Below are 72,089 nucleotides of genomic sequence, written 5' to 3'. Positions count from 1 at the left end.
GACAGCAGAGGATAAGGCACCAGGACCACAAACTCCATGAAAACAGCAGATTCTCCCCGAAACCAGAGAGCTATTTACTCTAGGCTGGTCATCATAGATTACTCTATCACCAACAGACAGCTTAAGGGTCATGTGACTTTTTAAAGGATGGTGGAAGTGGTCACCACCCACATCAGCTGACTAGCAAGAAAGCAGCTGTCAGCAAGGAAACTGACATTAACCATTGCTAACCCGAAAGGAAAAAAGCTACATTTAATTGATAGCGGAACCAGAGCTGCCATGGATCCAAACATGAATCGTGACAGTTGATCTTTACGAAGAATAAGAACGTTAACGGATATTCCCATGATTGCTTTTTTGTCATTATTTTTTATTATTTTCTAGTAAATTTACAAGAAGAAAATAAATCTTTTATTTTCCTTCTAGGATACATTGGCATAGAAATACACTAGTTATGTTCCAGGGATTTTAAGACCTACAAATGCACATTCAAGTATAGGAAATTCTCTCATACTTGTCAGTGCTAGGTGTGGTTCACAGCTTTAGCTGCTGCCTACAATGATACAGGTTGTCAGTTTCAATCCTGGTGAGACCAGATCACAAGAAAAAAAGAAAATTGTTTATATGATTCCATGTAAATATGTGCAGAGACAAGATGCCAGCCCCATCCCCAAGGAGGGGGAGACATGGAATAATGAAGATGGCTAAAGGGAAGACATCACATGGAGTGAGTAGAAAACAGGACACAGCGCTGACCTTCTGGAACTGCAGGACCGCTCCCCTCAACTTGGGACAGTCCAGCTAGATCTGAGACGTTTGGGAGCTATGATATATTATTATTATTATTATTATTATTATTATATAAACAATAAAATTTGATGTTAGCATAAACCCTTTCACAAAGCAGTAAGCTTTGTGACAGAGAGGTGTAATGTCTCAGTATAACAAGGTGGTGGTTGTCTTGCCCAGGAGGATACAGTATCAGATTTTATTTACAGAAGAATGAGACTTAGCTCTGAAGCTTTGAATTTCCCTGGTAAATTATATAGGCACACCTTTGATATAGACACAGATTCCTCTATTTTTCTTGCTAGTCTTGCAAATGATATGGGCACAGATAGTATGGCCTCCCTTTTGCTCTATAACTGATAAATACATATACGTCTCTATGGCCTCTCCTTGTGAGATCATTTGAGGTTCATCAGCTCTCACAATGTTTCTTTTATTTTTTGTAAGTTAATAGTAGAAATAAAAATAAGAACCTTTGTAAAATATGTTGTTATAGAAAAATGCATTTTCTTTACCCCCTTTACCCTTGATCCTCTTCTAAATTTATTTTTTACTCCCAATTTAATGCTAAAGTTATTTTTCATTGATGACGTTATCATTTCATGATGAGGTTAGGTCACAGCTGCTCAAAGAAGTACTAGAGGGAGACAGAAGCAGAGTACACGCTTTCTAGTAAATGTTTATTTCACTCCGCTGTTGGATTCACATCTACATTGCTCAGTACTGCAAGAAGCAAGTCATAGAATTTCTAGAAACTGTGTTACTCTTCATGTGCATACACAGGACAACATCGTTGGTCAATGGTATTTTTCAGAATTCTTTGTAATGGTATTGAACCAAATCTGTCATAACAATCATAACTACGAAGAAAAGCAAGGACAATAAAGATCACAAAGCCTTGGCAAAACCTGTACAATGGAAGATGGCAACAATGAAATGCAGCAAATTATTTGCAGTATGTGGACCGAAAAGGAGACTTTAAGGGAAGAGATAATGCATATCTCAGCCCAAATGTGACATTTAATTAATAGAGTGAATCCCATTATGTCTTTAAATTTGAAAAGAACAATTTTTCCCATAGTTTGTATCTAGAATCAAATTATAGATTAGATTGGAAAGCTTCCTAAGTGGTGTATCCCTTATAACATTTGCTAAAAATGCTCTGTCTGACATTAATAGAATCTATCCAGTAATATTCTTTTTTTTTGAACACTGCACAGGCAGCATCCTCTCCAGTCTGGCTCCAGACACTAAGCATCAGCTATTACTTTTATCGTTTTTTATACACGAAGATACATTTGTAAAAATCTGCAGATATACAATGTAGATAGTTTAATATTGGAAGAGCATGCATTTATATCTAACAATGTAGGGGCAGCATGATGGGTCAGTGGTTTCCGTAGGTTTCTTCCCACACTCCTCAGACATACTAATAGGGAATTTAGATTGTGAGCCTCAATGAGGACAGTGATGAAAATGTCTGCAAAGTGCTGTGAAAGTACGCTTTATAAGAGTAAGAGTAAAAAAAAACCCCAACATATTTCTAGGGGGGTGTAACAATTTCTATCACTTTTGAGGCTTTGGACTTTTTGTCTTTTCACCACTAACGATTAGCTGATGTCTGTTTACATGAGGGGATAAAGCCAACAAAGGTTTCCCAAATAACACACAAAAAATACACCATAATAGGTATGGACCATTAATTTAGCATACATTTGTATGGTCTTTACCAAGAAGATGGTCATCACGGTGTAATAATGTGGAATCCAAAGGGATCCCCAAGGGAATACTGTGAGCTAAACCTCCTTGGTAAAGACCATTAAAATTAGTAATTAATAAAATACCCATATATCTGAAAATGTATGGCAGATTAAAGAAAAATGGCTTCCTCAGGAGAGCAATAAAATAAGAGCAAGAACTGGACGCTTTTGACCTGTTGACAGGTTTTCTTTGATTTGTGCTGCTACAAATGTCTTTTCCTGCTCTTATAAAACAACATTAGGCCTCTTTCACACGTCCGGATAATTCCGGTACCGGAGAAATCGGTACCGGAGTTATCCGTGTCCGTGTGTCCGTGTGCTCAAGTGGCACATCACTGTGGCACACGTGCGGCATCCGTGTGCCGCCCGTGTGCCGCCTGAGGACCACACGGACCGTGCAGGAGAGACAGCGCTACACTAAGCGCTGTCCCCCCCCCCCGCATGTGGTGCTGAAGGCAGAATTCATCTCTTCTCCCCCAGCGTTTGTTGGAGAGAAGGGATGAAAGATCTTTTTTTTTTTTTTTTTGGGGTGAAAAATAAAGTTTGCATGTGCCCCCCGCCCCCCCCCCCAGTGCGCCGCCTGGCCCCTTGCCGAAGAAATACTCATCTAACTCCCGCGATGTCTCCTCCGTCCTCTCCGCGCTGGCAGCTTCTCCTGTGCGAGCGGTCACGTGGTACCGCTCATTACAGTCAGGGAATATTCACTGACTGTAATAAGCGCTACCACGTGACCGCTCACACAGGAGAAGCTGCCAGCGCGGAGAGGACAGAGGAGACATTGCGGGAGTTAGGTGAGTATTTCTTCAGCAAGGGGCCAGGCGGCGCACTGGGGGGGGAGGCGGGGGGCACATGCAAACTTTATTTTTCACCTAAAAAAAATAAATAAAATGATCTTTCATCCCTTCTCTTCAACGAACGCTTGGGGAGAAGAGATGAATTCTGCCTTCAGCACCACATGCGGGGGGGACAGCGCTTAGTGTAGCGCTGTCTCTCCTGCGGGCGGTACGTGCACACGGAGGAGAGTGCACACTGTTCTCCGTGTGCACGTGTACAGGACGTATTGCAGTACGTGCTGCGGGAGAAAAACGAACATGTCTCCGTGTTTTGCACACGGACACACGGTCCGTGAAAACACGGAGACATGTGCATAGACCCATTAATTTGAATGGGTCTACGGGTGTCAGTGTCTCCGGTACGAGAGAAAATTGTCACTACACGTATCGGAGACACTGACGTGTGAAAGAGGCCTTGAAGAGATCCTCATGCATGCAGGGCCACTTTCCACTTTATCTACTCCTTTCTGGAGCACTACACATGAGTCAGGAGATCTACATCCTGCTAATATTTGGATATTATAGAGAGGGATTCATAGAAAACAATAGTGTGGCACAGTGGCTCAGTGGTTAGCACCGCAGCCTTGCATCACTGGGAACCTGTGTTCAAATCCCACCACGGACAAATCTGCATGGATTTTGTATGTTTTCCCCATGTTTCCCACAGATTCTCCAGTTTCCTCCCACACTCTAAAGGCAAAGGTAGGGTATTGAGATTGTGAGCCCCAATGAGCACAGTACTGATAATGCATTTAAAGCGCTGCGAAATAAGATAGCGTTGTATAAGCAAAGCATAATATATAATAATAATAATAATAGGTCTTTACATATCCTTTCTCTCAACTACACGACACAAACAGGCATGTATTTCACCAGCTGGTTGAGGAGCCCACAGGTTGTGCACCCCTATTCTAAATAGTAGAGTTTACTTACCTTGTGAGTAAATAAAGTGAATAAGTGATTGAGATGACACAAAACTTTGTAGAATAATAAAAACTTGGCCTGATTGGATAATCTTACAGAACAATCTAGATAAGATGCCTTTATAGGCAAAACATGGCAGATGAAGTTTAATGCTGACAAATGTAAAGTAATAAACCTAGGCCACGGTAATCTTTTAAAAGATATACCGTATTTTTGGACTATAAGATGGACTTTTTAGCAAGAAAAAATCATCCTGAAAAGTGTGTGCATGTGTATAGACCAGAGGATGCTTCATGTGATCTGGCAGAAAACTGACACAGCATCCTTCCTAATCACTGGGAGACTTACATTTTCTCACCTTTCAAACTGTTCAAAATCTTACTGACATTCTTATTCATTCTCGTCTGGACTACTGCAACTTTCTACTGATTGCTCTCCCTCTAACCAAATGTTCTCCTTTTCAGTCCGTCCTGAATGCAGCAGTCAAGGTTGTATTTCTGTCCACCTGCTTCACCGATTTCTCCACCTTGTGCCAATCATTGCACTGATTGCTCATTTCTTCCTTCATTTCTGGTCATCAATCTGGCCGTGCTCTCCATTCTGCAACTGATCAAAGACTAATATCCTTCATAATCCAAACTTCACACCTCCATCTCCAAGACTTCTTTCGTGCTGTGTCAGTTTTCTGGAATGCTCTGTCCTGGACAATCCGACTAATACTTAGCTCCCACATTCGTAAACATTCTTTAAAAACACATCCCTTTAGACAGGTCTAAAACCTACCCAGAAGCTTTGGCAAATCTGGGTAGGTTTTCAGAAACTGCTGGACTACCAAGTTTAGCACGGGGACCAAGCATGTTGCCTGTAATCTTGCCAAGCTTCACAGCTGACAATAGGTTGTACCCATTATCACACAAGACAATGCCTGGCTGTAGGGTCAGCAGGGAAAGCTCAGATCTGTCTGGTCTGTTATTCCTTTCAATATTTCTGTCGCAGTGTGCGGTTTGTCTCCTAGACAAATTAGCTTCAGCAGAGCCTGTTGACATTTTTGTGAGGCAGCGCTGCAAAGCTTCCATTGGATATGGAGGATGAGGAGGCGTAGGAGGGAGTGCAGGAAGTGGTGTAGGAGGTGGAGGAAACCCTGATAGAAGTAGGGCCAGGAATTCTTGGCATCGGTAGCACATGTGCAATGCCAGGGTGGGACTCAACCCCGGCTTCCTCAATGTTCACCCAGTGTGCCACCAAGAGAATGTACTATCTCTGGACACAAGTGCTTGTTCATTTGGCGGTCGTTAAATGGGCCATTCCTGTAACTGCATTGGTAAGGGCATGGGTTCTGTTCCTGATCACATGCTGGTGCACCGCAGGGTCACCACAACGGGGGGAAATAGTGGTGGCTGGAGACCAAGTACTGTGGGACCAAATTTGTAAATCTGTAGCAGGATCATTTTTGCTTTTTATTTCAAACCAATGATATTGAACAAAAACCAAGTTGAACAGTATATATACAAGAACCCCAGCGTTGGAGGCTGAAGCCTGGGTTCGGGCTTTGGTGGTTCTGGGAAAGTGGCTGGTTTTGGACCACAGGCTTCAGCCACCTCTGCTCTTGCGCCAGCTTGTTGTGGCTTTGATATTCCTCTGGTTGCTCTCTTGGAAGTCTTGCGGGATTCTGCAAACTTTTTTGCTTTGTCCTCCACTAAGCACATTATACTGTATGGATTAATAATTCATTTAAGAAACATTCTGGAACGCTTTTTTGGAGTGTTATATAACACAGAAATTTACCCTAGAACACTGAATGAATGAATAATTGAATAAGGAAAAATATTTTTTTTTCGAAGTGTTATGTGCCACTAAAATGTACCCCAGAGGAAGCAATACTGTATGGATGAGTAATCTTATACCAACATTTTTTTATGATTTTTTGGAGTGTTATATACCACAGAAATACATCCCAGAGCAAGTAATAATGTATAGATGAGTAATTGAATACCAAAAAAATTCAACGCTTTCTATGACTGTTATATAACACTGAAATGTACCACAGACCACGCAAGAGTATGTGGATGAGTAATTGACTACTGAAACATTTTTCTACTCTTTTTGGATTGTTATATAACACTGAAATGTACCGCAGAAAACGTAATAGTATACAGATGAGTAACTGAATACAGAAAAATATTTTGATGCTTTTTGGGAGTGTTATATGCCACCAAAATGTACCATAGAGCACAAATAGTATATGGCTGAGTATCTGAATACAGATGCATTTTTCATCACTTTTTATGACTGTTATATAACACTGAAATGTACCACAGACTACGTAATAGTATATGAATGAGTAATCGAATACAAAAAAATGTTTCAATGCTTTTTGCGAGTGTTACATAAGACCTAAATGTACCACAGATTATTTTATGGTATATGGTGGTATATGGAGGAGTAATTGAATTCAGGAAAAATTTTCAAAGCTTTTTTTGACTATTAAATAAAACTGAAATGTATAACAGACCAAGTAATAGTATATGGATGAGTTATTGAATACAAAAAAGTTTCAATGCTGTTTGGGAATGCTATATAACACTGAAATGTACCACAGACCACGTTATAGTATATGGATGAGTAACTGAATCCAGAAAAATGTTTCAACTCTTTTTTAGGAGTGATATATAACACAGAAATATACCAGTAAGCAAGTAATGCTTAATGGATGACAATATAGTCAATGTTTTCATTTAAAAATTAAAATGTGGTTAACTGCCTCAGCTATATATTTAGCAATGGGCTGCAAAATCTTAATCCCTGCCTAGAGACTGTATTCAGCCACTCTCCTTGCTCCTGCATATCTCTGTCCCTCCCTAGCCTAAATACAGATTGTATCTGATGCAAACAGCAAAAGTACAAAATTAGCCCTTACAAGGACTCTTAGGTAGTAGAGCTTCAGCACCAGTTTCAACACTACAGGACTCCAATTCATTAAACTGTGCACACACATGCCTGGACAAGCACTCTTTCCCTTGTCCCTTGCTTTGTCACAGAACTGTGCAATGGCATCAGTGTGCCGAGCCTGGTGGCTACTGTACATTTATAATCCCTGATGATGTCACATGACCAGCCAATCACAATAATGACACTGCTAAGATGGTTGCGGCATTACAGTTAATCGCAGGCAATTCCCAGATACTTATTGGTTGTATAACAGGCACCAAACATACAGTGTGAGGATTCAAGTTTGAAATCGAGCATCGGCTAATGTTCGCTGAGTTCTGAGCACATCCGAGCACCCAGATACTCAAGTGATATCCGAGTATCATCACTCATCTCTACTCATTGCCCGTTAAAGGGAGTCTATCAGTAGGATCACTATTCCTAAGCCTTCTGTATGGACATGCAGGTCCTAGGAAGCTGAATAAAATGATAACGTGATCTATGATATGATATTATATTCCAGATAATTTTTCTTATATGCAAATTATCGGTTAAGATCTATGTGCCGGGGATAGATCTCCTGGGGAATCTGTTTTTAAAGCTTAATGTTAATTACAGTATAGGGGGCCTTACCAGTGTTAACACTGTAATGACTGACACTTTGCTCTCATAATCATACACAGCTCTGTAGGGAGATCAGAGCTAACAGTGCAGCAGAGCTAACATAGTACATCAGAAATTAACTTTGTCTCATTACAAACACAGTTGTATCTACAGTTGTCAATTCATAGTGTTGTCAGTTCTGCTGGAGAGCTGTGCCTGATTAAAACCTGTACAGTGCAGTAGAGTTCAACCTTGTCACATTACAAATACCGTACATTTGCAGTTGTTGTCTCACAAAGCTGTGAGCTCTGCTGTACTGCTCCTCCTCCAAAAGGGTTGCCTGTGAAATGGAAGCTAATGCACTATGTGAGAACAACTACAAATGATTTTGCTATGTTTGCATTGAGATAAAGTTCAATTCTGCGGTCATGTGTTGGTGAAAATCATGCATGGCTCTATAGTAGAGCTGACAGCACTGTGACTGGACAACTATAGGTACAAATGTATTTGTAATGAGACAATTCACTTCTGTTGTACTGTGATCTCACTGCAGAGCTGTGTGTGATTATGAAACCGAAGTTTCATTTTATTAGCAATCTATGCAGACAAAAACTGAATTATCCAATTGCTGTGATTGAAAGTAGAGGCTGTCAGCTGGCAGCCATTATATCCTCCATGATCAGAAGAACAGCTGTCATATCATAGTTGTTCTGTATGATATCATCAGCATAAGCAGTCTTCGATACTGCTATCCATTTCCCAAGTCGGGCTGCAAAATTTGTGAAGAACAATGGTCCTAATTTAATGGTCTTTATTTCACTTATTATTAAAATTGAAGATTTATATAATGTTCACTTTTTATAAAGTAAGAGAAAATCAGCATTGAATTATTTTTTTTTATGGAATTGTCTTTAATTCTTAAAATGAACAAACCTGACATGATAAACACCACCAAGGCTTTGTAAGTTCTATCTTGCATAGCATGTGTAAATCTGATTCATTATATGATAGGACCCCTTTTTTCATTCTCCAACCCTCCCGCTTTCTCCCCCTTTGATAATTCGCCATACCTTTTTGGCTTACAAGCTGTCTCTTTCATGTAACCTCTCTATGCCTTCCTGTGCTGTCACTTCTCCATTTCTCACTCCTACATTTTATTTTCCTGCTTTTCTTATTGTCCCAACGTTTATATATTTTTTTGTCATGTTACTTTCTCCTCTCTCTTTCTTTTTTGTCATTGAGTGTGTCCTTGTTTAATGACACCCCATTATAAAGCAGCATTCAGTCCTTCCCCAAAGCACTCCATAAATCCAGGCTGGAAAACTTCCAGGCAGAAAAATAAATAAAATACAATGCGGGTCCTGCTGCCCACAGTCTAAATATTATTATCACCAGCCTCTCGAGCTTATTCCTGTAACTAACCAGTTTACTGCCTTTCACTTGAATTAATTTAAATATATTTTATTTCTTTTTTTCCTTCTTTTGAGCTTATTGGGGGCTGTGATCTCACCTTGCATAGGCTGTAAAATTCTGCAGACTGAATTGCGCTATCTAAGGGAATTGGAGTTATGCATTACCAATACTGCATTGCTAAAGAAACAAATAAAAGATCATCAAGGCATATACTAGCTCGTGATACTGTTATAACTGACTGACCAGCTAGATTTTTCCATCCCCTATGAGCTTAAAAGTACAGAGATTACCATAATTGCTTATTACATTTCTACATTTTCATAATTCTTTGAATACAAAGAAGAGTAAAATAAACTGGAGAAATTAAAACTCTAGATATTGTAACTATGTAACAAAAGAAAATATCAAAAGATAAAAGAACAGTTATAAAGAGATTTTATATCAAGTTTGCAAGTTATATGAATATGTCCATAGGATAGGTGATAGATGTATGATCCCTGGTGGAGGTGTGCGAACCCAAACACAAGTCAGTGTTACTGTTTGCTTTGTCCCCACAAACACCGGGTGCACATGACAGGGCGGCAAACACTGCTTCTGATCACCAGTAAAATTATCACTGCTGGTCAGACAGCCGCAGTTTCCATGCTGTCGAATGACAGCGTAAGCCCACAGCTATGATCAGAGGTATAAACTTTACCTCCTGTCATTGGTGTTGGCTGATGGGATTACTACTCCCATCAGCCGACACCTGCTGCCGCTAATAACAGTGACAGCAGAAGCTGCTGATGGGAGTATTCATCAGCCTGTGCCTGCGCTGTAAATAAATAATAAAAAAATGGCATGGGTTCCCCTGTATTTTTGATAATCAGCCAGACAAAACTTCCAGCTGGGGGCTGCAATTTTCTCTGTCAGCTTCAGCAAGGATGTTTAATAGAGGGGTCCCCACTCCTTATTTTTAAATTATTTATATAAATAATTTAAAAAAATGGCATGTGGTCCCCCCATTTTTGACAACAAGCCAAGCTAAAGCAGACAGCTGGGGGCTGGTATTCTCAAGTTGATAAGGGGCCATGGATATTCCCCCCAGCCTTAAAATAGCAGCCCTCAGCCACCCAGAAAAGGTGCATCTATTACATGCCCCAATTCTGACGCTTTACCTGGCTCTTCCCACTTGCCCTGTAGCGGTGGCAAGTGGGGTTCATATTTGTTGGGTTACTTTCACATTTGTATTGTCAGGTGACATCAAACCCATGGATTACTAATGAAGAAACGTCTATAAGAAACCGATGCATTACCATTCCTATAGGTATATGGTAAATAGAGACACAGCTTTAACGAGATGCTTGTTACTTGGCGAGTATTTCTTGAATGCTTGAGCGGGAACTTGAGGCCCCGCCCCACATGTGTGGTGCTTTTTAGACATCCAATGAACATGTGGGGATTGCCTGCTAGTCACTGTAATACTGTAGCCATCTTGATTGTGGCATTACTGTGATTGACTGGCCGCATAGCGTCATCAGTAGGGTTGAGCGAAACGGATAGTTCATTTTCATAAGTCGCCGACTTTTGGCAAAGTCGGCGTCTCATGAAACCGACCCGATCCCTGTGTGGGGTCGGCCATGCGGTACGCGACTTTCGCGCCAAAGTCGCGTTTCAATGACGCTAAAAGCGCCATTTCTCAGCCAACGAAGGTGGACGCAGAGTGTGGGCAGCATGATGACATAGATCTCAGTCTCCACCATCTTAGAGAAGGGCATTGCAGTGATTGGCTTGCTTTCTGCCACGTCACAGGGGCTATAAAGGGGCGTTCCCGCCGACCGCCATCTTACTGCTGCTAATCTGAGCGTAGGGAGAGGTTGCTGCCGCTTCTTCAGAAGCAGGGATAGTGATAGGCAGGGTACATAAAGCCACAAACCGCTTGTGCTGTAGCGATTTCCACTATCCAACACCACCTTTTGTTTGCAGGGACAGTGGAAGCTACATTTTTTTTTCCTCAGCGCTGTAGCTCATTGGGCTGCACTAGAAGGCTCCCTGATAGCTGCGTTGCTGTGTGTGTACGCCGTGCGCTGTGCAAACCAACTGCTTTTTTCAAAGCACAAATCCTGTTGTTCCTTCCTTTCTGCACAGCTATCTTGTGTGTTTGTCTCCAATTTTGTGTGCAGCAGTCCTTTTAATAGCTGCCTGCCATACTTTTCTGAGATTACTGCAGGGAGATAAAGATTGGCAAGTCTGCCTCTGTGCCAGTCCTGTGTGTGGCATCTGTCTCTCATTGTGTGCCACCGAAAACCACTGTGTAATACTTGGCCATTTATTTTTTTGGGGGTAAATTCTCCGTGTAAAAAAAAAAAAATTAGTGGGAGATAAAGATTGGCAAGTCTGCCTCTGTGCCAGTCCTGTGTGTGGCATCTGTCTCTCATTGTGTGCCACCGAAAACCACTGTGTAATACTTGGCCATTTATTTTTTTTTTGGGTAAATTCTCCCTGTAAAAAAAAAAAAATTAGTGGGAGATAAAGATTGGCAAGTCTGCCTCTGTGCCAGTCCTGTGTGTGGCATCTGTCTCTCATTGTGTGCCACCGAAAACCACTGTGTAATACTGGGCCTTTTTTTTTTTTTTTTCTAAATTCTCCCTTTAAAAAAAAAAAAAAAATTAGTGGGAGATAAAGATTGGCAAGTCTGCCTCTGTGCCAGTCCTGTGTGTGGCATCTGTCTCTCATTGTGTGCCACCGAAAACCACTGTGTAATACTTGGCCATTTATTTTTTTGGAGTAAATTCTCCCTGTAAAAAAAAAAATAATTAGTGGAAGATAAAGATTGGCAAGTCTGCCTCTGTGCCAGTCCTGTGTGTGGCATCTGTCTCTCATTGTGTGCCACCGAAAACCACTGTGTAATACTTGGCCATTTATTTTTTTGGGGTAAATTCTCCCTGTAAAAAAAAATTATTAGTGGGAGATAAAGATTGGCAAGTCTGCCTCTGTGCCAGTCCTGTGTGTGGCATCTGTCTCTCATTGTGTGCCACAGAAAACATAGTGTGTAATATTGTTTTTTTTTGTTTGTTTGGTTTTTTTTAAATTCTCCCAGAAAAAAAAAATAAAATAGTGGGAGATTAAGATTGGCATTTCTGCTTGAGTGCTGGTCCTGTGTGTGCCATCTGTCTCAAATTATTGGGGCACAGAAAACCTAGTGTGTAACATTGGGCCTGATTTTCCTTTCAGTGTCAGGCACCTATAAAGGTATATATAAATCCTACAGAAGTTTGAGTTCACCTTATAAGTTGTTTTACAGTAACAAATACCGTTACTTTGGTTACATTTTGCAAACAATGAGGAAGTCTAGTGGAAGAGGTCGTGGCCGTGGGCGGTCATTGTCAGCTGGTAATGATGGTAGTGGTGGTGGAGCATCAGGTGGTCATGGTAAAAGCAGTACAGCACCTAAGTCTCGAGTTGTTGAGCCAGGTTCGTTGTCTGGCTACACAAGTCCTCGAACGCTCTCTTTTCTGGGAGTAGGAAAACCACTTTTGAAGCTGGAGCAGGAGGAACAAGAATTGGCTTTCATTGCTGACTCTGCCTCTAGCTCTTTCGCCTCCTCCTCGGAAAGTGCCAAATGTCAGAGCAGTGCATCGTCAGTGGATGCTCCCGGTAAGGAACAAGTCGCTTCCTTGTGTCCTTCACCCAGAACAACAGTGAAGGATGCGTCAGTCGACAGAACAGGTTACTCCATGGAGCTCTTTACACATACCGTTCCTGGGTTAGACAGTGAAACAGTTAACAGGCCATGCCCATTCGAAGTTGAATCGGACATGGAGTGCACAGATGCACAGCCACAGCCAGATTACTATGCTGTTCCTTTGACTCAGACCAGAACATTGCCCTCGCAGTGTACTGAGGCAGAATCAAACCCAGCAGAGACTATGGTGCCCCGTCACGAATGCAATACCACTGGCTTACACGGTGACACAGACGAAGTTGCACACGACATAGAAGAGGAGGTCATAGATGACCCAGTTGTTGACCCCGATTGGCAGCCATTGGGGGAACAGGGTGCAGGTGGCAGTAGTTCTGAAGCGGAGGAGGAGGAGCCGCAGCAGGCATCAACATCACAACAGGTTCCATCTGCCGGGCCCGTATCTGGCCAAAAACGCGTGGCAAAACCAAAACCAGTTGGAGGACAGCGTGGCCATCCGGTTAAAGAAGCTCAGTCTGCAATGCCTGAAAAGGTATCCGATAGTAGAAAGAGTGCAGTCTGGCATTTTTTTAAACAACATCCAAATGATCAGCGCAAAGTCATCTGTCAAAAATATTCAACTACCTTAAGCAGAGGTCAGAATCTTAAAAGTCTAAATACAAGTTGCATGCATAGACATTTATCCACCATGCATTTGCAAGCCTGGACTAACTACCAAACGTCCCTAAAGGTTGCAGCACCCTCGGCCAATGAAGCTAGTCTGCAACGCTACATCCCTTCCCTCCCTGTAAGCCCACCATTTCCCACGCCACCTGCAGTATCTGTGCAGCTTTTGTCGCCAGGCCAAAGCAGTCAGGGAATCACCAGGTTAGTAGTAGGAAACACTGCATGTAGGGCACCGGCAAGAATACCATCTCCAACCCTCTCTCAGTCACCCATGTCCACCGGCACCACCGCTAGTTCCACGATCTCCAGCTCTCCAGTCCAGCTCACCCTACATGAGACTCTTGTTAGGAAAAGGAAGTACTCATCCTCGCATCCGCGTACACAGGGTTTGAACGCCCACATTGCTAGACTAATCTCTATGATCTAGATGATGCCCTACCGGTTAGTTGAAAGCGAAGCTTTCAAAGCGCTGATGGACTACGCTGTACCACGCTACGAGCTACCCAGTCGGCACTTCTTTTCTAGAAAAGCCATCCCAGCCCTCCAACAGCATGTTAAAGACCGCATCGTCCATGCACTCAGGCAGTCTGTGACTACAAAGGTGCACCTGACAACAGATGCATGGACCAGTAGGCATGGCCAGGGACGTTACGTGTCCATCACGGCACACTGGGTGAATGTGGTGGATGCAGGGTCCACAGGGGACAGCAATATAGGGACAGTTCTGCCTAGCCCACGGTCAAGGAAAGAGTTGGCTGTAGGCGTTCGCCCCCCTCCTCCTCTTCCTCCTCCTCCTGCAGAAGCGAGAGCTCGTCCACAGACCACAGTCGCACATCCACTCCATCCGCAGCTGCCACTGTTGCACCCCAGGTGTGCCATTATGGGACAGCTAGTGGCAAGCGTCAGCAGGCTGTATTGGCAATGAAGTGTTTGGGCGACAACAGACACACCGCGGAAGTTCTGTCCGAGTTCTTGCAGAAAGAAACTCAGTCATGGCTGGGCACTGTACATCTTGAGGCAGGCAAGTTAGTGAGTGATAACGGAAGGAATTTCATGGCTGCCATAGCCATTTCCCAACTGAAACACATTCCTTGCCTGGCTCACACCTTAAACCTGGTGGTGCAGTGCTTCCTGAAAAGTTACCCGGGGTTACCCGACCTGCTCCTCAAAGTGCGCAGACTTTGCTCGCATATCCGCCGTTCGCCCGTACACTCCAGCCGTATGCAGAACTATCAGCGGTCTTTGAACCTTCCCCAGCATCGCCTAATCATCGACATTTCAACAAGGTGGAACTCCACACTGCACATGCTTCAGAGAGTGTGCGAACAGAGGCGTGCTGTTATGTATTTGTGGGAGGATACACGGGCAGGCAGTTGGATGGCAGACATGGAGTTGTCAGGTGTGCAGTGGTCGAAGCTACAAGACCTGTGTCAAGTCCTTCAGTGTTTTGAGGAATGCACACGGCTGGTTAGTGCAGACAACGCCATAATAAGCATGAGCATCCCCCTAATGCGTCTGCTGATGCAAAGTTTGATGAACATAAAGGAGCAGGCGTCTGCAGCCGAGGAAGAGGAAAGCCTTGATGACAGTCAATGAGGTCTCTCATTGTGTGCCACCGAAAACCACTGTGTAATACTTGGCCATTTATTTTTTTTTTGGGTAAATTCTCCCTGTAAAAAAAAAAAAATTAGTGGGAGATAAAGATTGGCAAGTCTGCCTCTGTGCCAGTCCTGTGTGTGGCATCTGTCTCTCATTGTGTGCCACCGAAAACCACTGTGTAATACTGGGCCTTTTTTTTTTTTTTTTCTAAATTCTCCCTTTAAAAAAAAAAAAAAAATTAGTGGGAGATAAAGATTGGCAAGTCTGCCTCTGTGCCAGTCCTGTGTGTGGCATCTGTCTCTCATTGTGTGCCACCGAAAACCACTGTGTAATACTTGGCCATTTATTTTTTGGAGTAAATTCTCCCTGTAAAAAAAAAAATAATTAGTGGAAGATAAAGATTGGCAAGTCTGCCTCTGTGCCAGTCCTGTGTGTGGCATCTGTCTCTCATTGTGTGCCACCGAAAACCACTGTGTAATACTTGGCCATTTATTTTTTTGGGGTAAATTCTCCCTGTAAAAAAAAAATTATTAGTGGGAGATAAAGATTGGCAAGTCTGCCTCTGTGCCAGTCCTGTGTGTGGCATCTGTCTCTCATTGTGTGCCACCGAAAACCACTGTGTAATACTGGGCCTTTTTTTTTTTTTTTTCTAAATTCTCCCTTTAAAAAAAAAAAAAAAATTAGTGGGAGATAAAGATTGGCAAGTCTGCCTCTGTGCCAGTCCTGTGTGTGGCATCTGTCTCTCATTGTGTGCCACCGAAAACCACTGTGTAATACTTGGCCATTTATTTTTTTGGAGTAAATTCTCCCTGTAAAAAAAAAAATAATTAGTGGAAGATAAAGATTGGCAAGTCTGCCTCTGTGCCAGTCCTGTGTGTGGCATCTGTCTCTCATTGTGTGCCACCGAAAACCACTGTGTAATACTTGGCCATTTATTTTTTTGGGGTAAATTCTCCCTGTAAAAAAAAATTATTAGTGGGAGATAAAGATTGGCAAGTCTGCCTCTGTGCCAGTCCTGTGTGTGGCATCTGTCTCTCATTGTGTGCCACAGAAAACATAGTGTGTAATATTGTTTTTTTTTGTTTGTTTGGTTTTTTTTAAATTCTCCCAGAAAAAAAAAATAAAATAGTGGGAGATTAAGATTGGCATTTCTGCTTGAGTGCTGGTCCTGTGTGTGCCATCTGTCTCAAATTATTGGGGCACAGAAAACCTAGTGTGTAACATTGGGCCTGATTTTCCTTTCAGTGTCAGGCACCTATAAAGGTATATATAAATCCTACAGAAGTTTGAGTTCACCTTATAAGTTGTTTTACAGTAACAAATACCGTTACTTTGGTTACATTTTGCAAACAATGAGGAAGTCTAGTGGAAGAGGTCGTGGCCGTGGGCGGTCATTGTCAGCTGGTAATGATGGTAGTGGTGGTGGAGCATCAGGTGGTCATGGTAAAAGCAGTACAGCACCTAAGTCTCGAGTTGTTGAGCCAGGTTCGTTGTCTGGCTACACAAGTCCTCGAACGCTCTCTTTTCTGGGAGTAGGAAAACCACTTTTGAAGCTGGAGCAGGAGGAACAAGAATTGGCTTTCATTGCTGACTCTGCCTCTAGCTCTTTCGCCTCCTCCTCGGAAAGTGCCAAATGTCAGAGCAGTGCATCGTCAGTGGATGCTCCCGGTAAGGAACAAGTCGCTTCCTTGTGTCCTTCACCCAGAACAACAGTGAAGGATGCGTCAGTCGACAGAACAGGTTACTCCATGGAGCTCTTTACACATACCGTTCCTGGGTTAGACAGTGAAACAGTTAACAGGCCATGCCCATTCGAAGTTGAATCGGACATGGAGTGCACAGATGCACAGCCACAGCCAGATTACTATGCTGTTCCTTTGACTCAGACCAGAACATTGCCCTCGCAGTGTACTGAGGCAGAATCAAACCCAGCAGAGACTATGGTGCCCCGTCACGAATGCAATACCACTGGCTTACACGGTGACACAGACGAAGTTGCACACGACATAGAAGAGGAGGTCATAGATGACCCAGTTGTTGACCCCGATTGGCAGCCATTGGGGGAACAGGGTGCAGGTGGCAGTAGTTCTGAAGCGGAGGAGGAGGAGCCGCAGCAGGCATCAACATCACAACAGGTTCCATCTGCCGGGCCCGTATCTGGCCAAAAACGCGTGGCAAAACCAAAACCAGTTGGAGGACAGCGTGGCCATCCGGTTAAAGAAGCTCAGTCTGCAATGCCTGAAAAGGTATCCGATAGTAGAAAGAGTGCAGTCTGGCATTTTTTTAAACAACATCCAAATGATCAGCGCAAAGTCATCTGTCAAAAATATTCAACTACCTTAAGCAGAGGTCAGAATCTTAAAAGTCTAAATACAAGTTGCATGCATAGACATTTATCCACCATGCATTTGCAAGCCTGGACTAACTACCAAACGTCCCTAAAGGTTGCAGCACCCTCGGCCAATGAAGCTAGTCTGCAACGCTACATCCCTTCCCTCCCTGTAAGCCCACCATTTCCCACGCCACCTGCAGTATCTGTGCAGCTTTTGTCGCCAGGCCAAAGCAGTCAGGGAATCACCAGGTTAGTAGTAGGAAACACTGCATGTAGGGCACCGGCAAGAATACCATCTCCAACCCTCTCTCAGTCACCCATGTCCACCGGCACCACCGCTAGTTCCACGATCTCCAGCTCTCCAGTCCAGCTCACCCTACATGAGACTCTTGTTAGGAAAAGGAAGTACTCATCCTCGCATCCGCGTACACAGGGTTTGAACGCCCACATTGCTAGACTAATCTCTATGATCTAGATGATGCCCTACCGGTTAGTTGAAAGCGAAGCTTTCAAAGCGCTGATGGACTACGCTGTACCACGCTACGAGCTACCCAGTCGGCACTTCTTTTCTAGAAAAGCCATCCCAGCCCTCCAACAGCATGTTAAAGACCGCATCGTCCATGCACTCAGGCAGTCTGTGACTACAAAGGTGCACCTGACAACAGATGCATGGACCAGTAGGCATGGCCAGGGACGTTACGTGTCCATCACGGCACACTGGGTGAATGTGGTGGATGCAGGGTCCACAGGGGACAGCAATATAGGGACAGTTCTGCCTAGCCCACGGTCAAGGAAAGAGTTGGCTGTAGGCGTTCGCCCCCCTCCTCCTCTTCCTCCTCCTCCTGCAGAAGCGAGAGCTCGTCCACAGACCACAGTCGCACATCCACTCCATCCGCAGCTGCCACTGTTGCACCCCAGGTGTGCCATTATGGGACAGCTAGTGGCAAGCGTCAGCAGGCTGTATTGGCAATGAAGTGTTTGGGCGACAACAGACACACCGCGGAAGTTCTGTCCGAGTTCTTGCAGAAAGAAACTCAGTCATGGCTGGGCACTGTACATCTTGAGGCAGGCAAGTTAGTGAGTGATAACGGAAGGAATTTCATGGCTGCCATAGCCATTTCCCAACTGAAACACATTCCTTGCCTGGCTCACACCTTAAACCTGGTGGTGCAGTGCTTCCTGAAAAGTTACCCAGGGTTACCCGACCTGCTCCTCAAAGTGCGCAGACTTTGCTCGCATATCCGCCGTTCGCCCGTACACTCCAGCCGTATGCAGAACTATCAGCGGTCTTTGAACCTTCCCCAGCATCGCCTAATCATCGACATTTCAACAAGGTGGAACTCCACACTGCACATGCTTCAGAGAGTGTGCGAACAGAGGCGTGCTGTTATGTATTTGTGGGAGGATACACGGGCAGGCAGTTGGATGGCAGACATGGAGTTGTCAGGTGTGCAGTGGTCGAAGCTACAAGACCTGTGTCAAGTCCTTCAGTGTTTTGAGGAATGCACACGGCTGGTTAGTGCAGACAACGCCATAATAAGCATGAGCATCCCCCTAATGCGTCTGCTGATGCAAAGTTTGATGCACATAAAGGAGCAGGCGTCTGCAGCCGAGGAAGAGGAAAGCCTTGATGACAGTCAGCCATTGTCTGGTCAGGGCCGTGTAGAGGACGCGGTAGCGGGTGAAGAGGAGGAGGAGGACGAGGAAGATGATGGGGATGAGTACTTTTTTAATGAGGAAGCTTCTCCTGGGCCAACAGAAATTAGTGGCGTTCCAAGGCCGGGTTCTCTTTTTTTAAGGGAGACAAGTGACGTAGATTTGCCTGTAACTGCCCCTCAAACCAGCACAACCGCAGATTTGACAACTGGAACTTTGGCCCACATGGCGGATTATTCCTTACGTATCCTCAAAAGGGACCCACGCATTATTAAAATGATGAGCGATGACGATTACTGGTTGGCCTGCATCCTTGACCCTCGCTATAAAGGCAAATTGAAAAATATTATGCCACATGAGAACCTCGAACAAATATTAGCAACCAAACAAGCCTACTCTTGTAGACCTTTTGATTCAGGCATTCCCAGCACACAGCGCCGGTGATGGTTCTCACACAAGCTGCAGGGGGCTACAGGGCAGAGGTGTTAGAGGTGCACAGATCAGAAGTGGCGTTGGACAGAGGGGTTTTCTGACCAGGTTGTGGAGTTATTTCGCAATGACCGCAGACAGGACAGGTACTGCAGCATCTATTCAAAGTGACAGGAGACAACATTTGTCCAGTATGGTTACTAACTATTTTTCATCCCTTATCGATGTTCTCCCTCAACCGTCATTCCCATTTGATTACTGGGCATCCAAATTAGACACCTGGCCTGAATTGGCAGAATATGCATTGCAGGAGCTTGCTTGCCCAGCAGCTAGTGTGCTATCAGAAAGAGTATTCAGTGCTGCTGGTTCAATATTAACCAAAAAAGGACTCGTCTGGCTACCTAAAATGTGGATGATCTCACCTTCATTAAAATGAACCACTCCTGGATTTCAAATTATTTTGCCCCACCTTTCCCGGCTGACACCTAGCTTTCCTATAAAAAGGTCTTGCTTGTGGACTGGTCTTACTGAGTGTTCCAATCTCTTAATTTGCAGCAGCTGTTTCTCCAGCATACGACATGTTTACACCTCCCTCAATGGGAAAATTCCCCACACGGGGCCGTGGTCTCGCCGCTTGGCGCAAGCACCCGTTACAGTGCTGTTTGTCTGAAGAGGTGGGTGTGCCCGCTTTTGGTCAACGGCACTGCCACTGGGTCCCTCATAGTACAATGAAGTGTCTCTGGCGGTGGTGGTGCGCACCCAACGTCAGACACACCGTTGTAACATGAGGGGCCCTGGGATGTTACCGCCGGCCATAAGAGAGTTCCTGCCCCCCAGCAGCTCAAACTGTGCTCTACTACGTGCAAAATTATCTCGCACAGCTCCACCAATGTTTAGTCTATGCGCTGACATCATTCGATGCCTGGCACTGACAATACCAATTTGTTGACATCTATGATGCTAGTTAAAGTAGTCTGGGTCAGTGTCCTATATTGACACCAGTAAATACTTACTGCCAAATTACTTTGTCAGAAACTCAGCAGATGAGCCCACCCCTGTACCTAAGTATGCCACACTTTTTTTTTTGTTGTTTTGCGAGACATTAACATCTATTTATTTTTTGTGAGTACTAACTGTGTTAGACACTCCTTGCAATCCTCCTCCGCTGACCACAATGCTGCCTGTGTATCCATGTAACCAATTTAAAACTGCCTTGAGCCTATTTTTTGTTATTTTAGGCCTTCGTTAGCCTGTCTGCGGTCCCTCCTTGCAATCCTCATCCACTGACCACAATGCTGCCTGTGTATCCATGTAACCGATTTAAAACTGCCTTGAGCCTATTTTTTGTTATTTTAGGCCTTCGTTAGCCTGTCTGCGGTCCCTCCTTGCAATCCTCATCCACTGACCACAATGCTGCCTGTGTATACATGTAACCGATTTAAAACTGCCTTGAGCCTATTTTTTGTTATTTTAGGCCTTCGTTAGCCTGTCTGCAGTCCCTCCTTGCAATACTCCTCCACTGACCACAATGCTGCCTGTGTATCTATGTAACCGATTTAAAACTGCCTTGAGCCTATTTTTGGTTATTTTAGGCCTTCGTTAGCCTGTCTGCGGTCCCTCCTTGCAATACTCCTCCACTGACCACAATGCTGCCTGTGTATCCATGTAACCGATTTAAAACTGCCTTGAGCCTATTTTTTGTTATTTTAGGCCTTCATTAGCCTGTCTGCGGGCCTTCATTAGCCTGTATGCGGTCCCTACTTGCAATACTCCTCCACTGACCACAATGCTGCCTGTGTATCCATGTAACCGATTTTAAACTGCCTTGAGCCTATTTTTATTTATTTTAGGCCTTCATTAGCCTGTCTGCGGTCCCTACTTGCAATACTCCTCCACTGACCACAATGCTGCCTGTGTATCCATGTAACCGATTTAAAACTGCATTGAGCCTATTTTTTGTTATTTTAGGCCTTCATTAGCCTGTCTGCGGGCCTTCATTAGCCTGTCTGCGGTCCCTACTTGCAATACTCCTCCACTGACCACAATGCTGCCTATGTATCCATGTAACCGATTTAAAGCTGCCTTGAGCCTATTTTTTGTTATTTTAGGCCTTCGTTAGCCTGTCTGCGGTCCCTCCTTGCAATACTCATCCACTGACCACAATGCTGCCTGTGTATCCATGTAACCGATTTAAAACTGCCTTGAGCCTATTTTTTGTTATTTTAGGCCTTCGTTAGCCTGTCTGCGGTCCCTCCTTGCAATACTCCTCCACTGACCACAATGCTGCCTGTGTATCCATGTAACCGATTTAAAACTGCCTTGAGCCTATTTTTTGTTATTTTAGGCCTTCATTAGCCTGTCTGCGGGCCTTCATTAGCCTGTCTGCGGTCCCTCCTTGCAATACTCCTCCACTGACCACAATGCTGCCTGTGTATCCATGTAACCGATTTTAAACTGCCTTGAGCCTATTTTTATTTATTTTAGGCCTTCATTAGCCTGTCTGCGGTCACTCCTTGCAATACTCCTCCACTGACCACAATGCTACCTGTGTATCCATGTAACCGATTTAAAACTGCCTTGAGCCTATTGTTTGTTATTTTAGGCCTTCATTAGCCTGTCTGCGGGCCTTCATTAGCCTGTCTGCGGTCCCTACTTGCAATACTCCTCCACTGACCACAATGCTGCCTGTGTATCCATGTAACCGATTTTAAACTGCCTTGAGCCTAATTTTATTTATTTTAGGCCTTCATTAGCCTGTCTGCGGTCCCTACTTGCAATACTCCTCCACTGACCACAATGCTGCCTGTGTATCCATGTAACCGATTTAAAACTGCCTTGAGCCTATTTTTTGTTATTTTAGGCCTTCATTAGCCTGTCTGCGGGCCCTCCTTGCAATCCTCCTCCGCTGACCACACCAATGCTGCCCGTGTACCCCTGGAACCTATTTAAAAGTTCATAGAGCCAATTTATATATTTTATTTAATATTAATAAAGCCATGATGGACTACGCTGTACCACGCTACAAGCTAACCAGTCGACACTTCTTTTGCGAGAAAAGCCATCCCAACCCTCCACCAGCATGTAAAAGACCGCATTGTCCATGCACTCTGGCAATCTGTGAGTACAAAGGTGCACCTGACAACAGACGCATGGACCTGTAGGCATGGCCACGGAAGGTTACGTGTCCATTACGGCGCAATGGGTTAATGTGGTGGATGCATGGTCCACAGGGGACAGCCTACTAAGTCTGTCTGCAGTCCCTAATTCAAATTGTCCTCCACTGTCTAAATCTGAGCTTCAACCTTCTGGCTCTCCTTAAGTGCTTTTTAAAAAAAAATTGGTGGTTGGGGCCTAATAACTCTGTCTGCCGCTCCCTGGTGTTGACCTCAACTGAATAAATCTGAGCTTCAACCTTCTGGCTCTCATTTTTTTTTTTTTGAAAAATTGGTGGTTGGGGCCTAATACCTCTGTTTGCCGCTCCCTGGTGTTCTCCTCAACTGAATAAATCTGAGCTTTAACCTTCTGGCTCTCATTAAGTGCTGTTTTTTAAAAAATTGGTGGTTAGGGCCTACTAACTGTGTCTGCCGCTCCCTGGTGTTTGTCCTCAACTGTATAAAGCTGAGCTTCAACCTTCTGGCTCTCCTTAAGTGCTTTTTTTAAAAAAATTGGTGGTTGGGGCCTAATAACTCTGTCTGCCGCTCCCTGGTGTTTGTCCTCAACTGTATAAAGCTGAGCTTCAACCTTCTGGCTTTCGGCCTATAGTATCAGATATTAAACTGCATTTGGCCTTCAACTTTGGTTACGGCCTACTAACGGTGTCTGCCGCTCCCTGGTGTTTGTCCTCAACTGTATAAAGCTGAGCTTCAACCTTCTGGCTCTCATTAAGTGCTGTTTTTAAAAAAAATTGTGGTTAGGGCCTACTAACGGTGTCTGCCGCTCCATGGTGTTGTCTTCCACTGTATAAAGCTGAGCTTCAGTCTTTAGGCTGTTGGCCTATAGTAGCAGATATTAAACTGCATTTGGCCTACTAGTGTGGTTGGGCCCTTAAAATAGTGTCTGCTGCTCCTGGGTTTGCTACTCCACTGAACAAAGCAATGCCGCCTGTTTAGTCCTGTTACCAATTTTGAACTGCATTTAGCCTACTTTATTCTTTGGCCCTATATCTGTGTTTCCTCCTCATCCTGCCCATTGCCCAGCCACTGCTAGATGAGTCTGCTGGTACATTGACCTAGACCACTACATTCCCCTTGCACTCTACACAGCCAGAATCTGACCCTGCTGAAAGTAAGGTTCCTCTTCCCGCATGTTATACCACCTTACACAGGGACAAAGAGGAAGGTGCAGATGAAAGTGCAGGTTCCTTCATCAGGTGGGGGGCATACTCGTTGGCGACGTCACTGGCACAGGGCCCCTCAGAGTACGCAAAAGTGTCGCTGCTGGTGGGAGGCGACCGCGCCGTGCAAACACACCGCTGTACTTTGAGGGGCCCTGTGCCAGTGCCAATGCCAACAAGTGGGCCCCCCCTGCTTGCTTAGGATCACAGCACTTGCAAACTTGACATACTTACCTCTCACTGCTCCACCACCATGACGTAGTCCACGTTTCCTGGGCCCACTAAAACCTTGAACCAGCCCTACCCCCCACAACTTTTGCCAAATGACCCCCAATTTCCAATGCCCAACTATTATTATAAAGTTAATTAAGATTGACAAGCTTCAGAAACAAGAATGGATGTTTTTGGCATTAAAATGGGCACTGTAGGTGTTTTCCTGGCCTCCACTCACTGCCGACTATGCTTCCCCATTGACTTGCATTGGGTTTCGTGTTTCGGTCGATCCCCGACTTTTAGCGATAATCGGCCGACTGCACTCGACTCGACTCTGGACAAAGTCGGGTTTCGCAAAACCCGACTCGATCTTAAACAAATGAAAGTCGCTCAACCCTAGTCATCAGTCCTGTATAAGACCAGTGATGCTATGCTATTCACACTGTACCCTGGAAACAGGTAAGGCAGGCAGAGCTGCTGCTGATAGAGGGACTGAATTGTAGCTGCGTATTTGGCAGAGATTCAACCACAATTACATTTCTTTCAAGTGCAACAACAACCCATCTTAGGGCTATTAATAATAAATAGTAATACTGCTGTTAGCAGCATTTAGGGAGAGATTTAGTGAAGAGATAGCGAAAGACAGGATAGGGTGAATTGTACGTCCTTTATGCAGCAGCCTGCAACTCACACCAAAACTCCTTCTCTGGACTAATAATATTCTTTTTGCTCTGAATCCTGCAAATTATTCTGAGCAGGAAAACATTATACCCCATTTTTACTTTGGTAGTTGTGCATCAAAAGCATACAGCAAGACTTGGTTGGATCTCAATAGCATCGCTATATTGCACTTGCAGTTTAACTAGTCCATCTGAGGTGTGCACATTTTCCTGCAGTAGTAATACTGCAATTGTGCCTCAAAACAAACAAAAAAAAGCATCACTATATTGATACTACATTGCAATAAGTCCATGTGAAGTGGGCAAATTTTCCTGCTATTGTAATACTGCTTATTTTTTCCAGAGGTGAAATTTTATATGGCATTTATCATGTTCCAGTTGTAAATTAAAGCATTGCTATATTGATACTGCAGTGTAAGAAGTAGGCCAATTTTCCTGCGACAGTAATATTGCAATGTTTTCTCTATAGGGATATATCATACGTAATATAAAATGGCCAAGGCGCAAGGTAAGGGAGGGGGAAGTGGACATGATGCTGATGGTGAGCACACAGGCCAAGGCCGTGGGCAAGATGAAATTGTCATAAGAAAGATAAAATAAGATCCAAAATGTGATTCAGGCAATGTACCTTTTTTGGGAGGGTTCTTTGGTGTAGTTTTTTTGCTTGTTTTTTTATTGATTTTGACGGGTTTTATAAAGATACTAGCTGTTTCCAGCCAGCTAACGCTCGGCACGCTCATTGCTATCTAATTAACGCTGCTGGTGATTAACCTAAAGTAAATAATTACAACATTCAATAGCGCTTACGCAGGTGGTAAATAAACTTAAAATGAAGTTAATAACAATAATAATCATAAAAAATCTGAATAAGGCTAATAATACATTTTAGTCACAGTGTAAAATCAAAAACAAACTGGATTCAGTAAGATGTGCATTTTTTATTCATTCCAGCATCTAAAAAAATGTCATACCGAAACATAAATTGGTGGGGGGCGGGATTATGTGTGGTAATGGGGTGGGGGGATTATGTGTGGTGATGTGTTGGGGGGGCTGGATTATGTGTGGTAATGAGGTGGGGGGGCAGAATTATGTGTGGTAATGTGGTGGGGGGCAGGATTATGTGTGGTAATGTGGTGGGAGGCGGGATTATGTGTGGTAATGTGGTGGGGGGAGGGATTATGTGTGGTAATGTGGTGTGGGGGCGGGATTATCTGTGGCAATGTGGTGGGGGGCGGGATTATGTGTGGCAATGTGGTGGGGGGCGGGATTATGTGTGGTAATGTGGTGGGGGGGTGAGATCATATGTGGTAATGTGGTGGGGGCGTGATTATGTGTGGTAATGTGGTGGGAGGCGGGATTATGTGTGGTAATGTGGTGGGGGGAGGGATTATGTGTGGTAATGTGGTGGGGGAGGGATTATGTGTAGTAATGTGGGGGGCTGGATTATGTCTGGTAATGTGGTGGGGGCGGGATTATGTGTGGTAATGTGGTGGGAGGCGGGATTATGTGTGGTAATGTGGTGGGGGGCAGGATTATGTGTGGTGATGTGATGGGGGGTGGGATTATGAATGGTAATGGGGTGGGGGCGAGATTATGTGTGGTAATGTGGTGGGGTGGGATTATCTGTGGTAATGTGGTGGGGGCGGGATTATGTGTAGTAATGTGGGGGGCCGGATTTTGTGTGGTGATGTGGTGGGGGGCGGGATTATGTGTAGTAATGTGGTGGGGGTGGGATTATGTGTGGTAATGTGGTGGGAGGCGGGATTATGTGTGGTAATGTGGTGGGGGGAGGGATTATGTGTGGTAATGTGGTGGGGGCGGGATTATGTGTAGTAATGTGGGGGGCTGGATTATGTGTGGTAATGTGGTGGGAGGCGGGATTATGTGTGGTAATGTGGTGGGGGCGGGATTATGTGTGGCAATGTAGTGTGGGGGGGCGGGATTATGTGTGGTAATGTGGTGGTAGGCGGGATTATGTGTGGCAATGTAGTGGGGGGGCGGGATTATGTGTGGTAATGTGGTGGGGGGGCGAGATCATGTGTGGTAATGTGGTGGGGGGGCGGGATTATGCGTGGTAATGTGGTGGGGGGCAGGTTTATGTGTGGTGATGTGATGGGGGAGGGATTATGTATGGTAATGTGGTGGGGCGGGATTATGTGTGGTAATGTGGTGGGGGCGGGATTATCTGTGGTAATGTGGTGGGGGCGGGATTATGTGTAGTAATGTGGGGGGCCGGATTTTGTGTGGTGATGTGGTGGGGGGGCGGGATTATGTGTGGTGATGTGGTGGGGGTGGGGTTATGTGGGGTAATAAGGTAAGGGGGCGGGATTATGTGGGGTAATGGGGTGGGGGCGGGATTATGTGGGGTAATGGGGTGGGGGGCGGGGTTATGTGTGGTAATGAGTTGAGGGGGCGTGATCATCTGTGGTGATGTGTTAGGGGTGGGATTATGTGTGATGATGTGTTGGGGGAGCGGGATTATGTGTGATGATGTTGTGGTGGGCAGGATTATGTGGTAATGTGGTGGAGCGGAATTATCTGTGGTAATGTGGTGGGGGGCGGGATTATGTGTGGTGATGTGGGGGGGTGGGATTATGTGGGATAATGGGGTAGGGGGGCAGAATTATGTGTGGTAATGAGTTGGGGGGTGGGATTATGTGTGGTAATGATTTGGAGCGGGATCATGTGTGGTGATGTGGTGGGGGGCGGGATTATATGTGGTGATGTGGTGGGGGGCGGGATTATGTGTGGTAATGTGGTGTAGCGGGATTATGTGTGGTAATGTGGTGGGGGGTGTGATTATCTGTGGCAATGTGGGGGGCGGGAATATGTGTGGTAATGTGGTGGGGGGGCAGGATAATGTGTGGTAATGTAATGGGGGGGCAGGATCATGTGTGCTAACGTGGTGGGGCAGGATTATTTGTGGTGATGTGATGGGGGAAGGACTATGTATGGTAATGTGGTGGGGGCGGGATTATGTGTGATAATGTGGTGGGGGGCTGGATTATGTATGGTGATGTGGGGGGGCGGGATTATGTGTGGTGATGTGGGGGGGCGGGATTATGTGGGGTAATGGAGTGGGGGTCGGGATTATCTGTGGTAATGTGGTGGGGGGCGGGATTATGTGGGGTAATGGGGTGGGGGGGTGGGATTATGTGTGGTGATGTGGTGGGGGTGGGATTATGTGTGGTAATGTGGTGGAGCGGGATTATGTGTGGTAATGTTTTGGGGTGGCGGGATTATGTGTGGTGATGTGGTGGTGGTGGGATTATGTGTAGCAATGTGGTGGGGTGGCAGGATTATGTTTGGTGATGTGGTGGGGGGTGGGATTATGTGTGGTAATGTGGTGGGGGTGCGGGATTATGTGTGGTGATGTGGTGGGGGCAAGATTATGTGTAGCAATGTGGTGGGGTGGCAGGATTATGTGTGGTGATGTGGTGGGGGGTGGGATTATGTGTGGTGATGTGGTGGGGGGTGGGATTATGTGTGGTAATGAGTTGGGGTGGCGGGATCATGTTTGGTGATGTGTTGGGGGGTGGGATAATGGTGATGTGTTGGGGGCAGGATTATGTGTGGTGATGTGGTGGGGGGCAGGATTATGTGTGGTGATGTGGTGGGGGGCGGGATTATGTGGTGATGGGGTGGGGGGCGGGAATATGTGTGGTGATGTGGTGGGGGGCGGGATTATGTGTGGTGATGTGATGAGGGGTGGGATTATGTGTGGTAATGTGGTGGGGGGCAGGAATATGTGTGGTGATGTGGTGGGGGGTGGGATTATGTGTGGTAATGTGGTGGGGGGTGGGAATATGTGTGGTGATGTGGTGGGGGGTGGGATAATGTGTGGTAATGTGAGGGGGCGGGATTATGTTTGATAATGTGGTGGGGCAGGATTATCTGTGGTAATGTGGTGGGGACGGGATTATGTGGTAATGTGGGTGGTGGGCGGGATTATGTGTGGTAATGTGGTGGGGGCAGGCTTATGTGTGGTAATGTGATGGGGGCGGGATTATGTGTGGTACTGTGGTGGGGGGCAGGATTATCTGTGGTAATGTGGTGGGGGCACGGGATTATGTGTGGTAATGTGGGGGGGTGGGATTATGTGTGGTAATGTGGTAGGGGCGGGATTATGTGTGGTAATGTGGTGGGGGGCGGGATTATTTGTGGTACTGTGGTGGGTGGCAGGATTATCTGTGGTAATGTGGTGGGGGCACGGGATTATGTGTGGTATTGTGGGGGGCGGGATTATGTGTGGTAATGTGATGGGGGGCGGGATTATGTGTGGTAATGTGATGGGTGGTGTGAGATTATGTGGTAATGGGGTGGAGGGGCGGGATTATGTGTGGTAATGGGATGGGGGGCGGGATTGTGTGGTGGGGGCAGGATTATGTATGGTAATGTGTTGGGGGTGGGACTATGTATGGTGATTTGGTGGAGGGGCGGGATTATGTGTGGTGTTGGGGTGGGGGGGCGGGATTATGTGTGGTGATGTGTTGGGGACGGGATTATGTGTGGTGATGTGGTGGGGGGCGGGATTATGTGTGGTGATGTGGTGGGGGTGGGATTATGTGTGGTAATGTGGTGGGGGGCGAAATTATGTGTGGTGATGTGGTGGGGTGCGGGATTGTGTGTGGTAATGTGGTGGGGGTGGGATTGTGTGTGGTAATGGGGTGGGGGGCGTGATTATGTGTGGTGATGTGTTGGGGACGGGATTATGTGTGGTGATGTGGTGGGGGGCCGGATTATGTGTGGTGATGTGGTGGGGGGTGGGATTATGTGTGGTAATGTGGTGGGGGGTGGGAATATGTGTGGTGATGTGGTGGGGGGTGGGATAATGTGTGGTAATGTGAGGGGGCGGGATTATGTTTGATAATGTGGTGGGGCAGGATTATCTGTGGTAATGTGGTGGGGACGGGATTATGTGGTAATGTGGGTGGTGGGCGGGATTATGTGTGGTAATGTGGTGGGGGCAGGCTTATGTGTGGTAATGTGATGGGGGCGGGATTATGTGTGGTACTGTGGTGGGGGGCAGGATTATCTGTGGTAATGTGGTGGGGGCACGGGATTATGTGTGGTAATGTGGGGGGGTGGGATTATGTGTGGTAATGTGGTAGGGGTGGGATTATGTGTGGTAATGTGGTGGGGGGCGGGATTATTTGTGGTACTGTGGTGGGTGGCAGGATTATCTGTGGTAATGTGGTGGGGGCACGGGATTATGTGTGGTATTGTGGGGGGCGGGATTATGTGTGGTAATGTGATGGGGGGCGGGATTATGTGTGGTAATGTGATGGGTGGTGTGAGATTATGTGGTAATGGGGTGGAGGGGCGGGATTATGTGTGGTAATGGGATGGGGGGCGGGATTGTGTGGTGGGGGCAGGATTATGTGTGGTAATGTGTTGGGGGTGGCATTATGTATGGTGATTTGGTGGAGGGGCGGGATTATGTGTGGTGTTGGGGTGGGGGGGCGGGATTATGTGTGGTGATGTGTTGGGGACGGGATTATGTGTGGTGATGTGGTGGGGGGCGGGATTATGTGTGGTGATGTGGTGGGGGTGGGATTATGTGTGGTAATGTGGTGGGGGGCGAAATTATGTGTGGTGATGTGGTGGGGTGCGGGATTGTGTGTGGTAATGTGGTGGGGGTGGGATTGTGTGTGGTAATGGGGTGGGGGGCGTGATTATGTGTGATAATGTGGTGGGGGGCGGGATTATGTGTGGTAATGTGGTGGAGTGGGATAATGTGTGGTAATGTGGTGGGGGGCGGGATTATGTGTGGTAATGTGGTGGGGGGTGGGATTATGTGTGGTAATGTGATGGGGGTGGGATTATGTGTGGTACTGTGGTGGGGGGCAGGATTATCTGTGGTGATGTGTTGGGGGCTCGGGATTATGTGTGGTAATGTGGGGGGGCGGGATTATGTGTGGTAATGTGATGGGGGGCGGGATTATGTGTGGTAATGTGGTGGTGGTGGGATTGTGTGTGGTAATGGGGTGGGGGCGTGATTATGTGTGGTAATGTGGTGGGTGGTGTGAGATTATGTGGTAATGGGGTGGAGGGGCGGGATTATGTGTGGTAATGGGATGGGGGGCGGGATTGTGTGGTGGGGGCAGGATTATGTGTGGTAATGTGTTGGGGGTGGCATTATGTATGGTGATTTGGTGGAGGGGCGGGATTATGTGTGGTGTTGGGGTGGGGGGGCGGGATTATGTGTGGTGATGTGTTGGGGACGGGATTATGTGTGGTGATGTGGTGGGGGGCCGGATTATGTGTGGTGATGTGGTGGGGGGGATGGGATTATGTGTGGTAATGTGGTGGGGGGTGGGAATATGTGTGGTGATGTGGTGGGGGGTGGGATAATGTGTGGTAATGTGAGGGGGCGGGATTATGTTTGATAATGTGGTGGGGCAGGATTATCTGTGGTAATGTGGTGGGGACGGGATTATGTGGTAATGTGGGTGGTGGGCGGGATTATGTGTGGTAATGTGGTGGGGGCAGGCTTATGTGTGGTAATGTGATGGGGTTGGGATTATGTGTGGTACTGTGGTGGGGGGCAGGATTATCTGTGGTAATGTGGTGGGGGCACGGGATTATGTGTGGTAATGTGGGGGGGTGGGATTATGTGTGGTAATGTGGTAGGGGCGGGATTATGTGTGGTAATGTGGTGGGGGGCGGGATTATTTGTGGTACTGTGGTGGGTGGCAGGATTATCTGTGGTAATGTGGTGGGGGCACGGGATTATGTGTGGTATTGTGGGGGGCGGGATTATGTGTGGTAATGTGATGGGGGGCGGGATTATGTGTGGTAATGTGATGGGTGGTGTGAGATTATGTGGTAATGGGGTGGAGGGGCGGGATTATGTGTGGTAATGGGATGGGGGGCGGGATTGTGTGGTGGGGGCAGGATTATGTGTGGTAATGTGTTGGGGGTGGCATTATGTATGGTGATTTGGTGGAGGGGCGGGATTATGTGTGGTGTTGGGGTGGGGGGGCGGGATTATGTGTGGTGATGTGTTGGGGACGGGATTATGTGTGGTGATGTGGTGGGGGGCGGGATTATGTGTGGTGATGTGGTGGGGGTGGGATTATGTGTGGTAATGTGGTGGGGGGCGAAATTATGTGTGGTGATGTGGTGGGGTGCGGGATTGTGTGTGGTAATGTGGTGGGGGTGGGATTGTGTGTGGTAATGGGGTGGGGGGCGTGATTATGTGTGATAATGTGGTGGGGGGCGGGATTATGTGTGGTAATGTGGTGGAGTGGGATAATGTGTGGTAATGTGGTGGGGGGCGGGATTATGTGTGGTAATGTGGTGGGGGGTGGGATTATGTGTGGTAATGTGATGGGGGCGGGATTATGTGTGGTACTGTGGTGGGGGGCAGGATTATCTGTGGTGATGTGTTGGGGGCTCGGGATTATGTGTGGTAATGTGGGGGGGCGGGATTATGTGTGGTAATGTGATGGGGGGCGGGATTATGTGTGGTAATGTGGTGGTGGTGGGATTGTGTGTGGTAATGGGGTGGGGGCGTGATTATGTGTGGTAATGTGGTGGGTGGTGTGAGATTATGTGGTAATGGGGTGGAGGGGCGGGATTATGTGTGGTAATGGGATGGGGGGCGGGATTGTGTGGTGGGGGCAGGATTATGTGTGGTAATGTGTTGGGGGTGGCATTATGTATGGTGATTTGGTGGAGGGGCGGGATTATGTGTGGTGTTGGGGTGGGGGGGCGGGATTATGTGTGGTGATGTGTTGGGGACGGGATTATGTGTGGTGATGTGGTGGGGGGCCGGATTATGTGTGGTGATGTGGTGGGGGTGGGATTATGTGTGGTAATGTGGTGGGGGGCGAAATTATGTGTGGTGATGTGGTGGGGTGCGGGATTGTGTGTGGTAATGTGGTGGGGGTGGGATTGTGTGTGGTAATGGGGTGGGGGGCGTGATTACGTGTGATAATGTGGTGGGGGACGGGATTATGTGTGGTAATGTGGTGGAGTGGGATAATGTGTGGTAATGTGGTGGGGGGTGGGATTATGTGTGGTAATGTGGTGGAGGGTGGGATTATGTGTGGTAATGTGATGGGGGCGGGATTATGTGTGGTACTGTGGTGGGGGGCAGGATTATCTGTGGTAATGTGTTGGGGGCTCGGGATTATGTGTGGTAATGTGGGGGGGCGGGATTATGTGTGGTAATGTGGTGGTGGTGGGATTGTGTGTGGTAATGGGGTGGGGGGCGTGATTACGTGTGATAATGTGGTGGGGGGCGGGATTGTGTGTGGTGATGTGGTGGGGGGCGGGATTGTGTGTGGTAATGTGGTGGGGGGCGGGATTATGTGTGGTAATGTGGTGGGGCGGGATTGTGTGTGGTTATGGGATGGGGGTGGGATTGTGTGTGGTAATGGGGTGGGGGGTGGGATTATGTGTGGTGATGAGGTGGGGGCGGAGCTACTGTGCAGGGGGCAGGATTAGTGAGTAATCACGATGCCTCTTATATATATAGATGTTTGCACTCAGTTTTTTTTTACAGAACCTCAAAAAAATCCCTGAAAATTTGGTTGTTTAGCTTTTTCTCTGAAGAGGCTTTCAAAAATGGCTGATGAATATAAGAGTACACATGTCAAGTGAACCCTGATGGAAACCTCTCCAAATAAGACAGTATTAAATCAAATGGTTGCAAAGAGCATTTCAGGAAAAAAAAATCCCAAACTCTTCAAAACCTCTTTAATACCGGTTTAGAAAAAAAAAAGAGCATTTCCTGAAATTATTTCTGTTTGAAAAACATAAAAAAATTAGAATTTTCGGAAATCACTTTTGTCACATTATTTGATTTAGCTTGAACCTATTCATTAATCTGTAGTGAATGTGTTTCATTTATCTAAAATCAGAAGTCCTGACTCAGGGATTCTTCTTTCCCCAAACAAGTGTAAATGTAGTAAGCACATCCGTGAGTGCCACAAAAAATAAATAGGAAAAAGGGCAGTTATTACTTGCAATAATAATAGTCCAACAGTGTAAATAAGAATTATATTTCATACAAAATATCAAGGAAAAAAAGCAGCCACAAGAAAAATTCAATAGACTTTATTGGAAACGTATAAAACAAAAATATCACATATGATTGAAAGGAGATGTAAAAACAAAGGAAGACTTCACTGAGAGTGACAATATTACAACACCAAAATTACCATAAATACATATTTAAAAATATGTTATGGTAAATATCTGTCTCATACATAGTAACCAATTTGAAACACTGGGAGAAACATGATACAGATGTATGTATTATACATGCATTAGTTATTACATAGTATTTTCACCATTAAACCCAGGGTTACACATGTTAATGAATTCACACAGCAAAAAGAGGGCAACAGGTCTCAGAACTAGTACACTATGAGGATGCCGCAAACCCATGTAATAAAGATGGCAGCAACACAGGTGCAAAATACTGATGAGACAACCACTCACAACCTACCGGTAATTGCTTAGTATTAAAATTCCATACAAAAAAGGCTTGAATAGCGTGCTGGTCAGACACAGGTTGGGATCAATTTTTGGCATACAGCCTAAGGCCAGGGTCAGACCTAACATATAAAAATATGGTCTGTTTTTCGTATTCAATGCGAGGATGTGATTTTTCTCCAAAAGGTATCCGTGTGTCATCCATATGGCATCCGTACGGCTTGCAAAATGGACATATAATGGATCCAAGGGCTCAAATGTACGTGAAAACATATATACAGTCTATATATATATATATATATATATATATATATATATATATATATATATATATATATCTAATATATAATTGCCTAGAATACTACTTCCTGCAATTTGTGCCAACTTCCGTGGCTTTGTCCGGAGCTAATGTCCGGAGCTATTGTCCGGAGCTAATGTCCGGAGCTAATGTCCGGAGATAAGTGACGTCACCAGTGTCCTACACCCAGGCAGAGCACAGTGGCCCCAGGCAGAGCACAGGGGCCCCAGGCAGAACATGGGGCCCCAGGCAGAGCACAGGGGCCCCAGGCAGAGCACAGGGGCCCCAGGCAGCATATGGGGCCCCAGGCAGAGCACAGGGGCTCCAGGCAGCATATGGGGCCCCAGGCAGAGCACAGTGGCCCCAGGCAGAGCACACACCAAATCGGAGGCCGAGGGGCCCCGCCAACCAAATCGGAGGCCGAGGAGCCCCGCCCACCAAATTGAAGGCCGAGCGGCCCCGCCCACCAAAGCGGAGGCCGAGCGGCCCCGCCCACCAAAGCGGAGGCCGAGGGGCCCCGCCCACCAAATCGGAGGCTGAGGGTCCCCGCCCACCAAATCGGAGGCCGAGGGTCCCCGCCCACCAAATTGGAGGCCGAGGGTCTCCGCCCACCAAATTGGAGGCCGAGGGTCCCCGCCCACCAAAGCGGAGGCCGAGGGTCCCCGCCCACCAAATCGGAGGCCGAGGGTCCCCGCCCACCAAATCGGAGGCCGAGGGTCCCCGCCCACCAAATCGGAGGCCGAGGGTCCCCGCCCACCAAATCGGAGGCCGAGGGGCCCCTCCAACCAAATCGGAGGCCGAGGGGCCCCGCCCACCAAATCGGAGGCCGAGGGGCCCCGCCCACCAAATCGGAGGCCGAGGGGCCCCGCCAACCAAATTGGAGGCCGAGGGGCCCCGCCCACCAAATCGGAGGCCGAGGGGCCCCACCAACCAAATCGGAGGCCGAGGGGCCCCGCCCACCAAATCGGAGGCCGAGGGTCCCCGCCCACCAAATCGGAGGCCGAGAGTCCCCGCCCACCAAATCGGAGGATAAGGGGCCCCGCCAACTAAATCGGAGGCTGAGTAGCCCCGCCAAACAAATCGAAGGCCGAGCGGCCCCGCCCACCAAATTGGAGGCCGAGGGTCCCCGCCCACCAAATCGGAGGCCGAGGGTCCCCGCCCACCAAATCGGAGGCCGAGGGGCCCCACCAACCAAATCGGAGGCCGAGGGGCCCCGCCCACCAAATCAAAGGCCGAGGGGCCCCTGCCCACCAAAGCGGAGGCCGAGGGTCCCCGCACACCAAATCGGAGGCAGAGGGACCCCACCCACCAAATCGGAGGCCGAGGGGCCCCACCAACCAAATTGGAGGCCGAGGGGCCCCGCCCACCAAATCGGAGGCCAGGGGTCCCCACCCACCAAATCGGAGGCCGAGGGGCCCCGCCCACCAAAGCGGAGGCTGAGGGGCCCGGCCCCGCCCACCAAAGCGGAGGCCGAGGGGCCCCGCCCACCACATCGGAGGCCGAGGGGCCCCGCCCACCAAATCGGAGGCCGATGGGTCCCCGCCCACCAAATCGGAGGCCGAGGGTCCCCGCCCACCAAATCGGAGGCCGAGGGTCCCTGCCCACCAAATCGGAGGCCGAGGGTCCCCGCCCACCAAATCGGAGGCCGAGGGTCCCCGCCCACCAAATCGGAGGCCAAGGGTCCCCGCCCACCAAATCGGAGGCCGGTCCCCGCCCACCAAATCGGAGGCCGAGGGTCCCCACCCACCAAATCGGAGGACGAGGGGCCCCACCAACCAAATCGGAGGCCGAGGAGCCCCGCCCACCAAAAGTAAGTGCGGCCCCAAAAGTAAGTTCGCCCCCGGGTGCAAAAGTAAGTGCGCCCCCGGGTGCAAAAGTAAGTGCGCCCCCGGGTGCAAAAGTAAGTGCGCCCCCGGGTGCAAAAGTAAGTGCGCCCCCGGGTGCAAAAGTAAGTGCGCCCCCGGGTGCAAAAGTGCGCCTCCGGGTGCAAAAGTAAGTGCGCCCCCGGGTGCAAAAGTAAGCGCGCCCCGGGTGCAAAAGTAAGCGCGCCCCCCAGTCCCGTGTGTGAAAAGTGCTGCTGTAAAGCTGGTAGCGCTGTTCAAGCACCATGTATTTCCTTCAGGAAATGCCCATCTAATATATAATTGCCTAGAATACTACTTCCTGCAATTTGTGCCAACTTCCGTGGCTTTGTCCGGAGCTAATGTCCGGAGATAATGTCCGGAGCTAATGTCCGGAGATAATGTCCGGAGCTAATGTCCGGAGCTAATGTCCGGAGATAAGTGACGTCACCAGTGTCCTACACCCAGGCAGAGCACAGGGGCCCCAGGCAGCATATGGGGCCCCAGGCAGAGCACAGTGGCCCCAGGCAGAGCACACGGGCCCCAGGCAGCATATGGGGCCCCAGGCAGAGCACAGTGGTCCCAGGCAGAGCACAGGGGCCCCAGGCAGCCTATGGGGCCCCAGGCAGAGCACAGTGGCCCCAGGCAGAGCACAGGGGCCCCAGGCAGCATATGGGGCCCCAGGCAGAGCACAGGGGCCCCAGGCAGCATATGGGGCCCCAGGCAGAGCACAGTGGCCCCAGGCAGAGCACAGGGGCCCCAGGCAGAACATGGGGCCCCAGGCAGAGCACAGGGGCCCCAGGCAGAGCACAGGGGCCCCAGGCAGCATATGGGGCCCCAGGCAGAGCACAGGGGCCCCAGGCAGAGCACAGGGGCCCCAGGCAGCATATGGGGCCCCAGGCAAAGCACAGCGATATTTTGGACCACTGTGCGGTGTTTCAGACCCCCTGTGTGATGTCTGGGGCCCTGTTCTTAAGTATATGAAAGATTAAAGTAACGTATATTAAAGTATATTATAGATCAAATTTGAAACGTTTATGAGCACCATTGAGTGATATACTCAAGAATGACATAATTTTTCAACATTTTATGGTTTCAAACTGTAAACACTCAGAGTTTTTTTTACTTCAACCAGAAAACCTTAACGGTTCATAAAAAACTTGACTGTTCAGGATATGATAAAAGTCATAGTATTCTGAATCTTTAACTTATAAAGATACCTTTACATGGGGTGATTATTGGTTCCAGAGAGGCTTTCGGCCGATAATCGTACACATGGCTGGTGACAGGACAATCTATATATATAATTGTCTAAGGGTTTTTCCGTCTGTCTGTCTGTCTGTCTTTCCGTCTGTCTGTCTGTCTGTCTGTCTTTCTGTCTGTCTGTCTGTCTGTCCTGGAAATCCCGTGTCTCTGATTGGTCGAGGCCGCCAGGCCTTGACCAATCAGCGACGGGCACAGTATCGACGTAGATGTCATAATGGTTGCCAAGGCGACGATGATGTCATAAAGGTATACTACGGGGACATGCATATTCTAGAATACCCGATGTGTTAGAATCGGGCCACAATCTAGTATATATATAATTACAAAGAAGGGTTAAGAGCAGCACAAAGAAACAAAAAAAAAAAATAGGGTGCAAGGCCCCCCCAGGCATGTACCAGACCTTATTGTAGCAGTCCAAAAAATCAGAGGCAGCACACCGTTGTAGATTAAAGATTAGAAGATGCTGAAAATGTAATAGCCCATAACGGCAATGTTTCGGCCCATGGAGAGCCTTTATATATATAATATATTTATATTTAATACAGCGCTAGATAGCATAAAAGCCGGTAATTCAATTGCCAGCTTTTGCTATCTCCTTACCAAACCAGACAGGATATGAGACATGGTTTACATACAGTAAACCATTTCTTATCTGTTATATTTTTTACATAGTCCTCACTAATGTTAGTAGTTTGTGTGTGCAAAATGTTGGAGCGCTAGGTGTTAAAATAAAGGGTTAAATCACGGAAAAAACTGGCGTGGGCTCCTGTGCAATTTTCTCCGCCAGAATGGGAAAGCCAGTGATTGAGGGCAGATATTAATAGCCTAGAAAGGGACCATGGTTATTGTTCCCCCCCTGGCTAAAAACATCTGCCCCCAGCCACCCCAGAAAAGGTGCATCTGTAAGATGCGCCTATTCTGGCATTTATCCTCTCTCTTCCCACTCCCCTGTAGCGGTGGGATATTAGGTAATAAGGGGTTAATGTCATCTTGCTCTTGTAAGGTGACATTAAGCCTGGTTAATAATGGAGATGTCAATAAGCCACTTATCCATTATTAATCTACTATTAGTAAAGGGTTAAAAATACACACACACACATTAAGAATAAAGTATTTTAATGAAATAAATAAACATATGAGGTTTTATTTTCTTTATTGTACGTTCAATCCAACTGAAGACCCTCGTTCTCCTGTAAAAAAAGGAAAATAAAAAAGCAACAGTATCCCATACCTGTCCGACGTACAGTCATGTCCCACGCTGTAAATCCATCTGAAGTGGTTAAATACAGTTACAACCAGGAGCGCTGCTAATGCAGCCGCTCCCGGCTGTAAAAGACTGGGGAATGAATGAAATGAAGGTAATGTAGCTTCGGTGCCTAGCGGTGCCATCACCAAAGCTGCGCCCCTGGTGGCATAAACTCATATGAACTGTAGCGTGGGAATTTTTCTGAATATTTTCTCACGCTACAGTTAATATGAGTTTATGCCACCCAGGGGGCACCAGTTTTTTCCATGGTTTAACCCTTTATTTTAACACCTAGAGCTTAAAAATGTTCACTACTAATATTATTAGTGAGGAATATGTAAAAATCTAACAGATATGAAATGGTTTACTGTAGGTACACCATGTCTCATATCCTGTCGTATTTGGTAAGGAGTTCACAAAAGCCGGCAATTGAATTACCGGCTTTTATGCCAGCTAGCTCTGTATTAAATTTAAATATATATATATATATATATATATATATATATATATATATATATATATATATATATATATATACCTAGCCTATGTGTAGACATTTATTTTATCTATTGTATTCTAACCTGTCAGTGTGATTTTACTGTACACCGCACTGAATTGCTGGCTTTTCTAAAGGACACCTGAGCGTACTTCTCGCAAGGCAGACGTGTGGTCCGTGTGTAATTCGTATTTTTCTCACCCCCGTAGACTTTCATTGGCATATTTTTGGAGGAATACGATGACAATCGCAGCATGCTGCGATTTTCTCAGCCCGTTATATACGGCAGAGAAATATATGGCTGATGGAACTGCCCCATAGAGAAACATTGGTCCGAGTGCAATGCGTTGTTTTTGCGCCTCTCCCTTGTCCGTATTTCTCTCTAGTGTGACCCCGGCCTAATAGTGATGCCCATGCACCCCATGAGGATAGACACCTCAGTTTTCAAAGCCAACATTTGTTAGGGTTGGCGGATCACACTAAATATAAGTAATGATGATGTGTGATCGCAACCCTGGGTCCACCGTGCAGAGAAATAAAACTGCAGCTAATGTGAATAATGGCAGAGTACACAGCGAGCGATAGCTAGCTCGCACTGAGTTAAATGTCACTCAGTGTATAGCACAGGAGGCTGTTTCAGTCGCACACAGTACCGGAAAAGATGCTTTGCTGTAGAGCTGTGTCAGTTACACACAGTAACAGAGCAGGTATGGTGCTAAACATGATGCCTGTTTATCTCACAGGAGAACGCAGCCCTCACAGGGGCAAGGGAACAGGTAGTGGACACAAACGCAGCATGTGCATGCACACAAACTCATCTCCGGGGGTGCCAGAATTCTAAAGGCTATAAGCCTGCCCTGAGAATACGCAGACAAGACCACACTACCGTTATGTTCACACACTCATAAGGTATAAATGATCTTAGCGTGCCTGCGTGCGCTCCAGGAAACCTTTTATACGTTCCTGTTCAAGTCCAATCAGACAGGACCTTGCTCATGGACCAATCTGGAACTGCCACATCGCCCGAGCAGCTGACGGCCGACCATCAGAGAGGTCGTCACCTCACGAGCATGAACAGTAGGGAGATTTTTGGACTTAGCCTCTGGAAGGCCTGTTCGCTGCTACCTATTGCTAGTTACTATAGCTTTGGCTGGAGAGCCAGCAGTAACAAAGCAAACAGCACGAGTGTGGGCAAGACGCTGAGACCGACATTTGCAGAGCAGCTCCCACTGTGGCTGAAGCAGAATGGGAGACCACAGAGGCAGACAGGGCTTGGGATCTACCCTGTGCACTGGGAGAATCCCGGTGCCTAACAACATTAATAGGTCTGGCTGCACCAAATAAATAATGTTCAAATATATATATATACATATATAATCTATACTGTATGAGGTATTTGTTGATATTTTAGCCAAGACATGCAAGCTTGCAATCCGCATCAAGGTTACTCAAACTTGCGTTTCAAAAATTCGCACAGCAAAAAAGGGCAGCAATATTTACCTGCCTAGATCTCAGACCTATCAAAATGCATTGAACTCATTTAATAAAGATGGCGGCGACACAGGTGCAAGCACAGGTGCAAAATACTGATGAGACAATGACTCACAAGCTTCCAGTTCATGTAGGGGGTAATTGCTGAGTATTAAAATTGCACAACAAAAAGACCTGTATAAGGCGCTGGTCACACAGGGACATGAACAATGAATTATATGAATTATTCATATGAGCCTGAATGTTGACTAGGTTGTTGTAGGTTGAATTGATGTTTGTTGATTTGTTGAATGGCTGATGATTATCTATTGTATCAGTCTCTGCAACTTATTGTTCTGCTAACCTTGAGATACATAGGTGCAGGCTAATTAAACAATCAATGTTTGTTAATTTGTTGAATGCATGATTTTTGTTCTGCAAACATTCAAGGACAAAACATGCAGGTTAATTGAACACTCGAACAATGAAATATGACCTCCTCCCATCTTCTTCCAAACCTGTAGATATTGGCCTAAAGCACATCTGTGGGTGTAAAAGGGACCACTCTCCTTCTACAGAGAGACTCTAGAGGAAAGCAGCCAAAGCACCATGGCTCCAACCAGAGGAATACAGATTTGCTCCACTGCTCATCACTGAAACCATGGAGACATTTAGAGAACACAGGTTTTGACAATCAGGTCACCTGGCCACATACTTTAATGTACTCTGTCTGCTTCCTAAGCTTGCCTCTACCTTCTTTTTGTAGGTGTCCGTCAGAAGGGTACTATTAGTTGGGATAGTTGGTCCTGGAAGCACCGAAGTTGCAGATTTTCTAATTCCCAGTGAGCCAGTGGAAAGCTGAGACTGATTTTCACTATCTTATGTACTTAGTGGGACTGTACTATATGTTATTGATTGCTGGTGATCAATGAAGTATCACCTCATCGTGATACCCTCATCCTGTGTTGTCTGAGTAGTATTCTGCCCATGGAAAAGGAGTACAAGCGGTTAGTGAGATGAGCCTTGGTCCATGCGGTCTTTCTAAAGACAAGCAGGGCAACGGACTAGAGCACCCACTTACCCTCGTGTCTACACAGATTGATGGTGCAATATGTCGCCAACTTGTTCACTCCACGGCTAGAAGACTTGGTGCTGTCCTTAAAAATCATGAAGGTCATACAAAATACTAGATATTGTAATTTTTTATGTTGGGTGTATTTTATTTTTGCATCTACCAATTTGAGTAAAACTAAAGATTTAGCATTGAAAGTTGCAATATTTACTTTTTTTTCATCTTATGAGTTAAAAAAACCCTCTATGAAGCTCAGGTTTGTCAAGGGTTTGTAAACACTGTAGGGGTTGTACACACTCAGGTGCGGCGGGTGACACTCAGGAGACACGTTCCATTAAAAGTTCACAGGGTTTATTGCTCCATAAACCACATAGCAACAGGAACAACAGGTAAACAGTCTTACATCAGACAGATGATTCCTCAATGTCCATAGTAGAGCTCCACTCTCTCAGGTCTGTGGGCACACAGACTGTGCTATGTCCAGCACGTAGGCTCTCCAGCCTAAATATGGTCTCTGTGTGTTTTTCAGGACGTCTGTCCCCACGTGGAACCCTCCAACACACAGGCCACTCTGCAGTGTCCAGCCAGGACACATGGAAGTGTGTCCACCCTGACAGACTCCCACACACTCACACCATGTGCTACACACACCTCCTTTACATAGGTGTAACCACACCCAAGTACCTGTCACATGACCAGTCAGGTGAGCATGACATCACCACAGGTCCTTACACACAAAACCATCTTACGTGTTCAGACACACCTCTTTGGGTGGGTTTGTAGGTGACTGAACCCACCCATCTCTTCAATCACCTGGAAGCCTTCCCTTGTAAACAAATCCCTCAGCAGTAGATCTGCTTGAGCAAAACATACCAAGGCTTCCATCACAGGGCCACCCACCTCTGCGATACATACCATCCATTAATCACATGACCAGTCGCTATGCCACAACACATACATACACAAATGGTCAAAATTGTTGGTACCCCTCGTTTAATGACAGCAAAACCAACAATGTTCACAGAAATGACTTGAATCTGACAACAGTAATAATAAATAAAAAATCAATTAAAATGAACAAATGAAAGTCAGACATTGCTTTTCAACCATGCTTCCACAGAATAAAAAAAATAAAATAAAACTAATGAAATAGTCCTGGACAGAAATAATGGTACCCCTGAAAATAATGTGACAAAAGGGACATGTTAAAGCAAGGTGTGTCCACTAACTAGCATCACAGACGTCTACTATTGTCTCAGTATTTTCAGGGGTACCATCATTTCTGTCCAGGACTATTTCATGAGGTTTTTTTTTTAATTCTGTGGAAGCATGGATCAAAAACAATGTCTGACTTTCATTTGTTCATTTTCATAGATCTTTTATTTATCATTAATTTTGTCAGATTCAAGTTATTTCTGTGACCATTGTGGGTTTTTCTGCCATTAAACAAGGGGTACCAACAATTTTGACCATGTGTGTACATACATATATATATATAGATATAGAGACATTGATGATACAATGATAGAATATTCCCTCAATGATGTGACTGGTGTGATGCGCCAGCTGACAATGAAACTTTGGCTACCAACAGCTCCATTAACACTAGAAGTCCCGGAGACGGGTCATTTGACATTTCTACCTTTGAAACCCAGAGAAGGGTCAAATGACCTAAAGGATCTATAGCTTATCTTATCTCTATTCACTGTCTTTTGTTCTGTAATTAAGGCCATTACTGTTGCACCACAGGAGGTTGTTTGCTGTTTTCCATCGAGTTTACCCATGTAGTTTCAAGTTAGTTCTGTTCAGTTTATTGTATTTGATAATATAAAGACTATACATATCGTATTTAGTTTAGTTTTATTTGAGCAAAAAAGCGCTGAAACAATTAATCATTTTTTATATATTTTAAATAGAGAATTAGAAATTTTAGAGCAAGGTACAGCTGTGAGTAATGACCAGAAGCATTTGTGTCTAAGGCTATGTGCACACTTTGCGGATTCCACTGTGGATTTTTCCGCAGCGGAATGCCAAAATCCGCAGTGAAAACCCGTTGCGGTTTTTACTGCGGATTTATCGCGTTTTTTTTATTGCGGTTTCTTCTGCAGATTTCCATCTGCAGTTTCCTATTGGAGCAGGTGAAAATCCACAGAGAAGAAGTGACATGCTGCGGAATGTAATCCGCAGCGTTTCCGCGCGGATTTTTCCGCAGCATGTGCACAGCGTTTTTTGTTTCCCATAAGTTTACATTGTACTGTAAACTCAGGGGAAACTGCTGCGGATCCGCAGCGGTCAAAGGTACCGTTACATGTTACGATCTCGTCGACGATATAGTTAGAAATGTCAGGTGATCACATCGTTTGTGCAATCAGTTTCACATCGTCCAAGAGGCGTCACATGCAACTATCTTGTTAACGATGTAAATTTTGGCTCCGCGTTAGCCTCATTGCAAACGTTTGCAGAACGATTTTTCACAATGGCAGGAATAGGAGAATTTAGACCGACATCGTTCATCTCAGCGTTACACTGAACGATGCTGCACATCTTCTGACACATAATTGGACGAGGATCGTCAGATTTGAGATCCTGACCTCAAATCTGCGATCAGCGATCCAACTATGTGTTAGTCCGATATCGCATGAATGACGTGATTACGTGACGTTTTCAAATGATATCGTCAACGATATCGTAACGTGTAACTGTACCTTTAGGCCTCAATCACACTAGCGAAAAAAAATCGCAGCATGTTCATTCTTGTGCAAATTTGGAGCGAAAAAAATTTGCACAAGAGGACTGAAATTTTAGTGTGAAAAATATACAAAAGAACAACTGTTATTTGTTTCGATGCTTTTTATTTTTTTTTTAAAACCAATAAGATTTTTTTTTCACTAAAGGGTTATTTCACACCAACATCAAACAAATAGTCACATTAACAAGATGAGCAGTGTATAAGCGGCATGGCCAAAAAAATGTGATAAAACAGTGAATAAGAAAACAATATAATCAAATTATACAACAGGGAGGGATGTTGGTGGAGGAGTGGGAAGAGGGGAGGGGGAAAGGGTAAAGACAAATACATGGGGGTAGGGGAGTAATGGAGCACGCATCAAAGGATTCTTTTTGTTTTTGTTATAAAAATGTTAAAAAAATACAAGGAATAAAACAATTCCACACATATTTTCAATAGGCTGCAGTGGGGGGCTGTGTGTGTGTGAGTGGCATGTCCTTGTGTGACTAGTATTTCAGCACTCACTCAGCAGTCTGTCTGAACATGTTGGAACATACCTGGCACTGCCTGGGTATGTCCCTGGTACATTTGCCACACGTGTATTTGTAGCAGTCAACACATCTCTCAGTTGCACAATTGTTCGTGCATCGATTGTTGACCTGACACTTCACCCTTTTGCCAGGGCTGGGTGTGGAAGGAAGTTGCCAAAGGAGTTTCTCCTTGCGTGCCTTCTTTTCAGTCACATGACGGCCACCTAACTCTTTTGCAAGCTCAAACAGGAAGTCCACCCGTCTCTCCTGCACCCCAGTGCATGCCTGATAAAGAACGTGAGCATTGAGTGCTGCCATGTCAATCATGTTGTAGAACACGGTACTGGCCATCTCCATGTTCCTGCACGCACGCTGTACTCCCACACCATTTGGTCCATTACATCCACACCGCACTTTGTGTGGTTGTATTGTGTGACCGTGTTTGGCTTCCTTTTGTTGGTATCCTCAGTCTCAACCACGCTGTGCATGCTGCTGAGAATGTAGACGGCCTTCTTTCGTTTGGGTGCATACACTGTCAGTGTGGCACCAGTGGTTGAAAACACCTGAGTGGTGAATTCAGTGCGGTCCATCTGTCTAGCGAATTGAGGAATTTCCTGGTGACTCTTGTTGACTGTGCCGAGGATAGTGGTTTCCTGGCTAAGCAGTCGTTGTGCAAGTGACAATGATGTAAAGAAATTGCCCGTGGTTACAGTTCTGCCCTTGTCCATGAATGGTTCCATCAGCCTCATCACTACAGTGTCGGACAGTCTCTCCCCGCTGGGATGACTGGGGTCCTTGCCAAGATATGGGAGGACATTACAGATGTACTTTGATTTCAAGTCGCAAGCCATCCAAAACTTGATGCCGAACTTGTCTGGTTTTGTTGCAATGTATTGCAGAAAACAGCAGCGAGTCTTTGACGGGAAATGCTGTTCATCAATAGTGATGTGTCGACCAGGGTTGTAGGTTGCGATGCAGTTGGTGACAAACGATCTCCACACATCGGAGATTGCAGCAAACTTATCGGTCTCCACTCGCTCACTGCGCGTGAACATGTCATCAAAGCGTAGGTGTTGCATGATGTCTTGAAAGCGGTTTCGGGTCATAGTGGCAATGATCCTTGGGTTTCCCAGGTTTGCTGACCAGCTGTCACGTAGTGATGGAACCTTGTTCACCCCCCGCAAGATAATGGCTGAAATAAATGCCATTAGTTCCGGGAGACCCATGAGCCAATCCACCTGCTCCGTGTAACGTGCATGTTGAGTAGTCCATTCTTCAATGCTACGAAGCATGTCAAGACTGATAAAACAGAGGAAGCTCTGAAGGCGACTCTGAACACTTCGTCTGGCCTTAGCACTTGGCTCTCCATCTGTAGGGTACGGTTCTATTGGGGTCAAATGGAGATGTTTCCCCACTTGTACTTCATGCCACACTGTGCCATCTTTTGCGGTCTCTGTCGGCTCACTCGCCAACCGAGCTCTCTTTTTTGGTAGAGGCGGAGTCTCCTCATCTGCAAGATAAATAATTTCAAATAAGCATTTTGTTTTGGTTCAAAATAAAAAAGATAGTCAGGCACCACACCCACCCTGCACCGCAGCGTACTGCCCACGCACCACACCTGCCCCGCACCGACCCTTATCTGCACCAACCCCTGCAAAACATAGGATCCAAATGAACAGGCAAAAAATGGAGTATGAAGCCAGCCTAACCTGAAGACAGCTCAGAATCTGAATCCGGTTGAAGGACTATGTCTTCTCCATCTGAGTCAGAAGGGTTTGTGTTGCTCAGAATCAGTTCCAATGCCTCTTCAATGGTGTGCCTTCTCTCCATTTTCTTTCCTGTGAACAAAATAGGTTTCTCCCCCACAGCACATAAAGCTGCATGCAAATTTGCTAATGCAATGCAGCTGGGGGGGTGGGCAGACACTCAGGAGCAGCTCACATTCTTTGGCTAGGGACACACTTCAGTTTCTGATCAGTTTTCTTTCAAGATTGACACCTGTTCTGGGTTTTGGAGTCACTCCTGGGCCCTAATGGGGCCGTTACACGGGGAGATGATTCCCGGCGATGTGCAGGCGATCACATGCGCGTGCACATCGCTGGGGCATCACTGGTGACATGACACATGCGGACATGTCGCCGGCGAACGTCTGTGAAGGATCGCCTCGGAACCAGCCTGCAGTTCAGAGGCGATCCCCGGGCCATTCTCTGGATGACTGTACCTTCTCTGCACCAACCCCTGCAAAACAGGATGCAAACGATCAGGCAAAAAAAGGCAATGTGAAGCCAGCATCTCTTTCTTGTGAGCAGCAACCCCCAAACTCAGGAATAGCTTGCACTCTTCTGTTTACACACTCTTATCTTAGATAATCCCCCCTGCAGATTCCTCAGGCAAGAGCACATTTACAAATGAAAGGATGCTAATTAAGGTGTCAATATGGACTGAGGTCATTTGACCCTCTCTCAGGACTTCAGGGGGGATCTTGAAATTCCCGGGACTTCTAGTGTTAAGCTTTTCCCAAAGCCTAATGATCAGCCTAATACAGTCAGAGGCTAACTGTGCAGGATACTGTAAAAAGCTGAAAAAAAAAATAAACTGACTCCAAGCATGGTCTATTGTAAAGTTTACTGCACCACTTGAGTATAATGACTTTCAATGTGAAATACTATCTAATATTTACCATGTGTCTTTAAAATCCCTTCTTTCTTTCCTTCAGGCCCATATAGTATATGGGTGTAAGGGAGTTTGATCTCTGACTAGCATTTAAACAACAGCACAAAAAGGAGAAAATGGTCTCTGGGAGAGAGATATTGATTTCTTGTCTTCATAAAGCTGTATAATGAATTATTAATAGGAGTTTGGTGTACATAAGACCTATACATCCATACATGATTATATATATATATATATATATATATATATATATATATATATATATATATATATATATATATATATATAACTATATATATATACACTGCTCAAAAAGGGAACATTAAAATCCCACATCCTAGATTTCGCCGAAGGAAATATTCTGGTTGCAAATCTTTATTTATTAAATAGTGGAATACGTTGAGAACAATAGAACCTAAAAAATGATGAATGTAAATCACAACTAATATCTCATGGAGGTCTGGAGTTGGAATGATGCTCAAAATCAAAGTGGACAATCAAATTGCAGGCTAATCTAACTTCAATGTACATGCCTCAAGACAAGGAAATGATGCTCAGTAGTGTGTGTGGCCTTCAAGTGCCTGTACGACCTCCCTACAACGCCTGGGCATTGCGCTGATGAGGCGATGGATGTTATCCTGAGGGATCTCCTCCCAGACCTGGATTAAGGCATCAGTCAACTCTTGGACAGTCTGTGGTGCAACATGACATTGGTGGATGGTGCGAGACATGATGTCCCAGATGTGTTCAATCGGATTCAGGTCTGGGGAATGGGCGGACCAGTTCATTGCTTCAATGCCTTCATCTTGCAGTAACTGCTGACACACTCCAGCCACATGAGGTCTGGCATTGTTCTGCATTAGGAGTAACCCAGGGGCAACCACACCAGCATATGGTCTCACAAGAGGTCTGAGGATCTCATCTCAGTACCTAATGACAGTCAGGCTACCTCTGGTGAGCACATGGAGGGCTGTGCAGCTCTCCAAATAAATGTCACCCAACACCATTATTGACCCACTGCCAAACCAGTCATGCTGAAGGATGTTGCAGGCAGCAGATCGCTCTCCATGGCGTCTCCAGACTCTGTCACATCTGTCACATGTGCAAAGTGTGCTCAGTGTGAATCTGTGAAGAGCAGTCCTGCTGCTGGGTTGTTGCCCTCCTACAGCCTCCTCCACATCTCTTGGTGTACTGGCTTGTCTCTTGGTAGCCCCTCCGGCCTCTGGACACTATGCTGACAGACACAGCAAACCTTCTTGCCACAGCTCATATTGATGTGCCATCCTGGATGAGCTGCACTACCTGAGCCACTTGTGTGGGTTGTAGAGTCCGTCTCATGCTACCACGAGTGTGAAAGCACAAGCAACATTCAAAAGTGACCAAAACATCAGCCAGAAAGCATTGGTACTGAGATGTGGTCTGTGGTCCCCACCTGCAGAACCACTTCTTTATTGAGTGTGTCTTGATAATTGCCAATAATTTCCATCTGATGTCTATTCCATTTGCACAACAGCATGTGAAATTGATTGTCAAATAGTGTTGCTTACTAAGTGGACAGTTTGATTTCATAGAAGCTTGAAATACTTAAAGTTAAATTCTGTTGTTTAAGTGCTCCCTTTATTTTTTGTGCAGTATATATATATATATATATATATATATATATATATATATATATATATATATATATATATATATGTTTGCCAAGGAAGAATGGGCAAGAATTTAAGTCTCTCGATGTACAGAACTGATAGAGACCTACCCCAAGCGACTTGCAGCTGTAATCGCAGCAAAAGGTGGCGCCACAAAGTATTAAGTTAAAGGGACCGAATAATATTGCATGCCCCACTTTTCAGTTTTTGAATTTCCACAAAAATTTAAAATAACCAATAAATTTCGTTCAACTTCACAATTGTGTTCCACTTGTTGTTGATTCTTCACCAAAAATTTACATTTGGTATCTTTATGTTTGAAGCATGATATGTGGGAAAAGGTTGAAAAGTTTCAAGGGGCTGAATGCTTTTGCAAGGCACCGTATATATACAAAGAGATAAATATTAATACATTATTATTACTGCATTTTTATTTCAGTTTTCTGTAATTTTTCATTAATGTTACCTGACCAAACCATGAAGCATGGTAAGTGGAGTCACTGGAAAAAATAAATGTGATGGCTAGTGTTGAGCATTCCGATACCGCAAGTATCGGGTATCGGCCGATACTTGCGGGTATCGGAATTCCGATACCGAGATCCGATACTTTTGTGGTATCGGGTATCGGTATTGAAACAACATTAATGTGTAAAAGAAAGAATTAAAATAAAAAATATTGCTATACTCACCTCTCCGACGCAGCCTGGACCTCACCGAGGGAACCGGCAGCGTTGTTTGCTTAAAATGCGCGCGTTTCCTTCCTTCCGTGACGTCACGGCTTCTGATTGGTCGCGTGCCGCCCATGTGGCCGCGACGCGACCAATCACAGCAAGCCGTGACGTAATTTTCAGGTCCTTCTAGGCATTCAGTATTTTAAAATTACGTTCCGGCTTTGTGATTGGTCGCGTCGCGGGTCACATGGGCGACACGACCAATCACAAGCCGTGACGTCACGGGAGGCAGGAGACGCGCGCATTTTAAAATCAGAATCAGAAGCCGTGACGTCACGGAAGGAAGGAAAAGCGCGCATTTTAAGCAAACAACGCTGCCGGTTCCCTCGGTGAGGTGAGTATAGCAATATTTTTTATTTTAATTCTTTATTTTACACATTAATATGGTTTCCAGGGCCTGAAGGAGAGTTTCATATTGGAAGCCAATATGGCGAAACGGCGCTGTCGGGGTCACTGATTGTCTCTAAAGTGTAAGTAGCAAGATTCACAGGTTATGGTACGATCACTTTTTGCTGCACTCTCGCATCTCAGTTCCTCCTGTTTTGCTGATCTGCTGATCTATTTATAATATGCACTCTTTTGCACAGCACGGAGCACTTTACATAGTGCTTTTTTACTAGTGCCGTTGCTTGTTATTTTGTAAGTGCATTTTTGTACAGCACTAGGCACCTTATATAGATATTTCAGGTAGAGATATACTGAGTATAAGTAGCAAAATTTACAGGCTGGGGTGCGGTCATTTTTGCTGCACTCCCGCATCTCAGTTCCTCCTGTTTTGCTGATTTGCTGATTTATTCATAATATGCACTCTTTGCACAGCACGGAGCACTTTACATAGTGCTTATTTACTATTGCTGTTGTTTGTTATATTATAAGTGCATTGTTGTACAACACTAGGCACTTTATCTAGATATTTCAGGTAGAGATACACTGAGTGTCTATATGTATATGAATTTATGAAATTTTGATTAAGCTAAAAAGCATTATTTGCACAGCATTAGGCACTTTAAAAATCTTTTTTCATATACATATAAACTGCATATTTGCGTCCATAAGAATTTCCTGTGGTGAGCAATTGTGCTTAGTCTTGCCCTTATTTATATAAAAATACTATACATCTGAAATACATTTTGTTAAAATGGGCAATATATGATGTACCAATATATATTTTTCTGAATCTACGTAGTCCAACAATTTTTGGACCCTTACATATATGTGACCATTAGTTATTTCGTATCTTGGAAATTCCCTTGTCTTATTTTATGTTAAATTTTATGTATTTTCTGTATTAATAAATATATCTATTTTACCTATATTTGTCTTAGCCTCGGTATTTCACCAGTTATTTTTTGGTGATTATGAGTTGATTATAGTGATTGGAGGTGACTGTTTCACTATTGGACCCCCCCTTTTCTGGTAATGTATATAATTTCTTAATCTGCAAGAGAATTAAATAGTTTTGCATGAGCCAAGATTAGATGCATCTTAAACATCTTAAACTTGATGGTGATCATAGAGAGCTGTCACAGTATTCCAGAAACAGAGACACAGATGTAGCAAACTTTAATTTGCTAAATAAAGTGTTTCATGCCATGATTGATCAAAATGCTATGAAGCAGCAAAGCTTACAGCATACCTGTCACTTCAGGATGATGTTTTGATTACGTTGTCATTTATATGAATGAGAGAGAACAATATTTTTGGCTATTATATGCCTTGTATCCTATATTTTTCACAATTTTTCCACTCTCCAAATAATAATCAGGACAGACTATCAACGATTGATGCTCCCCTGACCTGACGTGCGTTTAATTGGTGCTTCGTCTGGGGTCAACCTGGCATCCTGAACAATATTCCTGGTAGTTGTGGATGAAATTTTTGTTGGTCTACCTGACCGTGGTTTTGTTTTTACAGAGCCCCTGATTTTCCATTTGTTAATCACAGTTTGAACGCTGCTGACTGGCATTTTCAATCCCTTGGATATCTTTTTGTATCCCTTTCCTGTTTTATACAGTTCAACTACCTTTTCTCGTAGATCCGTTGACAATTCTTTTGTTTTCCCCATGACTCACAATCCAGAAACGTCAGTGGCTGGATGAAACATGTTAGAGTCTGTGTGAATCCCAGAAACTCACTCAGCTTTTATGCACACACACTGATTACAAGTAAACAGATCATATGTGAGGATGTTACCTTTAGTAGTCATTCAAATCCATTTGTGTCAACTTCTGTGCATGTTATCAGGCCAAAATCACCAGGGTATGTGAACTTTTGATCAGGGTCATTTGGATGTTTTGGATTGTCATTATGATTTAAAAAGAGAAAACACAGTAGTTTGACAATAAATGGCTTCACCCAACCACTAACCATGAGTGGAGAAAAAGTTTTGGTGTTATCATTCATATTCTCTGAAAAAAGGCCAAGAAAGCAAAACATTCTGCCTGGGTATGTAGACTTTTTAGCACAACTGTACCTACCATATTGACTTTCAGTGTTTATTACTATTTTTGACACATTCCTACTGTGGTCAGACACCAAGGTATCTTTTTACCCCTTTCTCACGTTTACACTATTTTTAAACCTCTAACTTTTCAGGTTAATTGCTTTTCTTTGGTGTCACCCTCAAGTTTCTATATCTGTGTTTGCTATGTTGGATTTTTTCTTTCCCCATTTCCCATTTCCCCATTTCATTAATAAAGATTTATATTACTTGTATTGAACTCCATTCCAGCACACTTTTTTGCTTTATCAATTCGGTGCATGTCGTGCATGTAGGACAGTTATCCTGCCTAAGGTCATAATCTCTTTGCTTATATATTTATCTAAGAAGTAGCTGAAAACAATTGATAAGTGCTTGAAAAAAGAGGACGACTCAAGGACTTTCTATACTCTGAGTCTACCTTAGGTGTTCTCATTTTAGAGGATTTTAATGCTGTTTAATTAAAGTTAACTAGCTATGATGCTCCTTTCCTGCTGTCATAACTGCTCAGTCTAACATCAGTATTTGTCTTTTAAAGCTCTTATAACAGTTTATCAAAATGGATTTTTACATCTAAATGGACACACAGAAACTTAAGTCTATTTCCCCGGAGTCTTAACATGGATTATTTCATTGTGTATCATCTAAGTCGAAATAGATTTGCAGACTGAATTGAGGTTTGCACGACTTTAATGCCCACGGTGTACAGCTGTTTATATGACGGATCAAAATGATTGTGCAAAATATTAATCAGCCACCAGCTGTACCCAGGAGTAGGATTTCGCATGCACACAGCTTCCTCTGTTTGCCATGGAATACAAATACATAGAAACAATACTTTCTGTAGGTCAACAGCGTTTACCCACTAGCCATAAATATAATAATGCTTGCTATTAATTTGATCATTAATAATGATATCTTACTTTTTTTTCATGGTGCTAACAAAGTTGTTATTATGGAAATTTCATAAGTTTTGATGAGATATTGGGTATGAAAATATGTGTGCAGTAATGCTCATAACCAATTCGACATTGGGATTCATTTTTTACAATGGGGCTCTTGCTACAAGCCAAAAACTTCTGAAATATCATTTGTGTGATTAACTAATCTTAATAAAGTGCTGTAACAAATATTGACATTATATTTAATTCCTTTAATAAGTCATTAATATACTATTACTAGTACTGGACTTTTACCATGCAAATTTTACACTTGTGTTATCCTGTGAAATCAATAGGATATAGTATGAACGTAAAGTATGTGCCAAATTTGTAACCATTTTGTGTTCCAAAGCATCTAAGATAAAAAAAATAGCGATATTGCAAATATTTTCATGAAAAGTATCCTACAGTTTTGCATTTGCAGCTCCTATGAGAATCAACTAATGTGTGTCAAGTAATGTAGCAGCAATTACATGAATCCAATATGTGCCATGATCCTATAGTCATATAATGTTTCATAGAGTCAGAGAATCATAGAGTGTAAGAGTTGGATGGGACCTCCAGGGTCATCGTGTCCAACCCCCATCTCAATGCAGGATTTACAAAGCTATCTTACACAGATATCTGTCCAGCCTCTGTTTGAAGACTTCCATGGAAGGAGAACTCACCACCTCTCATGGCAGCCTGTTCCACTCATTGATCACCCTCACTGTCAAATTTTTTTTCTAATGTCTAATCTGTATCTTCTCCCTTTCTTTTTTATTCCATTGCTTCTCGTGTTTCCATGTACAAATGAGAATAAGAATGATCCCTCTACACTATGACATCCCTTCAGATATTTGGAGACAGCTATTAAGGTACCTCTTTTGCAAGCTAAACATTCTCAGATCCTTTAACCGTTCCTTGTAAGACATACTTTGCAGTCTGCTCACCGTCCTGTAGTTCTTCTCTGAACTTGCTCATCTTTTTTTTGTCTTTTTTAACATGTGGTGCGTGTTTCTTGCTAACTTCCTTCTGAGATTTTTATGGATACTACAAAGGTATGATTATAAAGTATTTGCTATCTTAGTAAGTCAGAATTAGTCACATTAAATTCATTATTCCTGAAGTCGGTTAATTTTCCCCAGATAACACAACTTTTAAAGCAATCAATGCAGAGAAAAGTAGAATATGGCACCAGTATCAATCTAGGACTCTAAGTATCTTGGTTGACTTCGTCACACCGTAGTATTATATTTATATCTCCTTAAGATTTACATTTTGTTTTAAATATAGCCAGATGGATAAATTTATTAGGTCGTACATCAAGAAGAATTGGCATATCCTTGAAAAGAATAGGGACCTCACAGATGTGATCAATAGGGGTCCTCACTTTACATGCCGCCGCAGTACAAATTTAAGGAACCTATTGGTGCATAATAGGGTCAGAGAAAATGATGAACATTGGTTGCAGGAGAACATCCCCAAAGGAAATTACAAATGTAGGAATTGTCCCTTTTGTCCTTTTAAATTGACCGGGAATACTTTAAGCATATGTCCTATCCAGCATTGTGTTCGGGATTTCATCTCCTGCAAAACCAATTTTGTGGTGTATATTATTTTCTGCCCTTGTGGCTCTTTTTATATTGGTAAAACTGTCCGTCTATTATATGTTCGGTTTAGGGAGCACTTTAACTCAATCACGACTGGTAAAAGAGTTATCAGTAAGGCCACGTGCACACATTGAGTATTTGGCGAGCTTTTTACCTCAGTATTCGTAAGCCATAATCCAGGAGTGGAACAATCAGAAGAAAAGTATAATAGAAACATGAGAACCACTTTTTTTATTACGCTGGAAAGCAAATATCTAAAATATTTTGTTCTAGCTGAATACATGCCTCAAAAAGAGCCTATTATGAGAAATTGCCTATAGTTCAAATCAGTTTTTGTGCTTACTGTATTTATTTATTTTGGCAATTTTTTTTCCATCTCACAATCTGTATTAAAAATAGCAAATGAAAATCTTGACATTTTCACAGTGGCTGTTGGAGCTTTTAAGACTCTTAAAGGGAACCTGTCATTTCCCAAGAACCACCAACAGTTGTGCCTGTCTATTTAAATTCCCTGCCTAACAGCTCTTTTATTACATTAGTCACATACAGAGATCTTTAGAAAATGAATTTCCAAAGTCCTTTAATGCTATGTAAATGAAGTCTTTGACTAGTCAGTGGGTCGTTAGTGTCCCTAGACTAGTCAACCCACATAGCATGTTATCACTCTCTTGTGAGCACAATAACATGGCCTACAAGAGCTGGCGTCATCACCAGTGCTATAAAAATCCTGTGCATGCGCACGTCTTTGTGCACTCACTTCATTCAGCCCCTAAAGCTGGGTGTACATGTCCCAGCTTCAGAAAGGTGGAAGACCGGACAAGCTAGGACCAAGGAGAAGTGAATATTTTATTTCTAAATCAACTATAACATTGTGGGGCCCATTAAACCGTATGGAGGACTATGTGGGACTCATTGTACTGTATGGAAGGCTATTTGGCACCCATTATACTCTATGGAGAACTATGTTGGGCTGTTATTCTGTGTGGAGGACTATTTGGAGATCGTTATACTATGTGGAGGACTATGTGGGGGCTATTATTTAGACAAACACTATGTGCACAAACACTCTCCTGGAGACTTCCTCTCCAGGCCCTCAACAGCCCACTAACCCTGGACTTCTGCTATTTAAAGACCATGTGACTCTCCATCATGTGACTGATCACATGATCCTGACATCACACAGGTCCTGTAAGGACACTGCAGGGGGAGATATGTGGACCCACTCCCTTCTGCTCTATGGAGGCCCACTAAAACCAACCCATAATATAACATTCAATAAACTGACGCAACACATAGTGTGCTGGAGTAAACGATTCTGGTTTTACATCACTAACGCCATCATTCACAGTGACACGTATCTCCTCTCCATCACTTCACCAGCGACTCTGTCACAGGAGACACTTTTGTTGACATCATACCTTATGAATGCAATGAAAGGGGAATTTTGAAACTTCAATAGGAAGAAAATTACTTTGTAAAGGCTGCATAGTTGTGATTTATTCTCTTGTGTGGCTCCCCCAAAATATTGATTCATTTTATTTATTTATTTATTGTTTGAAAGGTAGGGGCAGGCGCAATTAGAAAATAAGAAAACCCTTATACCCTCTTCACCACTCCTCATTGATAACCAATATCACGCTGAAATCCCCACTGGCAAGGGTATGTTGCACACCATGGCATCATGACGCTGTGACCTTTCGCATGCTTGCACAGAAGAATCATCTTGCTCCTCAATAAAACTGCAAGTCATGACCCAAAGTGAGAGGCACTGGAAATTCAGTACAAGCGATGGCAATTGGAAGAAACAGCTAGAACGGATGGGTTATGCTTTGGGGCAGTGGACGTGAACAAAAAGGTGAGAATAAGTGTTTTTTTTGTTTTTTTTAACATTTCATAGGCGTTTTATGGTTCATCTACCACCATTTTTCTGAATCTATATGGAAGCACATGACAAAAACATTCAAAGTTTGGTACATATTTTTGTAAAATTCGAGAATTCAATATCACTCATATTTATTCTTTCATCTGTAAATTCAAGGATATGTTGTAGGTTTGTCTTCTCCTAAATATGTCTCTGTGGTAAGACTTGCAGATTTGTTCAGAAAGGGGTTTGACCACATTTTTCTGTTGGAATTTTCACTGTAGGTCATGTAATAGAAGATAAATGATAATATCTATTTGATAATACCACTTGTTGAGGATAATAACAGTATAATTTATGCTCCTTGCGCTAATTTTTGTCCTCACAATCAGCACTAAACATGGCCTCCTGTATAATTAGCTGTCTTTATAGTAAGAGCCTCTTTACACAAGCATATAGACTACTGTGAGTGACAAGTTCACTGCTGTAAGCTCGCCTAGTGAGGTGGATTCTCTAAGCCGTTGGTCGAAGTGGACAACATAAACCAAAAGCCATGACACAGCAGTAAGAGCAGTGATGAAGAGACAAACTGAACGTTTTCTTGTAGAGAACACACAGTTGCCGCAATGTTTGTAGTGTGAACAGCAGCAGAGAAGAGTTTTTTATGCTTACAGCAGACAAGGGGTTAATCAACAAACAAATGCTTAGCTTTAGGCAACAATGATGAATCGTTAAATTAAATACTTGCTTGTAGAGAAGGTCCTCACTTTTGCAGCATCATTTGTAGTTTGAACAGCACCAGAGAAGAGTCTTCTATGCTTACAGCAGATAGTTGAGAAACTGGAGTTTGCTAAAGAGAGCTGAGAGAAACAGATGGTGAAACAAACTCCAAAGCACACCATAAATTTATATGACGCTTACTAAAGCTGTAAGCTTACTTACATTTATAATGACCATGGACAAGATAAAGATCTCCAATTCACATCAGGACTACAAGATACCAGATACTTTCAGCTGCATCACTTCTAATGTGGTGTACTTAATTATTTGCACTAAATGTCCAACTGGGGGTCTGTATGTGGGTGAGACAGGGCAGAAACTGATAACAAGGATGAACTCTCATCGCCATACAATAAGAGAAAAAAGAATGGATCTACCTGTGGCAATACATTTTTGTCTCCCTGAGCATTATGGACATGAAATTACTTGTATTAAAAAGGGGAACTTCAAATCTCAGAGAGACAGAAGAGTTTGGGAATATAAGCTGATGATGACCTTTGACACTGTCAGTGCAGGAATGAATGTGTCACATGGATTTATGTTTTTTCACATCAATTAAGGAATTTGCTCCTCAGACCATGTGGGGTCATCACAAAATAGAACGAGACCCCAATGGAAGGACAATAAAACATTCCCACTCCTTATCTATGAACTGTTCCAATATTTCTGGACATAACTGTTTATCACTCACACAATGGTAATTCTGCTTCACATCACCTGTCTTATCTATGGCATTTTTCTGTGCTGTGTTGTGCATAAATATGTGATTCTTCAGAATTTCTATGCCTGTTGAAGAGACCGGAGTATTCTCGAAAGCTTGCAATTTGTCTCCATCTTTTCAGTTAGCCATTAAAAGGTATCAACCACTGAGGACTCTCAATTCTAAATACTTTTTTATGAAGCTTCCTAGAGACATACAGCCGTCTGAGTCAGTTTAAAATGAAGTCACTAGAGGTCTCAAGGCAAATTGTTAAATACATCATGGACCACAGTAAAGGAAGGAGCCTATAAGGGAATGGAGGAGGGTTTTGCTCTGAATACTGGGCTGGCTGAGATAAACATACATGCCAACTGCCCAAATTTGCCAGGACCATTCAGATTTCTCGAATACAGTTGGAGCAAATATGCAATGTCTCAGGCCAAAAGGGGTGTGGTTTACACAAACACCACCCACAAATGTGATTTTTTTTAGCGGGATTATAAATATCCCAGTTGGGACAAGAGAATGGGACTAAAGCATTTCTCATTGCTATGAACAATATTAGAAACCACTGTATGCAACTGCTGATGTAGAAAAATAATCGGTGCTCGCTTTTTATGAGGCAATCATCAGCAGTGTTCAAACTGTACATGGGCAAACAAATAATACTATAATTATAGCATAATTTTACATATAACATATGTAAAATTGCATATATGTTTACATTATTCAATTATTTTTATCGGCTGACACGTGAACATGTGCTTATTTGTAGGCTCAATGCCAACAATGATTGAGCACAAGTTTTCTTATGAATTCTCATTTTGCCTATCAAAGCTTGTGTAAAGGTCTTCGTTATTATATATGAACCGTAGATGCACAGTGAGATCAGAATTATGCATCTGTGCTTGCGCCAACCCCCTATGGGAAGAAGACCAGCACCAGGAGTAATGGCGCCAGAGTGAGATTTTCAGTGGGAAGACCATTCACTCAACAATAATTTGTTAATCAGGGAACAAAAGATAGTGACAGTGGAGGTGAGCTTTGGAAAGATGACAATGCAAGGCCAAGCCCCCTGCACTTGTGGCTAATTAGCATAAAATTGAATAGAGGATTACAATGAAACAAGAATGGTATAAAAATGAACGTATAGATTTATTTTGAACTACAGCAACCAAACTTAGATGTACTTGGTTTGTGGTAGGAAAACTTGCTGACAGGTTCCCTTTAATATATAACTTTTTCAATCTAAATAACTTTTCACATATATTCCTGCAAAGTAGCTGCTATGAAAGCTTATTATTATGTGGACCTTGCTGTGGACAAGGATTAGCATCAATTCAATTTTCTTTTCATATTTGTTATTTTGGTGCAGAGGCAGGAAAGTCATTCTAGAAAGGTTGCTGAATGCTATCATATGACTTAGATGTATGCACTGATTTATGCAGTATTTATGAGCAGGCTGAAATCAGTTTGCTTACCTTATTTTAAAAGTAACAGGTCTTGTTGCTTTCTAGCAAGGGTTTAACAGAGTTTTGTCAAAATTGCAAGTTATCCCCTATCCAAGGGATAGGGGATAACTTGCTGGTCACTAAGAGTCTGAATGTTGGAACCCTAAACAATCTTTAGAATGGGGCCCCTTACTAGCTCAAGAATACCAGCTGTCAGCTTTAGTTTGGCTGGATGTCAAAAATGGGGAGACCCCACATCATTTTTGAAAAATTTTATTTAAATAATTAAAAAAAAACTGCATGGGACCCCTCTATTCTTGATAACCAGCCTTGCTAAAGCTGACAGCTGAGGTTTGCAGCCCACAGCTGTCAGTTTTTCCATGGCTGGTTATCAAAAATACAGGTTACCCCACGTCAATTTTTTTTCTTCATTATTTATTTATAGCACAATTGATGACACTCTTCCTGGTGTTTTCCCCTAATTTGAGCTCCATTCAAGATTGGTACCACGGGGATACCGAGACAGAGAGGGGCCAGAAGACCGCGGTGTCTGGTTTCATGAACTCTTGCACTAGTTAGAAGTACTTCACCGTTGAATTAAAAAGTTCAGATTTTCTCCTTGCTAGTAATGCAAGAGTAAATTAGTTCAGTTGAAGCTCTTGGAATTTCCTGCTTGAATGGTCTCAGCTGTTCAGTGTTGGCCACTCTGGCACTTACGGATTATTATTATTATTTATTTATATACCACCATTAGTTCCATGGTGCTGTACATGAGATTGGGTTACATCAAAATACAAATATCACTTACAGTAAACAAAACTAACATTAACAGACTGATACATAGAGGAGATGCCCCTGCCCTTGCTGGTTTACATTCTACAGGATTGTGAGGAAAGAGACAGTAGGTCGGGGGTTGTGATAGCTCTGATGGTGTTGAGGTGGTCGTGTGGTCATTGCAGGTTGTAAGCTTCTTTAAAGAGATGGGTTTTCAGGTTCCGTTTGAAGGATCCAAATGTGGCAGATAACCGGACGTGTTGGGGCACAGAATTCCAGATGATGGGGATATTCGGGGGAAGTCTTGGAGGCGATTGGATGAGGAGCGAATAAGCATGCAGGGGAGAGATGGAGGTCTTGGGAGGATCAGAGATTACGTGAGGGAAGATATTGAGAGATTAGTTCGGAAATATACGGTTACGGATGGCTTTGTAGGTCAGCGTTGGCAGTTAAACTGGATATGCTGGGAAATTGGGAGCCAGTGAAGGGATTTGCAAAGAGGGGAAGCAGGAGTGTAGCAAAGAGAGAGAGTAACTAGTCGGTCAGCAGAGTTAAGGACGGACTGGAGGGGTACGAGAGTGTTAGAGGGCAGGCCACAAAGGAGGATGTTGCAGTAGTCAAGGCAGGAGATGATTAGGGCATGCATAAGCATTTTGGTATAGTGAGGGTTGAGAAAAGGACGAATTCTGGAAATATTTTTAAGTTGGAGGCGACAGGAGGTGACGAGGTGGCGAGAGCTTGGATGTGCGGTTTAAAGGACAGGGCAGAGTCAAGGGTTACTCCGAAGCAGCGGATTACCGGGATGGTGGAAAGTGTGAATTCATTTATTGTGATAGGTAGATCAGGTAGGGAAGGTGTGCAAGAGGAGGAAAGATAATTAGTTCAGTTTTGTCCACATTGAGTTTGAGGAAGCGAAAGGAGAAAAAGTAGGATATGGCTGATAGACACTCTGGGATTCTGGAGAGCATAGAGGTGACATCTGGGCCAGAGAGTTAGATCTGAGTGTCATCGGCATATAGCTGGTACTGGAAGCCATAGGACTTTATGAGTTCTCCCAGGCCAATGGTATAGATTGAGAAGAGAAGAGGTCCTAGGACAGAGCCTTGAGGGACACCAACAGAGAGGGGGTGACATGAAGAGGTAGTATGGGAGTAGGAAGCGCTAAATGTGCGGTTGGTAAGGTATGAGAAGATCCAGGATAAGGTGAGGTATTTGACAGCAAAGAAAGATAGGATCTGTAGTAGCAGGCAGTGGTCAACTGTGTCGAAGGCAGAGGACAGGTCTAGAAGGTCTAAAAGTCCAAACACCATTGTTACAATTGGTTTCTTCAAAGCCCTTTTTTCTGGATTCCAGTGCCTCATTCACAGAATTGCTGAGGGTCCCAGAAGTTGGACCCAATCAATCAGTAAATTATGTTTAGGAAATAATTTGCAGTTTGGGGAAAAATCCCTTAAGGAACCGCAAGGATCATAGGAACCCTAGTTTGAAAAGCCTGTACTAAGGAAATTAGGGTCAATCTTTTAGGAAGCCAATGACTCTATGATTTTGTTTTTGGATTTAACAGCATTCCCCAAATAGAGGGATGACAAATAAACCCAAAAATATAATGTCAGTTCCATCTGTAAACAGAATGGAGTCTGACTTTTCTACACCAATCTTGAAGAAAAGTTAGCTGGAGTATGAATCACCAAACTCTAAATGAGGTGCACACTTCTTAAAAGGAACTTTACAACTAATACATGCTTCTAGGTACAAAGGCATATCAGATCAAGGCTGCATGTTTTCAGCCATGTATGTTTAACTCTGAAACACTGAGGCATTTCAGAGAAAAATATAATGTCATAGCCGTCACAGAATACTAATTGGGAAGGTGGGTCCCAGGTGATTTTTTCCCTCTTGCTGCCAATGACTGACAGGTTTCTTTCTATACAGTACACGCATCTATCACTCCAGGGTAATAGGGAATCTACCCACTTGTCCGATTTGTCTCCTGTATGGCTTGGTCCCCGGATATTAAACTATGTTTTTCTCTGACACGCAGTAGTGCTTCAGAGTTAAACATATGGCTGCAATCATACAGCCAATGTCCGATATTTGCTGCGCGTGGATCGAGCAGCATTTTTCTGCTGTCAGGTTCCATAATTCGCTCATCATTTGGCCCCACAGTATACCACAGTCAAAAATCTACTCCAGAAATGAGCTGGAGAAGGCTTCAGCAATAGTTTTTACCAATTTCTAGCATAAATCTGTTTGACTTCACTTGACTCTACTTTTTAAAAACTTGTCCGAGCTGTCACAAAACACCCAAAATCAAAAGATTTCTGCACAACTGTATTTTCTACAAATATTTTGAACTTTTATATGCCAGAAAAGTTTTGGAACGTGCAAGATGAATTCCCCCTAATATGAGCAACATTGTAATAAGGGAATCCTGTTCTGAGCTGTGTTCTATTACTATAATTTCAAAATGCCACAATGTCAGTATAAATCCTTTTTTTTAACTGCTAATTATAATTATGTCTGGAACCCGTATATATGTGAATACACAGTGCACCCGCTGCTAACCAGTTGGAAGTGAAAGGACACATAGCAGGAGAAAATAAGCCTGGAATTATTACTAGTTAATAACAATTCCAGGCATGAAGATAATATTTCCACTAAGTCAGAAAGAAAGACAGCTGAAGACATCTTCTCCATCTAGGACTAAAATGAGATATGAGTTTTCCTACAATTTTCCTTCAATATTCCATTTTTACAATTTCATCATTTATGCCTTTTTAAACCAAGCACATTGGCATGATAAATTAATGAGATTCATTATCCACCCCCAAAATTTCTCAAGTCCCCACATGAAGGAGGAATGGACAGGATTCATGACATCATTCGTGGTATTCCTTTTTGAGTCACTTGGCACATATGGCTTACTGAGTAATTATCCTCATTATTCATCAGACGTTTGATGAGCAGTGATATTACGCTTTATTCCCACTCGTGCGGCCTATTTTGGGTAAATTGTTTATTTAGTACGCTACCGTAACGTAATATATACACTCCTCCATAGTCCAAGCAGGATTGGGATATATTGAAAATGTAAGGAGACTGTTCCAGAAACCTGGTCATGATGCTCAGAATTTTTGTGTTTAAAATCTATTTTAACATCATGATTCAAATGACAGTAAATTACACTGAGTTCATAAGCATATTTCCTTAAAGAATATATAAAACAATACTGTCAATAAATGTCTGACAATTTCATATCAAGTATTAATTAATATGGAAGATGGAAGACGTAATATAATGTAATATATTTGATCAAATTTGTTTGAGACAAAATTAATTTGAACCAATTTTTTTTTTTAAATTAGGATTTGCTTAAAAACAAATTTTATTTGTTATTGATTTGGTGCAAATCAAGAAATATGGCCATTTAGATGGATTGCAGAGAATAGAGAAAGGGGTTAAAGTATAAAAAATGGGTAAGAATAAAGGAAGTCCAGCACAACCATCCATCGGTAAAACATTATTTCATTTTAATAAACCATTAAAATTAGAAGAAGAAAAAAATCGGTGAAGGAAATTTGAAAAACTCTTACGCGTTTCAAGCGGATCAACCGTCCTTAATAATAGCATGCTATGGACTTCATTATTAATAACGTGGATGTCCTTTCTCCTTACCTGTTTGTGCCGACTCTGCCACCAGGATACGACACCCTCCAGTCGATACATAGAGCAGATTGGGCAAACTATTGGCAGGACTGGTGAGTTTTTTACTTTTTCTATTTAAAAAATGGCGTATTCACCTCGCCACCTCTGCTGGCTCCTTCCGGTCTCTTTTGGTTTTTATGTCGGGCAATGTCTTCTTCCATTTCTTACTTCATTTTATGGTGATGCTTCCTGCGCTGAGTAGGTCTTGGGCAATGCACGTCGTAATCATGGGGTGGGAAACTACAGCAGCAAAGCAGGTGAGTGGTGGTGAAATGAGTATATTTTTTATTTTAAACCACTATAATTATATTGCTCTGGGGTCTGGATATTTTCTGAACAAATTCGAGCAAACCTAAAAATTTGAATTTTGGTAGATCTTCTCATCACTATAAATTAATTAAAAAAAAAAAAAAAGAATAAAAAACATGACTATAAATTTTGTAATGATTAAATGGGTTATGCCCGATCAAGGGACTATGAAGAATTGCCTCAATCCATCCACTTGGACTTAACTAATGTGCTTCCGTTAGGAGCAACTGTGGGAATGAGCGATATAAGCCCATCCTCTCTATTAATTGTATCTGAGTGCATCGCTTGGCTGCTTCCGTCAGCACCATAAAAATAAATAAAATGACAATGTTCATTGAATTTGAGCCCCCAGAAATCATATCACAATGCAAAATTGTAACTATTGTAATTTGTACAATTACATTATATAGGATTTACAGAAGTACCAAAAATTAACGAGGATCTGTCACTAGATATTTGCTACCTCATCTAAGAGCAACATAATGTAGGAAAGAGACCCTGATTCCCGTGATATTTTACTTAGATAACTGGGTCCAGCAGTTGTGACACAACCAGTTTTTAGATGTAGCATGAAGCAGAGATCAGAAAGCTGCCCTGACCTCACCACAGCTTTTTGTGTGTATTGTATATTGACAGTAAGCTGCTTATTAATGCTGGGGGCGTGGATGTGTAGGGGACAGGGACCTGGTGAGCTGTGCAGACGGGTGGAACCATTGTTGCCGGGAGTCGGGGTTCCGGGGGACGGATTTGAGGGGTGCATGGGAAGCCAGGCTCATGTGACAGGAGGCAGAGTGACGCAGGGAGAGGAGAGGATAAAAAGCAAAACGCGCGAAAGCAGGGGCAGAGAAGCGCGGGAAATCTCTGAGGAGAGGAAACTGCAGCGCAGTTGCTGTGAGTGTGCAGGCCGCAGTGAGACTTGCAGGAAGCAGGGGGAAAACGTGCAACAGACACTGCGGGCAATTACTGGAGCCCCCAAAAAGAGACGCATTCGTCGTCAGCGACCCCCCAGGCAGAGGGGTAGTGCTGACCAGCTCAGGGACAGTATTACCGCGCTCCCTGAGAACACCTTGCCAGAGAGTGCTACAGACTCGCATGGTTTCGTCTCAGCTGTGACTGATACTGATTATTCTCCTAATCCTCCTCAAAAAGACTCTTCTCTGGACTGGGAGGCTGTTACCTCGGATCAACGTCCGCCTGCAGGAGGGAACGCAGCACCGCAAAAGACATTCTGGACTCGACTCTACGCCTGGGCCCGTCGCCAGAAGACACCTCCTTCCTCCGCCATCAGGACTACGGCGTTGTCGGAGCCTCCCCGTCAGGACTACATCGCTGAACCAGCACTGATAAGTGACCGTTGTTGACTTTATCTTAGTAGGGAGTCACTAGTGAGGCGCTGCCGCGTTCTACGGGTGTAGTTCAGGGCGGCCATATAATAATTGGGATTTACTGCGAGATTGTGTTCTTGTATATAAGTTCCCTGCGTGGTAAACGTTTGTTATCTTTTTGGTTGGAAGTTAAAAAGAAAGTTAAAAACGCTATTTGCTTTCTGGCTCCTATTTGTCCCTGCATCCTTCTTTACCTGCGGTCTCTACATTTGGCGTAGTCGGCAGGATGCGGGATCCAAAGAAGGAGCCAGAAGATACGGAGGATGGGGCTGGGCCTAGAGCTTCTCTCTCATTGGGGGCCATGTTAAACAATTTGCCCAAGTTTAATGGGAGCAACATGTTGTTGTGGAGCTGGACTGAGAGGATGAGGGGGCTGTTGAGAATGCATCCTATGACCCCGGCCCTGGAAGCTGAGGTAGCCATTATGGCATTAGACGGAGAGGCCCGAGATTCAGTGATGTTGAGACCCCCCACAGAGCGGAATACTTTTACCGGGGTGTTACATGTGTTAGAGGGGACGCACGGGGATCCCACCGACGTGGGAGAGCTGCGGGCCCGGTTGTTTGGACGGCGACAAAAAGAGGGCGAGACTGTCACTCAGTACATGAATGCTCTGCAAGAGCTAAACATTGCAATCGTGCGGAAAGATGGTATGGGGATGGGACATGTCGACGTGACCCTGCACGACCAACTGGTGACGGGACTGCGGGATGAGTTGACCAAACAGGCTCTACGTGAACGAGTGCGGGTCGACCCGCGCCTGACTTTCTCCGACATAGGCAATGAGGCCCGCACCCGGGAGCAAGAGAGGGGGGTGACGGTCCTGACAGGAGAGGCTCGGGTTATCCAGACCGCTGCACCAGGAGGGGGTGAGCCGTCGTGGGTTCAGGAGATGCGGCAGGAGCTCAAACAAATCCGAGACGAACTGGCCGAAGTAAAAAAAAATGCGCGAAGCCCAAGGGAGCTACCCCGGGGGCAAGGGTCTGGGAGTCCAGCTCGTGGCGCTCGTTCAGGATATTATCCGGTCTCCGGTGCTTGCTATGGTTGCGGGGAGGCAGGACATTTCGCACGAGAGTGCCCCCGGAGAGGGAGGGCCTCGTCACGGCGGGCGTTAAACTAGAGGACTCCGAGCTAAGGGGACGACGCTCGGAGTCAGAATCCCCGCGGATGGGTGGTGAAAGTCCCGAAAATTTGGTTGCCAGCTGCCCCCTGGTTTGGGCAGAGTTTGAAGGGCGGGCTGTACGTTGTCTGGTGGACACCGGATCTCAAGTCACGACTATGCCCGAGGCCTATTTTAGAAAACACTTCCCTGTGTCAGTCAGACCCCAATGGGGCCCCGTAATCCGGTTGCAGGCCGCCAATCAGCTGCCCATCCCAGTGGAAGGGGTCACCTGGATGCAAATATCTTTATGTGGGAAAGACCTGGGCCGCCGGGGGGTTGTGTTGACACGGGGGGATCCCAGCCCACAACATATCGTGACTTTGGGGATGAATGTATTGAAGGACTTTGGCAGTTTGCTGTTAGGGGAGACCACACAAGAGACACTCAATCAGTGGGGGACCAGTACACCTCAAGGCTCCGTGTTCAGACAGTTAGTGAGGGAAGTCCGTGTGCAAGAGACCTTTCAGGAGGGAGACATACTAGGGAAAGTAATCACCTCCCCGACAGCAGAAGTGACGTTTCCCCCAGGACAGACTGTTATATCCCTGCCCATCCGAGCTCGCATCCCTCTGGAAGGAGTGCAAGTGCAGGTTGAGCCCACCTTTACGTCCCCTTTGCCCACAGGACTGCTGGTGGCCCGATCTCTGGCTACTGTTAAAAATGGGGCCGTACCAGTGCGATGTGTGAATGTGGACGAACACGATGTCGTGCTACGGGTCCGAAGTGAGATGGCCAAAGTGTTACGACCGTTAGAAGTGATGCCTCCTCCAGATACTTTACAGTTAAAGGTGGATTCCCCTGATCCCTGGATGGTCAGTGTCCGGTCTACACAGGATCCTGAGCTGATAGCGTTACGAAAAGGTCAAACTATTCTGGAACATATGCGAGCAGAATTACCGGGTCTGGATCCATCACAAGTCTCGCGAGTGCAGCGGCTCCTTGGACACTATGCTGAAGTGTTTGCGCAACATGAAGATGATTTTGGCTGTACCACGGCCATTGAACATGGAATTCTGACCGGAGATACAGTGCCCATCAGGGAGCGGTACAGACAGATTCCCCCGCAGATGTACCAGGAAGTAAAGACGTTGTTAGGCCAGATGCTACAAAAGGGAGTGATCCGCGAGAGTCAGAGCCCGTGGGCTGCCCCGATCGTGCTGGTGCGGAAAAAGGATGGCACGCTCCGGTTCTGTGTGGACTATCGTAAGCTAAATGCATGCACCGTCCGAGACTCTTATCCACTTCCCCGTATCGAGGAGTCTCTCTCCGTGCTGGGTCGGGCCAAATATTTTTCCACCTTAGACCTAGCCAGCGGATACTGGCAGGTCCCGATGACAGAAGCAGATCGTCCTAAGACAGCGTTCATCCTTCCCATGGGACTATTTGAGTTCAATCGAATGCCGTTTGGGCTGGCCAACGCTCCAGGCACCTTCCAACGATTAATGGAGCGGTGTCTGGGGGATTTGAACTTCGAGGCCACTCTCATTTATCTGGATGACATCATCATCTACGCCCCAACATTCGAGGAACATCTGTGCCGACTGGAACAGGTACTAGACCGGTTGCTGAAATACGGGCTTAAGGTGAAGCCCCAGAAGTGTCACTTGTTCCGGGAACAGATCGAGTACCTGGGGCATGTGGTGTCCGCCGAAGGAGTCCGGCCATCGCAGGAGAAGATTGCTGCAGTCCAGGAGTGGCCCACACCGGAGACCGCTAAAGATGTACGGGCGTTCTTGGGCCTCGCTGGGTACTGCCGGCGCTTCGTGAAGAATTTTGCTCGCCGTTCTCACAATCTACAAGTCCTGCTGAAAGGAAGCTCCCCCAAGGAACGGGGAAAGAAGATACAATGGCAGGAGCCACAAGAAGCAGCGTTCCGGGACTTGAAGACAGCTCTCATGGAGCCGCCGGTGTTGGCTTATGCGGACTTTTCGCAACCGTTCATCCTACACACCGACGGCAGCTCTCAGGGATTGGGGGCTGTGTTGTCTCAGGTTCAGGATGGGCGGGAGAGAGTGATCGCCTATGCGAGTCGGTCTCTTCATGACTCTGAGTTGAACCCAGACAATTACAGTTCTTTCAAGGTGGAGCTGCTGGCCGTGGTGTGGGCTATGACGGAGCGGTTCGCTGAGTACCTGGCCGGTTCCGAGGTGCTGATACGCACGGATAACAACCCATTGGCACATCTGGAAAATGCGAAATTGGGTGCCCTAGAACAGCGCTGGGTAGCCCGGATGGCCAAGTACAGATACCGTATCCTTTACAAGCGAGGAGCGGAGAATGTTCATGCTGACGCATTATCTCGTCTGCGGAAAAATCCCCCAAGAACTAACCGAGATGAGGAGCTGGAGGGAGAAGAAATCCCCTACGCCATCGGGGGCGCTGCTCAGACGGCTGTGAGCCGGGAACAGACCGGGAACGGAACGGCTGCAGGACTGTTGGTTCAGAGTCGGGACGAATGGATACGGCTACAACAGGAAGACCAGGAACTAGCTCCATTGCGACAGTGGATAACGAATGGTCTATTGCCCGTGAGAACCCCTGGACAAATTCTCCCGTCAGATCTGAACCTTCTTCTGCGGCAGTGGGAGCGCCTAACTCTTCAGGACGGGCTCTTATGCCACTTAACCATGGCTCTGGCAGATTCTGAGCCGACCTGGCAGATGGTCTTACCAGGGCCTGTGGTGGCCGCAGTTGCTAAAGAAGCTCATGAGTCCGGGGCACACTTTGGAGTGAAGAGGACGTTTAAGTGGCTGCAAACTCGGTTCTATCATCCTCGGCTGCTTGCGGAAGTACAAACTGCCTGTAGACAATGTCGACAATGTGAGCTAACCAAGTCACCGGAGGAAAGGGCACCTGTGCAGAGCATCACGACGTCTGCCCCTTTTGAAGTATTAATGATAGACTACATTACCATTGGAGCAGCGCATCAAGGCTACGAACACTGCCTCGTTATGGTAGATCATTTTTCAAAATTCGCGGTAGTCATCCCTACCCGTGATCAGACAGCTGAGTCGGCGGCGAGCGCTATCTGTAAGAACTTTATTCAAGTTTACGGCTGTCCGAGGCGAATACATTCGGATCAAGGCGCCTGTTTCTTGGGCAAGGTCATGGAAGAGCTGCATCGCCTCTACGGCATTGATAAGTCACGCACCACACCGTATCATCCCCAGGGAAATGGGGCTTGTGAGCGGTTTAACCGGACTTTGCTTCAAATGCTGCGTGCGCTAGAACAAGATCAGAAGGCCCACTGGCCGGAGTACGTGTCTGACCTAGTGTGGGTCTACAACAATAGAGTTCATCAAGTCACCGGACGCACCCCGTATGAAGTGGTCTTTGGGCGCCCAGGAAAAGGCATGACAGATCTGGAACTGTCTTCGGAGGAAGAAGGCCCCCGAACAGGGATGGCTTCGTGGGTGCGTGATCATCGGCATCGGCTGCAGACCTTACACCGACTGGTACACACTCGAATTCGGGAAGTGGAGCATCGGAGCACCCCTACAGCAAAACCCCCAGAGTTCCGGCCAGGTGATCGAGTACTCGTTCGAGAGCAAAGACCGCAAAACAAGTTAGACCATCGTTGGGAAAAAACACCCTATCGGGTGCTTCGCCGTATAGACCCGCATGGACCTGTATATGAAGTGCAGTCTGAGGCCCTCGGAAGTACAGGTACTCGCATTCTTCATCGCAACATGCTCCGGTTGTGTCGCTCTGTTGACTCGGACACCCCGGAATCCGCAATCAGGGAAGAGCCACCTACGACTGAGTCCCCCAACAACCATTGGTGGGATGAAGAAGATGATGAAGAAGAAGAACGGCGTCAAAATACTCCCCCTATCTCGACTACTACACTACCCCTGACCAGTCACCCTTCCGCTGACGACATTCCCCCAACACCCCCTACACAAGGACCCGAGCCACGACGTTCTGAATGTTCTACTGCCGGTAGACCCCCAACTCGCTACAGTCCTGACTTACACACTAGACAGACCCAAGTGTGGAACAATCCATCAGGTGGGCGACCTGTCAGTGCGAAGGCCTCGCCCAGGGACTGGCGAGCATACAGGGTGGGGGAATGTAGGGGACAGGGACCTGGTGAGCTGTGCAGACGGGTGGAACCATTGTTGCCGGGAGTCGGGGTTCCGGGGGACGGATTTGAGGGGTGCATGGGAAGCCAGGCTCATGTGACAGGAGGCAGAGTGACGCAGGGAGAGGAGAGGATAAAAAGCAAAACGCGCGAAAGCAGGGGCAGAGAAGCGCGGGAAATCTCTGAGGAGAGGAAACTGCAGCGCAGTTGCTGTGAGTGTGCAGGCCGCAGTGAGACTTGCAGGAAGCAGGGGGAAAACGTGCAACAGACACTGCGGGCAATTACTGGAGCCCCCAAAAAGAGACGCATTCGTCGTCAGCGACCCCCCAGGCAGAGGGGTAGTGCTGACCAGCTCAGGGACAGTATTACCGCGCTCCCTGAGAACACCTTGCCAGAGAGTGCTACAGACTCGCATGGTTTCGTCTCAGCTGTGACTGATACTGATTATTCTCCTAATCCTCCTCAAAAAGACTCTTCTCTGGACTGGGAGGCTGTTACCTCGGATCAACGTCCGCCTGCAGGAGGGAACGCAGCACCGCAAAAGACATTCTGGACTCGACTCTACGCCTGGGCCCGTCG

This window comes from Ranitomeya variabilis, chromosome 2 (assembly GCF_051348905.1).
Source record: "Ranitomeya variabilis isolate aRanVar5 chromosome 2, aRanVar5.hap1, whole genome shotgun sequence".
Lineage (NCBI taxonomy): Eukaryota > Metazoa > Chordata > Amphibia > Anura > Dendrobatidae > Ranitomeya > Ranitomeya variabilis.
This window is presented reverse-complemented; position numbering follows the sequence as displayed.